Source organism: Delphinus delphis, chromosome 1, assembly GCF_949987515.2.
Source record: "Delphinus delphis chromosome 1, mDelDel1.2, whole genome shotgun sequence".
In the NCBI taxonomy this organism is placed as follows: Eukaryota; Metazoa; Chordata; class Mammalia; order Artiodactyla; family Delphinidae; genus Delphinus; species Delphinus delphis.
Genome location: NC_082683.1, coordinates 24946355 through 25018443, shown reverse-complemented (window position 1 = coordinate 25018443; position 72089 = coordinate 24946355). Strand labels below are relative to the sequence as shown.

Here is a 72089-nt window from a genome sequence, read left to right as displayed (position 1 = left end):
CTCTTGCATTCCTATACACTAACAACAAAAGAACAGAAAGAGAAATTAAGGAAACAATCCCATTTACCATTGCAACAAAAAGAATAAAATGCCTAAGAATAAACCTACCTAAGGAGGTAAAAACCTGTACTCAGAAAACTGTAAGACACTAATGAAAGAAATTAAAGATGATACAAACAGATGGAGAGATATACCATGTCCTTGGATTGGAAGAAGCAACATTGTGAAAATGACTATACTACCCAAAGCAATCTACAGATTCAATGCAATCCCTATCAAATTACCAGTGGCATTTTGTACAGAACTAGAACAAAAAATCTTAAAATTTGTATGGAGACACAAAAGACCCCAAATAGCCAAAGCAGTCTTGAGGGAAAAAAACGGAGCTGGAGGAATCAGACTCCCTGACTTCAGACTATACTGCAAAGCTACAGTAATCAAGACAATATGGTACTGGTACAAGAACAGAAATATAGATCAATGGAACAGGATAGAAAGCCCAGAGATAAAGCCACGCACCTATGGTCAACTAATCTATGACAAAGGAGACAAGGATATACAATGGAGAAAAGACAGTCTCTGCAATAAGTGGTGCTGGGAAAACTGGACAGCTACATGTAAAAGAATGAAATTAGAACACTCCCTAACACCGTATACAAAAATAAACTCAAAATGGATTAGAGACCTAAATGTAAGACTGGACATTATAAAACTCTTAGAGGAAAACATAGGAAGAACACTCTTTGCCATAAATCACAGCAAGATCTTTTTTTTTTTTTTTTTTGGCTGTGTTGGGTCTTCGTTTCTGTGCGAGGGCTTTCTCTAGTTGCTGCGAGCAGGTGCCACTCTTCATCGCGATGCGCGGGCCTCTCACTGTCGCGGCCTCTCTTGTTGTGGAGCACAGGCTCCAGACGCGCGGGCTCAGTAGTTGTGGCTCACGGGCCTAGTAGCTCCGCGGTATGTGGGATCTTCCCAGACTAGGGCTCGAACCCGTGTCCCCTGCATTAGCAGGCAGATTCTCAACCACTGAGCCACCAGGGAAGCCCAGCAAGATCTTTTTTGATCCACCTCCTAGAGTAATGGAATTAAAAACAAAAATAAATAAATGGGACCAATGAAACTTAAAAGCTTTTGCATAGCAAAGGAAACTACAAACGAAACGAAAAGACAACCCTCAGAATGGGAGAAAATATTTGCAAATGAATCAATGGACAAAGGATTAATCTCCAAAATATATAAACAGCTCATGCAGCTCAATATTAAAAAAACAAACAACCCAATGAAAAAATGGGCAGAAGACCTAAATAGACATTTCTCCAAGGAAGACATACAGATGGTTAAGAAGCACGTGAAATGCTGCTCAACACCACTAATTATTAGAGAAATGCAAATCAAAACTACAATGAGAAATCACCTCACACCAGTTGGAATGGGTATCATCAGAAAATCTATAAACAACAAATGTTGGAGAGGGTGTGGAGAAAAGGGAACCCTCTTGCACTGTTGGTGGGAATGTAAACTGATACAGCCACTATGGAGAACAGTATGGAGGTTCCTTAAAAAACTCAAAATAGAATTACCATATGACCCAGCAATCCCACTACTGGGCATTTACCCAGAGAAAACCATAATTCATAAAGACACATGCACCCCAATGTTCATTACAGCATTATTTACAATAGCGAGGTCATGGAAGCAACCTAAATGCCCATTTACAGACGAATGGATAAAGAAGTTGTGGTACATATATACAGTGGAGTATTACTCAACCATAAAAAGGAATGAAATTGGGTCATTTGTAGAGGTGTGGATGGATCTAGAGACTGTCGTACAGAGTGAAGTAAGTCAGAAAGAGAAAACCAAATATCGTATATTAATGCATATATGTGGAACCTAGAAAAATGGTACAGATGAACCGGTTTGCAGGGTAGAAATAGAGACACCTGTAGAGAACAAATGTATGGACCACAAGGGGTTCCAGTGGGCGGGGGTGGCGGTGGGATGAACTGGAAGATTGGGATTGACATGTATACACTAATATGTATAAAATAGATAACTAATAAGAACCTGCTGTATAAAAAAATAAAATAAAATTTAAATGGTTAAAAAAAAAGAAAAAAAAAGAACCTATCTCTTTCAATTTCTCAGACCTTTTTCTGTGTTTGCTTCCTTCCTAGGTAAGCTTTCTCCTCTTGGTAGCAATATGGCCACTAGCAGCTCTATACTGCAAATACGCCGCCTGTATTCTCATGACTTAGCTTCCTCTGAGGAAAGCAGATTTCTCCTTTCCAATCCTTTCAAATCTTATTGGCTTTGATTGAGTTATAAGCCCATCTTGAACCAATCACTGTGGCCAGGGGTTAGTTTCCTCTAATTGGCCAGCCCTGGGTCACATGACCATTCCTAGCGCTCAGGTGGGGCAGCCACATTGAGTGGGGGAGGGACAGTTTCCCAAAGGAAAAATGGGGAGCTCTTAACAGAGATTCCAGAACCTACTCTTTTAAAACAGTGAATTGGATTTGCACCAATAACCTCCGACATATGTTAAAGAATCCTGGTGGAGGGACATCCTGGTGGTTAAGAATCTGCCTGCCAGTGCAGGGCACATGGGTTTGAGCCCTGGTCTGGGAAGATCCTACATGCCGCGGAGTAACTAAGCGCATAAGCCACAGCTACTGAGCCTGTGCTCTAGAGCCTGCGAACCACAACTACTGAGCCCGTGTGCCACTACTGAAGCCCGCGTGCCTACAGCCTGTGCTCTGTAACAAGAGAAGCCACCGCAGTGAGATGCCCGCACAGCACAACGAAAACTAGTCCCTGCTCGCTGCAACTAGGGAAAGCCTGCGTACAGGAACGAAGACCCAATACAGCCAAAATAAATAAATAAAATAAATTTATATATTAAAACAAGAATCCTGGTGGAGGATGAGGAGATGCCATTCATTTTTTTATTCAGTATATGTTTATTGAGGGTTCTATATGTGTGCAACAGTGTACTAGGCTCAGGGGATAAAATAGTGAATGAGATGGACAAGTCCTTGCTGTCATGGAGCTTAAATTCCAGTAGTGTACCAACAAATAAATGTTACTTGAGCACTTACTATGTACAAAACACTGTGTTCCAACTCTACTTCCTTTCCCCTCTCTTCCATATAAAGAGAGAGAAAATGTGGCCTTTCCCTCTAGCAGTCTACAATATACCAAGTCAGATAAAATAGTGATAAATAATAAGAACAAATGGTAAGTGCCCAGAGTTATACAAACAAGAAAATGCTCTGAGACTGGGCTGTGCTGAGGAGGAATACTACTGCTACTAATGGCAATAATAATAATAATGGCTAACACTCATTCAGTGCTTACTGGGTACCAGGCACTGTGCTAAGAGCTTTCTGACCAATATCTCCTTTAACGCCAATAACAACCCTATGAAGAAAGTACCCCATTTTACAGAGGAACGAACCAGGGCTCAGAAAGGTGAAGTCAACTGCCCGAGAGCACACAGCCAGGCGTCAGAGTCAGCGCTTGAACCCAGGTCTCTTTGACTTCAGAGTCCATAACTTTAACTCTCACATAGTTCTGGGCCTGGAGAGACGGGCAGGAGGTTTGGGGCCAGGACAGGTGGGCCTATAGTGTACCTGGCGTGGGGATGGGGGCGCAGAGGGCAAGGAGCCGGGAGGAACAGGCTTTGTTCTTCTGTCTACACAGAGGGCTTTCTCTGCTTCTCCATACACATGGCAGAAAGTGGCCGTCCCCAGCTTTGGGTCCAGTTCCTAACCCTCACTCCCTGGTGCCAGTTACAAACTGGCAGCCCTGTAGGTCAAATATGATGCACAAGATATTCTTAGCGTGTGGCATTAAAAAAAAGAATTAGAGCCCAATATTTGAAAATTGGGAAATTTCACATAAAAATATGGAAAATCAGAATATCTGACAAGCTTGGGCCTATATCCCCATGGCAACCATCTGCCAGAGCAGAGTAGCAGCTGCTGTCATGAGACAAGGGCCGAACTCTCCATTTGCCACCATCGCCTGCTCCCCATTGTCTCTCCTTGGGCTTGTCCGCTAATTGTCATTACTGATGTGACCCTGGGGGGCATTTGGACTACAGTCACTACGTCCCAATTTCAAAGTCCCAGAATACAGAGTTCAGCTCAGCTTGGGTCAAATGTACACCTCTGGTTCAAACACTGTGATGATCACAAGGCAGGCTTTGGTGAGGTCGACATGAGTCTAAGGGCACCTCTTCAGTGAGGTCTGTAGGCAACAGTGGGTCTCAGGAAAAGGGCTGCAGTTGGATAGACACTCCCAGACAAGTCTAGCACAAAGGGGGAAGAAATTAAGGCTGAGAGCCTACTTACAAGACATGTAATAATCTAGGCTTCAGGTCATGATGAAGGTCTGAACTGAACCAGAAACAGTGGGAATGGAGGAGAAAGGAGGAGATTTATAAGATGCCAAGAGCATGGTGATTTGTGGACAGGGCCGAGAGATGGCAAAGAAGACGTCTGAGCCTCTGGGTAACAGGGTAAAATGTGGTGTCATTCATCAAGATGGGGAACCCAGGAGGAGGGGCAGGTTTGGGAGGAAGTAAAGAGTTGGGTTTGGGGCATGTTGAGCTGGCTGTGCCTGGGGGTCATGCAAATAGAGCTGCTTAGTGGCATTTGGGGGAAGATCTGTGCTGGAGATATGGCCTGGAAAGTGACCAGCAAAGAGGTGGAAGTTAAAGACCTGGGCACAGATTAAACCTGGGAAGGGGCAAGAAGATAGGAAGGGGAGAGAGCTAAGAGCAGAACCACGAGGAACAACGCTGAGCAGGGAGAGCAGCCAGCAACCAGTGCTGGTCACAGAGGGAGGAGGAGAACCAGGGGGCTGTGGCCTCACAGAAGGCCGGGAGGGAGAGTTTCAAGAAGGGAGTGGTCAGAGTGTTTAGAGAGGGCAAGAAGCAAAGGTCCAGAGACAGTATTTTGGATTTGGCAACTAAGAGGCCATTGATGAGTGTGATGGGAGTGGAGTGGCTGGGCGGAAGGCAAGGCACAGGGGCTGAGAAATGATTGGGCAGGGAGGATGGGAGGCAGGGTGTCAACTCTGCCTAGGACCGGGGTGCAGCGGGAAGGAGTTTGTCCACGGGCAAAGAGTTTGTGTCAGACAAGATTCCATGGGAAGGCCTGGCTACAGGCTAGAGACCCAGGTGTAGCTGATGTCTTATTCTGGGTACAGGAGGGCCTGGGAAGGACTCAGGTGCCGGCTGCTGTCGTGTTTGTGGAGCCTGAATGAAAGCGCACCCTAGGAGCCAGGAGAGAGAAATTGCCCTGAGAGTAGGCCCGGGCTTTGTGGCTGGGTTTTGCTGGGTTTTCCCCTCTGCATCTAGTTTCCTTGATCCACTGATTATCTCAGGCTGGCTTTGCTGAATGACTCAGGAGCTGAAGCAAGCTCTGCTTACTTGGTTTCACAGTTCTGGGGGAGGGGCAGTCGGATGCGTTCCTGATAACTGGGAAACAGTCATTAGATACTGAAAGAAGGACAATTAGGCCTCAGCTTCAGGAAAATAAGAGAGAGACAGGGGAGGGAGGGAGAGAGGGAGAGGGAGAGGGAAAAGAAGAAAGGAAAAAAAAAAAAAAAGAAGGCTCTCTAAGCAGGAAAGAATTTTAGTGCCTGGATCTGGAAGCAAACAGCTGATGCTGGGATCCTTTGCCTCTCTGCCTCCTGCTGTATCTTAATAAAAATAACAATATGTAGCAGTTACTGAGTGCTTTCACCCTAGCCAGGCACTGTTCTAAGGGCCTACAGGCTTTATCGCTGAAGTCTACTACTTTGACTATCCGGTTTGACATGAGGAAGTTGAGAGAGAGGTGAAGTCACTTGCCTGGGGCATCCAGCCAGTAACGGGAAGTTCTGAGAAGTGATTGCCAGAAGCCTGTGTTCTTTGCCCTGTGCAGCTCTGCACTTCTGAGGATGTCTCTAGGTGACACAGCAAGGCTGTGGGATTGGCGAGGGGCCTCCCAAATGAAGATCCTCAGCAAATACCTGGAAAACAAGCTTCTCTCCAGCTCGGATTTCTACTGAGAAGGAAGGGACAGGATCCTCTCAGCTTGTTCTGAGGCTCCTTGTCACCTGAGACCCTCTTCCAGGGCTCCCTCCCCCGAGCTTCTAAGCTCAGGGATAAAGGGCCTATTCATCAGGCCTCCCAGAGCTGGTCTGGAAGTGGTGTGGCAGCAGCCAGTGGTTAGTCCCCCCTCCTCGAGCCTGTCTTCCCTGCCCCTCCCTCTGGACTTGACACCTGGTATCTCTTTCTCGTGTCCATGAGCCCAGGGCGCGTGAGGCCCAGGCGGGCATGGTATCTCTTTCTCCCTAAACTGTCCCCAAAGCAGGCACAATTTTGTGTGCTGCCCGCCCCCACTGTCGGTGCACTCTTCCAAGGGTTCCTGTGGAATCCAGGCTCCAGTAAACACCCAAAGAGGAGGAAGTGGGCCAAGCAATGAGCCTGCGATTGCATCAGGGCTGACGCACTCCCTGTCTTTTCCCCCACCTCAGTCTCCAGAGGAGCTCCTTGGGGCCAGGCCCAGCCCAGGAGAGAGGCTCAGGCCAAGGTGAAGAAGGGGATGCTGGGGAGGGATGCAGATTAAATTGCACCCTCCTTGGCTTGAGAAAGAAACAGCCAACAGATTTGAAAGCTGGAGATGATGCAAAGGTGAGTCATTGGAGGAGAGGGTCCGAAGAGGCTGGGAAAGTAACATTTACAGAGTGCCTACCAGGTGCCATGTGACAATAATAACAATACCATCTGACTTAGGGACACATCAGGCACTAGATCAGGAGATTCTGTAATAAGAAGTAACTAGCACTTTATTGTGTGCTGGTGCTATGTGGTTCACCTGTGTTAGCCCATCTAATTCTAGCAACACTTATGAGTTGCATGATTATGATGATTCTTTTACAGGTGAGGAAAGTGAGACTCAGAGGGGTTAAAGGCCAGAATTATCTCTCAGTTGATCATTGAAGAGTCAGGGTTTGGATCCAAGTCTATCTGTTCTTTGATTCATCATTCTATATTAATGAATGTAATTTTTCTCAACAGGAGTAGGGTAGTTATTATTAGCTTTGGTTTATAGATGGGGAAACTGAGGCTCAGGAAAGTGAGTTGACATGCCTGAGGTCACAGTGCAAATCTCAACTCTTGTCACCCTTAATTTGAGGCTCTCATGCTGAATTCTTTGGGCTCAAGAGGAAGGAACTCTTGCTAGAGTGCTGCTAAGAGTCCTTTCCAATGCAGTGTGAGTCACATATTGTTTCTCCCCTCCCTGCAAGGTCACCTCTCTGGGCAGTGATAGAATCGACACCTGCCTCTGTGAAGTCACTTGTCACACTGGCTTGTGGCTGCTGACCCAGCTTTCCCTCTGGACTGCCAGCTCTCTGACGGCCAACCCTGGCTATTCAGTCATCTCTCTGTACTGCTAGTGCCTGGCCCAGAGGAGGGCTTGTTGGAATGAATAAATGGATTGAGTTGAGGAGCTGGGATTTGAACCTAGGCCTTTTGGGCTCCCTCACCCTGATGCAGGCCCCTCTCACCAGTGAGGCCTAGTTACACAAGCTGCAAAGCAAATAGCCAAGGCAGGAGGTCAGCTGATTTGAATCCTTTCCCTCTCCTCCTCTTTCCTTTTCTAGAAGCCAAGGAGAAACATGAAAACTCAAATATGCCTTGAACCAGTCTCAACCCCCAAGTCAAGGAATGTAAAGGTGAGGAGTTGCCATGGTAACAGCAGAGCCAGGTGTGCTGGCGAATACTCAGTTTCTGCAGGGAGGTACTGCCTGGTGCCTGTCTGAGGGTTTACTGCTTCTGGCTACAGGGGAGCTGCATTTCATTTGTTCCTCTTGACGTAACCTTACAGGAGACTTTTGCTTTTCATTGCTTCCATTTTCTTCTAAGTGAAAGGGGAGGAAAAAAAATCCCTTCCCCACCTGCTCAGAGAAACGCTAGAAAAACACCAGCAGTCCCATCAGAGGCTCTGCTGCTGCTGGTCATGAAACCCCATCATCACTTAAATTGCTCTATTTTAAAGGTTTGTGAAAACTGCACCAAATTGATTTTTCCCATATCACTTCTATCTGTTACTTCTGTGGTTTCTCTTCTTCAGTGCTGCATTTTCTGGGAGCAAGACAGCAAGTCTATATGGAAACTTGAGGTACTCTGATGTGGTTTGGGAACCAAAAAATAAAAGTGTTTAAGAGAGTACCAATTTTTTTTCTTTCTTTTACTTACTCACATACTTATGTTTTTTTTTTTTTTTTTTACCCTGGGTCTGTTGAAAAAGATTTGGCTCACAGAGTAAAAACTTAATTTAGCTTCAGGTCATGATCACTGTTGAGCAGAGAATCTTATAATCACAAGGATGGAAAGAGCCTTAGAAGTCACCTGGCTCAGAGGTCCCAGAAGTTTAAAAAGTAAGGAGGAAAATCCAGACATGGTTGCTAGCTTTTAGTTTGGCCAAACAAAAACATTAAAGAAAAACAACTATCATTTACTACAACCACTGCTTCATGAAAGGAAGGACATTTTAATACCAAAAAAGATAGGAAGGGTATACTTTCAGAATGAAAACCTGTCCCTTAAACTGAATAGATTTAGCATAGGAAATTTACCTTTTTATCCTTAATTTTCTGCTATCCCCATCCACTAGCACCAGTCTGAGTGTGGACATTTGAGAAACCACTGATTTAGTTTACTGTTCCTACCAGTAGTTCTTGGAGATGGTGTCTTGGCCTCTGCTCAGATACCTCTGACGGCTGGGGCGCTCATTACCTTCCCTCTTTGGATAATTCAAGCTGTCACTTCTTTTTGATCTCCCCTCTCTTGCCTGCCCTTCTTCAGGTTGGTTATTGTCCCTCATGTATGCTCCCTTATCTCCCCTACAGTTACCACTTTTGCAGCATTTATCTCACAGTGTTGTAATCACTGGTTGATACATCCATCAACAACTAGACTGTCACCTTCCTGAGGGCAGGGTCTACATCTGTTTACTGCTGGACCCTCTGGCCCATCACCCGGCAGAAGCTCATCAATAATTGTTAACTGAAGGAATGAACTTCTACCCACCAGACTAATGATATCATGAAATAATAGTAATAATAATCATGAAAATAACACATTATTTAATGTGTACTATAGCCTGAGCACTTTGTGTGATTTTGATCAGGGTCAGGCTTTTATGTCAGGGCATTTGGAATAAGATGAAAATGATAATCTATGAGGCATGTTGCTTTAAAAGGAACAGTTTCTCTGGGAATTTATCCTACAGAATTCCTCTAAAAGGGCTAAAAAATGTATGTGCAGAAATGTCGATTGTAGTACTGCTTGTATTAGCAAAAAAAGGAAACAATCCAAGTATCTATCATTAGGGAATCTGTTAAATAAATTACAGATCAGCCATACTATGTACACAGCCTTTAAAAGAATGAGGTAGATCTAAATGTATTGACATGGAAAACCGTCCAAGACATATTGTTAAGAGAAACAATCCCAACCCTATTATAAACACGCACACATGTATATGCATATATGAATACACAGAAAAAATATGAATGTACAGAGAAAAATTGGGAGGAACAATATAATACAAATTGTTAATAGTGGTTCTTTCTTTGGGTATGATTATGGGGGACTTTATTAAGCATTCATCTCTGTAATTAAAAATTTTTTTTATAGGAAGCATGTCTTAGTTTTTAACAGCGTTATTATTATTATTATTTTTGGCCACACCACGTGGCCTGTGGGATCTTAGTTCCCTGACTAGGGATCGAACCCGGGCCCCGGCAGTGAAAGCACTGACTCCTAAACGCTGGACCGCCAGGGAATTCCCTTAACAGTCTTATTAAAGTATAATTTATATACTATAAAATGCACATATAATTTTTAAGGCTGGGGCTGAGGGTTAGAACACAACTAGAAGGAAAAGCTGCTGACATTGAGGCTAACCTAATCTTTTGTCCTTTTGCCTGCCCTTCTGTTCCCTTCCCCACAATGGGTCCTCCCACCCTCCTCAGGCCCTCAATATCTCTGAGTGGCCTGGGAAACTCCTTTTCTTTATCTGGGCCTATGAAAGGAGAGGCTACACTAGATGACTTCCGAAGTTCTTTCACACATTAATTCCGGTGAATTTGTAGTCCTTCTGCTCTCTCCTACTGAAATTCATTTTTAGAGAGGAGTTGATAAATCTCATTCTCATTACATGAAAATGGCTGGAAAGGCCCAGCTTTTCACTCTTGTGATGTTTGCATTTTAACAAATGAAGAACTGTCATTTTGGCTTTAAGCCAAGAAAGAAACCTTCAATTGTGCAGTTTATGTGTACACAAGTTGAGGATAGGGTAGGGGATATGTTGAGGGTAGCAGGGCAGGGAGCCACTGTGCGGGGGGGAAAAGTCAGGATTCTGGCCATAGCACCTGACAGAATTAAGACAACTGTGCACCATCAGTGAAGGAATCCTCTCAATTTCACAATGTGACCTTGATTGCCCCATTTAACCTGGTGCTTTGAAGTCTCAGTGTGTAGAAACATTATCACGGTCAGAGAGCATATATTAAACATTTATACACAAGCAGATAATCTATGTCACTCCAAAAGAAGTTGCCATAATGAAAAGAGCTTACACGGTTAAACCAACACCTGTAAGGTAGGTAGATCGTAACCACATTCTCATTCGGGAAGCAGACTGCATAGAGGTTGAGGGTGTGAGGCTCAGGACAAATACTCTCTGGGTTCAAATCCTGCCTCTATCACATACTAGCTGGGTGACCTTGGTCAAATGGCTTCTCTGTTATTCACCTCAGTTTCCCCGTATGTAAAATGGGTATAATAATTTCCGCCTCCTAGGATTGTTGTGAAATTAAACTCGTTAATAGCTATAAAGGGCTTACAACAACAGTGCCTAGCACATAGTAAGTGCTCAATAAGTGTTAGCTCTGAGCATCATTACCTCCTAATCACTTTGTTCATTGTGTAGGGAAGTTCGCTGCTTCACTTCCAACAGCGCTTGTTTCACTTATTAATAAATTCTTTGGTATTTTCCAACTGTCAAACGGGGAAACTAAGTCTCGAGGTGTCAGGGAAAGCTGTGAACTGAAAGGAGTAGTCAGGGCAGCGCCAGAGGTTAAAGTACTGGCCTGGAGTCCGCTGCTGTTTCTCAGCACCGCCTTGAGCTGATCCCCGCCCTCTGGGGGCCTCAGTTGCCCCATCTTTAGTAAGATAAAATAAGGAGTTGCACCATGTTTCTAAACTTTCGCTCGCTCCCTCGCTCGCTCTTTGTCAGTTCCTTAAGTCGTTTTCCTTTTGCATCTCTGGCTGAAATCCAGTAACACCTGACAGCGGTGGAGAGGGGTATCCTAATAGCTGATTGGCCGAGGGAAGGATCCAGAAGGAGGCCGCGGCCTTCCAGTGCACCCAGGCCCAGGCTTGATTCAGCAGCAGTTTTCCAGCTCCTACCGGCACCAGAGGAGGGAACTCCTGACCCGCGGACCCACCCGCGAAGCAAGCCTTGACGTCTCCCGGAATTTACAGCTCCTCTCCCTCCCCGCTGGGCTTCCCCAGGCAGCACGCACCCAGGCTCTTCTTTTGGAGGCTGCCGCCTAGGGCAAACTGCAGGGGTCTGCACAACTCCCCGGGGCTTCCCGCAGAAGCTGATTGACAAGCACGGGGGCGGGGGTGGGGGGTGGGGGGTGGAAGGTTCCTGCAGCCCTTAATGACCGGCGCCCTGCCCCCTCGGCCTCCGCCCCTGTAAAGAGGGCTGTAAAATTCCGGAAGAGAGATTAGAGGCAGGGGATGGGTGGGGCGGTGAATCAGTACATTCCTTCCTCCCCCTGCCTCCCCCTCCCCGGTTATCACTTTGGGGGGGTTGAGTCCTCTCTTGGCCTTCTCCTGACCGGTCCACTGCCAGGGTCCAGACAAGCTAAGCAGTGCTGGGCGGGAACCTCCCAGGGTCAGCTGAACTTTCTGGAGCCCAGATCGCTCATTTTGCAGCTCATGACCCCGTTTGGTTTCGGGTTGGGGAATTTTGGTCGTTGCTGCCAACTGGGTCCTTTGCATATAGAGTAGTTCACAGGCCTGCCTGTGCATTTGTCAGTAGCTCCCATTTATTGGGCAAGCCCTGGCTCTGTCTTTTCTTCCTAAAACTTTGCAGCGTAGGCATACCTTATCTCGCGTTAGCTAGGAAATCGGAAAGCTCAGAGAGGTTAGGTAACTTGCCCAAGGTCAAACAGTGGCAGAGCCAGGAATAATCCCAGCTCTATCAGTTCCATAGATTTCCCATCACACCCTGCAGCTTCCTTTACTTTAGGACTTTGAAAGGCAACACTTATTAGGGGGTACGGAAGTAACATGTATGGACTACCTCCTACCGTGCTGCGTAGTTTAAATATATTGTCTTTTATGATTTATTTTTTCACAACAACCCCCTGAGATAGATGTGATCATCACCGCCATATTACACACTAGGCAACTTTAATAAATTTATTTATTTGGCTGCGTTGGGTCTTTGTTGATGCGCGCGGGCTTTTCTCTAGTTGCGGCAAGTGTCGTTAAGGTACAGGGTCTTCTTATTTGCAGTGGCTTCTCTTGTTGTGGAGCATGGGCTGTAGGCACGTGGGCTTCAGTAGTTGTGGCATGCGGTCTCAGTAGTTGTGGCTCGTGGGCTCTAGAGCGCAGGCTCAGTAGTTGTGGTGCACGGGCTTAGTGGCTCCGCGGCATGTGGGATCTTCCCGGCCCAGGGCTCGAACCCGTGTCCCCTGCATTGGCAGGCAGACTCTTAACCACTGTGCCACCAGGGAAGTCCCACCAGGCAACTTTAGAAGTTGGGAATTTGAGGGACAGAGCTGGGGTTCCTGTAGAGTCATAGTACAAAACCACAGTTAATGTCCGTGTAGTGCTTGACAGTTTACAAAATACGTTCAAGATCTTCATTTCAGGAACTTCCCTGGTGGCGCAGTGGTTAAGAATCCGCCTGCCAATGCAGGGGACACAGGTTCGAGCCCTGGTCCGGGAAGATCCCACATGCCACGGAGAAACTAAGCCGGTGCACCACAACTACTGAGCCTGTGCTCTAGAGCCTGCAAGCCACAACTACTGAGCCTGAGTGCTGCAACTACTGAAGCCCGTGTGCCTAGAGCCCATGCTCCACAAGAGAAGCCACTACAATGAGAATCCACAGCAAGAGAAGCCACCGCAATGAGAAGCCCGCGCACTGCAAAGAAAAGTAGCCCGCGCTCTCTGCAACTAGAGAAAGCCCACGCACAGCAACGAAGACCCAACGCAGCCAAAAACAAATAAGATTTAATAAATAAATAAATAAATAAATCCTTTTTTTTTTTATTTAAAAATCTTCATTTCAGAGCTACCCCATTTCACAGATGAGGATAGAGGTTCAGTCCTGAAGTTAAGCCGTCTGTCCAAGGTCACAAAGCTAACAGTGATAACAAGAGCCTGCAGTTTTGAAATAAACTCTGTAGAGCCAGTAGTAGCAAAGCTCATTCCATTTACTCATTCCACAGTGCCAAGTACTGTTCTAATAATTGTAATAATAGCTAACATTTATTGAACACTTACTATGTGTCCTGTATGGTGCTACCTGAGTTATGTACACTAACTCTTGTAATGCTCAAAACTATGTCATGAGGTAAGTACTGTTTCCTTTTCCATCTTACGGATAGAAAAATTAAGACTAGATGAAATAACTTCCCGAAGTTACACAACAATATAATGGCAATGCAAGGATGCCTGATGAAACAGTCTAGGGTCCCAGGGTAGCAACAAGGCACCTTGGTTGTGTCCCCACTTCTGTCTAAAACCATTTCCCTGAGGGTCTCGGTTTCTTTGCCACACCACCGTTACTTCTTTCTCTAACCCCTGTGTGTGGCAGGCCCACACAGCTCCCGCTCTCAAGGAGCTAATGCTCCATAAAACCAGTCAAGAAGGCCGCCAGCTTTGCCTCACAGGGGCGCTGGAAGGATTAATAAGCTAATGGCACTTGGAATGCTTCAGCAAAGGCGCTGGATAAACTCAGGGCACTTATGTGTAAAACTCACTGCCAAGGGTGGTTCACGCTGTAATAAGGTGCCTGCAGCCCAGTTCCTGATCTGTTTGAGGTGTGCAGTTTTCCTTGGGAAACCATTTGGATGAGGTCATTCACGTCAGGGGTTAGAGCATTTCCCTGCTGTCCTGGGAGTGCGGGGAGTTAGTGGTGCCATGGTCTCAGGGCTTTTGCTCCCAGAGGGGGGCGTTTCCAATATCTCAGAAGGGATTCCAGCTTACTATGATGTACACCAGTTATTGATTGGAGTCAGAGACTAACCTCATGCTTATGTGGGCTTCAGAGGCAGACACCTGGGCTGAATCCTGCTTCTGTCACTTCGTCTCTCTGAGCCTCCAGTCCCTTTTATTTTAATGTTTTTGGCCGCACCATGCAGCTTGCAGGATCTTAGTTCCTGACCAGGGATTGAACCCAGGCCCTTGGCAGTGAAGGCACAGAGTCCTAACCACTGGACTGCCAGGGAGTTCCCTCCAACCCTCTTAAAATGAGGATGGTAACAACTTCCTCACAGGGTTATTTTGAAGCATAAACTTGATAATATATTTAAAAACATCTGCCCAGGGCTTAGAATAGATGCTTAATAAATGGTACCTGTTATGATAGCTATTTTTGTTATCCTTATGTTGTGTGTGTGTGTGTGTGTGTGTGTGTGTGTGTGTGTGTGTGCGTGTGTTTTCAGCCATGCCGCAGGGCATGTGGGATCTTAGTTCCCCAACCAGGGATCGAACCCGTGGCCCCTGCAGTGAAAGCACGGACTCCTAACCACTGGACTGCCGGTGAAGTCCCATGTTGTTATTATACTATTTACTGACATTTTAGGGCTGGGCTAAATCCATTTCTCAACAATCTACTACACTGCCCCAAGTAAGACAGTCTAAATAGGGGAGAACGTGAAATAGGCATTTATAATACACGTGATACATGCTATGATAGGGGATTGCATAAGGTGTTTTGAAACTTTAGCAGACGAATCAATAACCAGGAGACTCAACCAAAGTTTTGCAGAGCAGGTAGTTCTCTGTCTCAAGCCTGTGCTTCGAGGAAGTGGAAAACGCTGCCTGCTGGAGGCAGGTAGAACGTAAGAGCAGCAGCTGAGCCTGTGCTCCTCACCCAAAGGGCCTTGATTCTGATCTGCAGCCCCTCTTGCTTCAAGGCCTCTCAGCTCCTACACAGCTCTGCCACCCAGCCTTGCCCTGGAATAACTACCCCTTCCCGGGCCACCTGCTAGAGGTGAACATCCTGGGTTCTGTGCTGTGGCGTGATGTGGCTGAGTCATAAGACCTTTCTTTTCACCGCTAAGCTCTAATGGAGGCCTTCTGGTCAGGAGCAAAGCTCCAGGTCTACCTTGTGGGGAAGGCTTAATGATGACTACTGACCATTGCTTCTCCCCACAGGGCCAAGCGAACATGTGTGTGGTGGTGCTGGGGGGCAGGTGAAAGGCAGCCCAAGGGGCAGGAGTCCCTTCTAGATAGGTGCCAAGTCTGAGCAGGTGAGGCTTCCCAGAGTGGCGAGGGAGGACAGAGCCCCTGCCCCCCTCCTCCAACTCTCATGGGTAAGCCTCCCTCCTTCCTCTCAAGCCAGCCCCTAGTGTCTTTCCTGCTGCCATCTGGCAGTGGCCCAGACCAATCTCCCAACTCACCTGTGACCACATTTTCCAAACCAAAACTCAGAACGCATGGTCTGACAAAGAAAGAATTTCTGGCCACCTTCTAAATACAAGAGAGAACACTGAGATCTCTTGGATAATCCCTGTCGTTAAATTCAGGGTCTCCTTTTTATCAGGAATTTTTCATACGTAATGAAAACAGCCCCATGAGGTAGCGGATAACTATTTCCATTTAATAGTTGAAAATACGCAGAGAGAGGAAATAACTTGCCCAAGATACTACATCCCGGAAGTTTGAATTTTGATCTGCTGCTCGCTGTTCCTAGGTCTGGGTGTGTGTGTGTGTGTGGCGCGCGGTCGGGGAGTAAGGGTAGGGGGACACAGAAATATCCTTCGCTGTTGCAGACGCACACGCCATTTATCTGGGGCCTCGGGAAAGGGCAGCCAAGAACTGAGCTGCCCGGGTTCTCACTTCTGGGCTGGAAATCCCCGAGCAAAGGGCTCGGTCGCCGCCTTGTCCCATCAGGATCTGGCCTCAGGCCTCACGGCCCGGCCGCGGGAAAAGGCCCTTCGACCTTGACGGTCACCTCACGGCCTCGGGCTCTGGCCCAGTCCAGGTGCGGATGGGCGGGCCGCGGCGTGGGTGAAGGACACCCAGGCCAGGTTCTGCCCCCCCCCTCCCCGGTCACATGGACGCGCCTTCCGCAGCCAGGAGTGCTGAGCGGAACGAACCACGAGGAGGAGCGGGGGAGGCGCCGAGGGCAGTGGGTCAGCGCCCCGCGGGGCAGGTGGGCGGGCCCCACCGCCCCGAGCCGGCCCGCCAGCCAGTCAGCGGGCGCGGGGGGCGGGCCGGAGGGCGCGCGCGCCGCGCCCCGCAGCGCCCCCTGAGGGGCGGCGGCGGGAGCTGGTTCCGGCTGCGCGCGCAGCGGTGGTGGCGGCGGCGCGATCGGCCGGGCTGTAACCGTCGTCCGTCCGGTAGCGGCTGGAGCGGCAGCGGCGGCCGGGCACGGCGCGAGGCGACGCCACAGGGCAGCGGCGGCAGCGGGGACAGCGGCGGCAGCCGGAGACGCAGCGGCGGCCGCAGCAGCAGCAGCAAGACGGACTCGTGGACACGCGCCGCCGCCGCCGGGCCGGGCCGGGTGTCGCGCGCCGAGGCTGGGGGGGAGCCGTCGCCGCCACCGCTACCGCCGCCGCCGCCGCCGCCGAGGTGACTGAGGAGAGAGGCGCCTCCTCGCTCCCGCCGCCGCCGGACTTCAATGCCCAGTCCCCAGCTCGCCAGCGTGAGTGCGCTGCTCCCGGGCGGCCCCCGCTCTGGCTCCCGGGGCCTCGGGGCAGGGGAGGGCGGGAGGCGCCGCAGCCATTAGTGCAGGCCCGAGACACGTCCCCGGAAGGAGGGCCGGGCCGGGGCCGGGGGCGGGGGGAGCGCCGCCGGGAAGCGTGGAGAGCGAGGGTGGGTGAGCAGGGTGGGGGGATCGCGCGTGTGGGAGGGGGAGGGACTAGTGTTGTGTGCAAGAATGTTGAGTGGGGGGGGCGATGTGCGTGCGTGAGGGCGAGAGTGTGAGTTGGGGACAGGGCTAGTGTGCATGTGGGGGGAGAGAGAGCATGGGGGGAGAAAGTGTGGATGGGGGGTGTTGGGGGCAGTCTGTGTGTGTGTGTGTATGTAGAGGAGAGTGAGGAGGAGTGAGAGTGGGGGGCGGTAGGGGGGACAGTGTCAGGAGGGTGGGAGGAGAGCGAGTGTGGCCGAGTGTAGGGGAGAGTGAGGGGGAGCGTGTGGGAACGAGTGAGTGTGGGGAGTAGGAGTGTGCATGGGAGAGTGGGGTAAATGGGGAGAGTAAGTGGGGGAGGGAGAGTTTCTCGTGCCCGAGGTAGAGTGGTGGGGGAGAGAACCTGAGTGCAGAGTGAGAGAGGTTGGGGAGAAGGTGAACGGCAGATGAGGGAGTGTGGAGGTGTGTGTGCCTGCGACTGTTCAGTCTGTGAGCCGGCTTCCTGGAGGCTCTCCCTGATTGTTCTCTACGGCCATAGTGAACCCGGGTGTCCTGGGTTAGGGAGTTCTTTCCTGGAGCATCTTGTCCGTGGGTCCTTGGGTTCAAGTATGAGGAGAGGGTACAGAAGTCTGTTCCAGTGGCACTACCATCTTCTGGCTCTGTGACCCCCCCCCCCATTATTTCATGACATGGACATGAATTTCCAAATTTTTCAAGCATATGATTGGCATTCCACCCTAGTCTGGGGTTCTGAGAGCTAACTAAAACAAATTTGTGTATTGCACAGACTCTTGTAAAGTATTGCTAGTTTTTCAGGTGAGAGGTATTCTATTGTTAGGTAAATTTAAGAAATGTTTTTTAGGTTTTAGCTCTTTCCTACCCTTCTGGAGAGAAGATTTTAAGAAGTAGTAATAATGATAATAATAATGGTGTAATATGTTGATGATAAAGAAGAACCATAGGCTAGCTTATTATTTTCTGGAATTTTTCAAGAAATGTATAAAGTATCTAGCAGTTCTAGCATCATTGTAGGCATTCAGCAAATGCTTGTCTTTATGGAGTCACCAAACTGTAGCCATTGCTGGATTAAATATGGTGGTTACTGGCTCCCTTCCTCTGTATTACAGAGTAGTTTCAGACAGGAAGTGAGTGAAATTATGCCTTATTCAAGGTGCAAAAGGAAATTAAGGCTTCAGAATGACACATTATTTTTTTTAATACATTTATTTATTTTTGGCTGCATTCTTCGTTGCTGCACGCGGGCTTTTCTCTAGTTGCGGGGTGTGGGCTACTCTTTGTTGCGGTGCGTGGGCTTCTCATTGCAGTGGTTTCTCTTGTTGTGGAGCATGGGCTCTAGGTGCGTGGGCTTCAGTAGTTGCAGCACGCGGGCTCAGTAGTTGTGGCTCGTGGTCTCTAGAGCGCAGGCTCAGTAGTTGTGGCGCATGGACTTAGTTGCTCTGAGGCGTGTGGAATCTTCCTAGACCAGGGCTCGAACTTATGGTCCCTGCATTGGGAGGCGGATTCTTAACCACTGCGCCACCAGGGAAGCCCAAAGTAGAGGTTCTTGATGAAGAGTACCTTGATACGGATTTTATACTGTAATGGTGGGAAGTCTCTTAGAAGTTGGGAGTCTTTTCAATACAAGCAAAGAGTAGCGTGGTCCTTTTGGTACTAGACGCGATAGAATTACAAGCAAAAACATTGGTGTGTAATTAGAAGTCAGAAATTATATTTTTCTTACAGTGTCCTTTTCTGCATCACTAGCATGCTCTCTGCTTTCAGAAACAGTAAATAGTATTGATACTGTTTGGTGGGGGACCAGATTAATTAGTATTAAGTTCCTCCTATGTACCAGGTGTTTTTATACTCTCATTCAGTTCTCACAGCTACTATTAAAAGGTGGTAGGTGTCCTCATTTGCATTCATTTGGCACACGTTGAGTGGTTTCTATTTGCCAGACGTTAGGGATACAGTGATGAGCCCTCATTGACTTACAGTGATGAGATGAGAAGATATAGAGACTCAAAGAGGTGAAGTAACTTGTCCCAGCTGGATTAAAAACCCAGGTCAGTCTGACTCCAAAGTCTTTGATTTTTCCACTATACCGTCAACTACCCTCGCTAGGTTGTCTCTCTTTGAGGTTTCTCATCCACACAGTGACCTAGCAGCTTGTACAGATGAGAGATGTTGAAGGTAATTCAGAAGACTGAATGGCTGGAGGCAAGGAGATCATTTAGGAGATGCTGACTTGAGGCTCTTTGGGGCCTAAGTTAGGCTAGGCTTTTATGTGGGTGGAGATTCTGCCTTGGAACTCTCTTGGGGCCTTAGGGTGCTTTGAGACAAGAGTCTTATGAGGCACCTGGGATATGTCTGGGAGAGGAAAGTCTGATTAAAGAAACCCAGCAGCCTTTTAAATGTTTTTTTTTTTTTATTTTGGGGGAAAGAAGAAGAGTGTATTAATGGGGATAAGAGTCAACCAGAAGTTGTCACTTCTTTGTGAAAGTCTTTCTCTTCAGCTTTGTGGGATTTTTACCTCAGGAGATTTTGAAGATCAAGTGAGAAAATATATATGAAAGCACTTTGTTAATTATAAATTGAACTACAGACTCAAAGTATTATTATCACTAAGACTTCTACTAATGCAACAGTTTCTTATATTTAGTAGCTGGAAAAGGCTACTAGCATTTTAGACCACCTATATAAATGAAAAATGTTTTAGAACTGCTGAACCTGGTATATTCTGACTCAGAACAGCAAAAGTCAGACCACTCCCTCCATGAGTCAGGCAAGTGATATTTAATTTGAACGAACCAAATTTATAGGCAGAAACCATTTACAACATCATTGAACTTTGGTGGCACTAGGGAAGAGTAAATGTTTGAATGTTTTTGCACGTAGTTTCTTAAAAAGTCTGAAAGCCCCATATTTATGTTTTACTTGAAAAGACATTTGTGTGAACAAGGAAAAACATTTATTTTTCTTAAGATGCAACTTTTTATTCACTTTGTCTTTTAAAGATGACATTTCTATATGAGGTAGTTACTGAACACTTTATGGTTTTGAGACCTGAAGTTGAAATTGAATGGAGATTTATTTTATAGGGTTTGACTGTACTGTTCCTTTTTTGTTGGAATGTCGGATTGGTAATCAGTGAAGCCTCTAGAAAAAGCATTTACAAATAAGATGCAGATGAGCAGTACATAAATTTTTAGCTGTTGCTCTTGGAAGAGTGAAACAAGTTAGAGGGAAGCCTAAGTTAGGTTGATTTCTTTAAGTGATATCTCATTAGCTATACTACTTGTAGAAGTTGGTGATCTTTACAAATTTTGAGCAACTGGAAATCAGGACCCATAGTTTTAACATAGGAGACTTAGTTATGTTTATTGAATTAGGGTAGTAGTTAGAGATTTTGAGGTCTTGGAGTACTTATGAAGTCCAACATTATGCTTTAGGATTCAACATTACCACCTTAAGAATCTTCTGTGTGCTAAATCACGAATCATATCATTTTAAATTCATAATAACCCTGGGAGTGAGTAAGTGGCATTCTTCCAATTTTACAGATAAGAAAATTGGTTTAGGGATCAGTTGCTGAATCCTAGTTAAAGAGTATCAGTAAATAGATGCCAGTGGATTAAAAAAATTTTTTCCCTTTGGGGCTTAAAGTACTTAAGTCTCTAGCCATTTTTTTTTTCTCCCCAGTTAACTATAGTCATTTTACAGGGGATTATGTAGGAATTAGTAGATGTTAAAGAAATCGCCTTTTTTTTGCTTGAAATTTAGTTTTTAGTTAGTTTTCTTTTTTTTTTTTTTTTAAAGGATACCTCAGTTACTTTTTTTGCTCTTTGGGGGATGTTGCTGCTTTGAGATTTTTTTCAAGATACTAGTTGGGTTAGATAGAAACTGATGATTATTCTCGAAGTTTGTAAAGCAAGAGTCCTTGATGTTACAGTTTCAATAATTTTGTATCTTGCGTTTGTTAAATGAACAGTGGATGCCACCGATTAAAATTACTTGGGAAATGGTGATTTGAATCTGCTAATCTGGAGTATTAGAAGAGTCTTCTATCCATTTTCAACTTCAGAACTAGTATATATATACAGAGGTGTCTGATAGCTTTCTCTGGTTATTCTTCATTGTACTGACTGAACCACATTCTCTAGCTCCTTTGACTTCCTGGCCACTCTGTTGAGACTTGAAACCTTACAGGATTGCTTGGTGTAGAGCTCAAGTGGATATTGTATCTGAATCTTTTGCTCCATGGAGTTGTAGGGGTCTAGGCTAAACCAGAAACTGTCACTACTCTGACACCTCCATGAGAGAAGCTGCACAGTACTGCAGGCTCTGTCCACTTTCCACAGTTACCCTGTGGAGTTACTAGGACCCAGATGAGAAAATAACCTTTCTCCTGCACATGTTGAGGTGGTTTTCCCCGATCAATCAGTATAGACTTACAGGGCATAAACTCTGCCAGAAAAATGGCTACAAGGGGTTGACAGATTATACCAACAGTTTTTATGTGATTTGAATACAAATGTTTTTTGTTTGCCTACACTGATTTCTTACCTGCGGATTCTGTAACACAGCATCCACTCCATTTTAAGTGATCTAGAAACTAAATTTCATCATTTAAATATAAATTTACATTTTACAACATTCTTTTTTAAACTGTAGAGAATTTTTAGATTAAGCTTTTCTGTGACCCTTTCTTTGCTAGTTGAGCCTGTTTTGAAAAAATATTTTGACCGTTAGAACCCTCTTTCCTTTTAGAGAATTTAATTCCTTTCATGTATTTTTGGGTTGAAATTTCATTCTTCTCAGAAAATGTTAATTCTTTTGGCATAAAATGCGCACATGATATATTTGCTTTAGCAGATCAGATAAATTACTTTATATTTTTATTTCTGCAGTGGTCAAAAATGTTGGCTCTTAACTAATGTATTGTTTGACAAGAATTCAAATTCACAATCAAGTCTGCCTTTTTCTAGTCTTTTCGTTTTGAGATTCACTAGGTTGTACCACCACAGTCTTTGTAGATTGGATTTATATACATATGTTGATATTTACTATTTTTAATAGCAAAACAAATTGGTGTGTTTCCTTCTTTCCATTATTGGTGAAAAGCCTGTCATGAGGGAACAGAGTGACTGGTTAGTACAGAAGGATATGAGTCATCAGCAGGGTTTGTCAGCAAATTGAGAAGGATATGATGGAGAAACAATAGATTGTAGTGACATTCTTCATTCTGCATGTGTGGTTACAAACAAGTTTCCTTTTGGTGATTGGTTTAAATTATTCAAATAATTTAGATCTTTCTGGATGAAGAGCACATCAAATTTAAGTCATAGCCTAAACTCTGAATTGTTTTTCAGGTGAGATGAGATATTCATTTGGAGGTCATCACCAAGCAGAATTTAGTTAAACTTGTATCTATTTACTAGGAAAAAGAATTCAGCAATCAGGTAGGTTTTAGTAAGCTGAGAGGCTATTTTTGTGAAGCTTGCTGGTAATTATGGAGCAGCTCAGTAGATCAGAAGATGCTCACCAATATGGCAATACTTGTTTTCTCTCAGTGAGCAAAGAGTTACTACTACTCTACTTTTAAAATTCCTAAGAGCTTTTATTGCATTTGAATTGGTCTAAAATTCTCAGCATGGTCAAGGCCTCCTCAGAGCTATCTAACCGAAGACTTAGCTCCTTTCTCGAGTCATGCTACCATGGCCTGTCTCTATTTCTATTAGTCTTGTCATAAAAATTTTACCTTTCCTCAGAAGTCTTAATTAATCCTACTCCATTCTACTCATGCTTATTTTGTGTCTTCAAAGTATGTAGCATTAATAATGAAATTTTAATGCTCATCACCAAATATTTTTCACCCATATTGATTCTTTTAGGTTCTTGATCCTGGATGGTGATTATATGGTATGCAAAGAGAGCTCCACAAATGCTTGTTTTAAGATTAGATGGGCTGAGTTTTAGTATCATTCAGAGCTGGTATATTGTCCTGCATCTCAGTAAGCATTTTGAGGAAGAGGACATGAAAGATTAAAGTTTGTATTCTTTTTTCCCCCACTTATTTATTTATTTATTGCTGTGTTGGGTCTTCGTTTCTGTGCGAGGGCTTTCTCTGGTTGCGGCAAGCGGGGGCCAGTCTTCATCGCGGTGCGCGGGCCTCTCACTATGGCGGCATCTCTTGTTGCGGAGCACAGGCTCCAGACGTGCAGGCTCAGTAGTTGTGGCTCACGGACCTAGTTGCTCCGCGGCATGTGGGATCTTTCCAGACCAGGGCTCGAACCCTTGTCCCCTGCGTTGGCAGGCAGATTCTCAACCACTGCGCCACCAGGGAAGCCCCTAAATTTTGCATTCTTTAAGTGAGAAGAGAAGGAAAGTGAATCCATGTTGAACTAAGCTGGTGACCAAAGAATAATCACCCCTTGACATGGAATTATAGAGGTATTTCACCATTTTTACTTCACATTCATATGTAATGTGAAACAACTGCTTTCACTGTATGGTTTCTAAAGACTTTTGAATGTTGTATTTTATGAGAATAAACATCAAGTCATTACTGGGCAATTCAGTTAGTGGGTAGACAGCATATTTTAAAAGGCCACCAGCCTCTCCAAATTGAATTATTTGGGTTCTTGTCTGTTTATCTTGTACTAATACTCAGTGCACAGAGAGATGGCTGTGAAGTATAATGTGATTTTTAAGAAACAAGTTTAGGAGAGGAAGTGAAGTGTAACTTACTTAGGGGAAACTTGGACCAAAATGCCCTAACAGCAGAAAAATTTCTGGGGCTCAAACAAAAGAATTTATGCTGACAAGGTGTAATTTGGAATGTTTTTATTCCATATCCTGTACATAGAGAGCTTCCTTCCCCTCTTTTGGTGGTGGATACTTGAACAGGACCTTTAAATATGCTCAATATGTTAGACAAAATGGGGAAATGAAAGAGTTAAGCTGACCCATAAACTGCTAAGTTCTGAAACATACATTTTAAATAATGCTAACAATAGCTTGGAAGTTTTTGCTTTGCATGCTGCTCCTGTGCTGTAGGTTATTTTGAAAGGTGATTCAAATAACCTTTTCCCAAGTATCTATTTTGCAACCTCAGGGAACTTGCAGCTGTTACAGTCATTCTAACTGTCCTGATATAGCTCAGAAAACATTTCAAAGTGGTTTTGACAGGGTGAATTCGGGTGTCCTTTTGGATTTTTACTACTGAGTTTGCTTTATTACAATTGAAATTCAGAATCTCAAATACATTTCCTTATTAATGAAATAATTCAGTGGTTCTTGAGTTAGTGTACGTATAGTGATGTTGGAAACTAAAGTAAAATGATTGAGACTGAAATTGTTCTCCAGGAAAATTATTTATCCTTTTGAGATTAAAGAAAGAAGGATGGAGGGAAAGAAGAAAACAAATATTAGGATTTAATTTTATGGGAATGCAGCTGAATTTGAGATAGTTCTCTATAGTATGAAGGAGGTTACCACAGTTTTTTAGGAAAAGAAGGTGCTTAAACTTTATAATAAAGAGGCTTGGGAGTCTTGAAATGCACATAAACTGAAGTCTTTAAACAAAAAGCACGTGGAGAGGGTAGTCCTGATGATACCTTTCCTTGGAAATGGAAATATGAATGAATAGAATCAATTTAATAGAGCTATTTAACTTAATTTTTAAAAGATTCACTGAAAACAATAATATAATGTTCCATACTAGAATGGTGTTAGGATTTTTAATGTTTTTACTGGTATTGAAATAATTTTATAGAAAAAGTGAAAATTGGCCATAGTGCTTTTATCTTCATTTAAATTTTATTTCTGAAAGGAAAAATAACATTTGGACAAAGAGTTTCAGCTGGAGAGTTGCTAATCTTTAGAGGAACAATGGAGTACAAAATTGAAAAGTAAATATTTTGAAGTATGGCGTGAAAATATTTAATGCAATTTTTGTCTTACAGTTATTTGAAGAGGTAGGAATTACCAGAAAATGACAACTACTTCTAATTGCCAGGGTACATACAAATTTGAAAACCACTCCCTTTTCATTTGAGTGGGAACAGAGCCCACGGGACTTCAGAAAATAACTGTCACTGTTCTCAGAAGCAGGTGTGATCTGTTGGTTAATTGCTTTCCTTTCCTTTCTGAGTGGCAGGCCATGTATGTGCTGCTGGTTCTGAAGTGTTCAGATATTTTCCCACTATCAAGGTCATGCTTTCTTTTTATAGAACTGATTATTGATTTGTGTAGTGGAACTTGATTCTCAAGTTCCCTCCTTAAATGAGGAAGTAGAAAAGTGGGAATAACCAAGGGAGTAACTCTGAAACTTTTTTTAGCAGTAAGAAGTGTGTTGCTATTTTTAGCTTGTTTACAGATATTTTGGATCATAATTTCTGTAGAATTTAATGATACCTCTTTCCTTATCAATTCCCCGGGACTGTAGTCAGTAGGGGACGGGAACTAACATTAATTTGAATGGTCTAAGTTCAAGGAGCCAGGTGTATTCACTTTTAGTTTGATAAATGCAACAATAGAGAGGATGAACAAAGATAAGTAGTACAGAGAGTAGAGCTCTTATTTCGACAAGGCTCTGATGAGTTGGGAGTAGGTATGAAAGTAAAAATTTCCAATTTAAGATCAGTTAACCAGGAGATGAGGTTTTTTTTTTTAATTGAAATTTAGTTGGTGCAATATGTTAGTTTCAGGTGTACAACATAGTGATTAGGCATTTAAGTACATTGTGAAATGATCATGTCTATAAGTCTAGTAACCATCTGTCACCGTAAAAACTTATTACAATATTATCAACTATATACCTTATGCTGTATATTACATCCCTATGACTTATTTTATAATGGGAAGTTTGTACCTTTCAATCCCCTTCACCTGCTTCGCCCAGTCCCTCACCCAGAAGATGAATGGCTTTTTGTTTTTTTAAAAATAAATTTATTAATTTATTTATTTATGGCTGCCTTGGGTCTTCGTTGCTGCCTGTCGATATTCTCTAGTTGTGGCGAGCGGAGGCTACTCTTCGTTGTGGTGCGGGGGCTTCTCATTGCGGTGGCTTCTCGTTGTGGAGCAGGGCCTCTAGGCGCGCGGGCTTCAGCAGTTGTGGCACATTGGCTCAGTAGTTGTGGCTCACGGGCTCTAGAGCGCAGGCTCAGCAGTTGTGGTGCACAGGCTTAGTTGCTCCGCGGCATGTGGGATCTTCCCGGCTTGAACCCGTGTCCCCTGCATTGGCAGGCGGACTCTTTTTTTAAAAAATAAATTTATTTATTTATTTATTTTTGGCTGTGTTGGGTCTTCGTTTCTGTGCGAGGGCTTTCTCTAGTTGTGGCAAGCGGGGGCCAGTCTTCATCGCGGTGCGCGGGCCTCTGACTATCGCGGCCTCTGTTGTTGAGGAGCACAGGCTCCAGACGCGCAGGCTCAGTAGTTGTGGCTCACGGGCCTAGTTGCTCCGTGGCATGTGGGATCTTCCCAGACCAAGGCTCGAACCCATGTCCCCAGCATTAGCAGGCAGATTCTCAACCACTGCGCCACCAGGGAAGCCCCAGCAGGCGGACTCTTAACCACTGTGCCACCATAGAAGCCCCAGAAGATGAGTGTTTAATTAGCAATGTTGAGTTTTCTTTAGTTTACAAGTCTTAATCTCAAATGGTCAAAATGCAGTAGATACAGTAGTACTTTAAAGAGGAATTTCCTTGCTTTTCTTTCTTGATGGTTGTGAAGATTTTATGGTCTGTTGTCTGAATAGTCTGTGAATATTCGGTCAGCCTTCTGTGAGTTATTAACAGTTACTCAGGGCCTTGAGTTTTTTTCCCCCACAGACCCCATATCCAGTCTGTGGACAAATCTTTTTGGGTTCCACCTCAAGGTACATCTTGAAACTGATTCATATCCTCTCTACTGCTACTGCTTTGGCCCAAGCTACCATTATCTGTCTCCTAGATTATAGCATCAAGTTCCTACCGGATTTCCCTGCTTCCACCCTTACTACTCATAATCTGTCTCCATATAGCATCTAGAGTGATCCTTTTAAACATTGGTTGTCACTCTTGCTTGAAACCTCTTATTTTTCTCTGAGTAAAAGCCAAATACTTCTGTTGGCCTGTAAGCCTCTCTTTTTATTTCTCTGACCCTATTCATTCCCTTGCCTTATCTGCTCCAGTAGCACTGGCCCCCTTGCTGTTCCTAGAACACTCCAAGCATGGCCCCACCTCATAACCTTTGCAAGAGCTAATCCCTCTGCCTAGAATGCTTCCTCAAATATCTATTTGGCTCAAAACCCCAGGACTAGGATAAAAGGTCACTTTTTTCATTGAGGCGTTTCCTGCTAGCCTTATTTAAAAGTGGAATCCCCTCTCCCTTCTGACACTGCAGATTCCCCTGCTTTGCATTTTTCTCCATAGCAGTTGCATGTTTTATTTGTCTTTTTCTTCCTGCTAAAATATAAGATCCATCCTGACAGGAATTTTTGTTTACTGCTCTTGCTGCCCATATAAGAATATATGGTATATATTATGTATCCAATAAATATTTGCATTTATACATTCTTAACTGGCCAAATTGCAGTGTCTAGTCCTTCATGAGAATGAATTCTTTACTGTTGACAGATTATTCATACTTAAGGGAAATGCAGGTGTCTTCAATGAGGTGAAATTAATTTGTCTTAGGAAAAAATTGTTGCAAGGTGTTAGTCTTGTATACCATATTATGCTTTCATGTTGTCTGCTTGTAGAAACCACGCTGACTCAAATTTGCATGACTTCCTGTAGAATTTCTGGCAAGAAAAGTAAACAGTAAATGTATACTTACTTGTTCCTCAGACCTTTGCTTTTAGATTTTATTTTCTAAGATCTAGAGTTCTTTTGTACATTTACTTATAATGTACTGTTTTTAATTTGGTGAATACTGGCATAACCTATCAAATTAGAGGGTTTTTGCATCATCACTTTAATTTGTAAATAGAAGTGATTTCAGTGGAAAGCTTGTTGTGAGTGGCTTGACAGGATTTTTAAAAGGATGCCCAGTAAGTGTGGGTTACATTAAATGGGGCTGATTTTGTAAAGTTCGTTCATGCCCTTGAATTCTCTATATTTATATTTGAACTTAGAATTACAGTTGCCAAAGCAGGATCTGAATTTTACTCCATAATTTAGTATCTTTAACAAAGAAGAAAGCTGTCTTTCTGGAAATGTGTAGGTACAGGCTTGCCAGGGACAGAAGGACTAGCCCTTTTGAGGCTCTTTGTAATCCAGTGGTTATAGCACTGTTAAGGATGTAATTAAATTGTAAATCATTGTAGGTTCTTTATCACCCTAGAATTAAAAATTAAGGGGACTTCTCTGGCTGTCCAGTGGTTAAGACTCTGCATTTCCAATGCCGGGGGTGTGGGTTCGAACCCTGGTCGGGGAACTAAGATCCTGCATGCCACATGGTGCAGCCAAAAAAAAAAAAAAAAAAAGATTAAAAAAAATTAAAGAAATTAAGGTAATAAGTGTACATGGGAAAAAAACAGTAACTGTTTAGAAGGTATATATTGTAAATCATGCTCCTGGCCTGAGTGAAAACATACTAAGTACTCACAAATATTTCTATATATACTGTTTATATTATCATGTACCTTGCTTTTTTCACTTATTAGTATCTCTTAGCCATTTTCCCGTATCAGTTTATATAGGTGTTTTATTCTTTTTAACCTCTCCATGGTTTTCCGTTTTAACATTGTGCCATGATTAAGTGATGGGTATTGTATTATTACATGCATTTTGGCTTTTGGTTCTCATCTAGGTAGATGTTAGCAGTTGAGCATTGACAGTGGATATTTAAACTTGTAACATACCCCTCTTCAGAGTTTTAAGTAGTCTCTGTTGTGTTATTGACTTAGTCTTACTGGCAGTGCACTGTCTTAGCTTGGTAGACCTCTGCTTGCTTGTTCTTCCAGCCCCCTTTCTTTATTCTTCTTTATCTTTTCCTCTTCCCTCTTTAATTTAAAAGGATTTCTCTGTCACAGACCATCGTTTTCTAATTCTTCAGTGAAGTCATATTCTTTTGTTAAAAATGGAAATGTTGCCTAGGAAATGGAAATTCCCCAATTCAACATTTTAAAAGTTAGATTCTATAAAAGATAAAGGGTGGAGAGAATATTTGGATGCGTATTTGAATTTGATCACTGTTATGTGTCAAGTACCAGCCTCTTCCATCATCTGGTAAATTAAAGTAAAAATCAATTTTTACTTGAGTAGGTAGAGCAGAATCAATGCCAGAGAGAAAACTTCAGAAAAAAGTTTTCCAGTAAGGTATACAGGTGCTGAGTTTATGCTAAAATGTATGGCTCTGTAACTGTTGAGTACTTTCCAGCTGTGGTAGGTTGTTTATGATTTTTTTATACAGACTGTTTGCTTTGCATTCTTATGGGTGTCACAGAAACTAACAGTTTATCTGAATTGACAGGTGCAAGAACATTTAACTGTTAATGTGTAGTTGAACTCCTGGGGGAGGGGGAAGGAACAGAAGCTTGCTTTTATCATGCATCTGTTAACACTGATAGAACATAGTGTTTCATTTGGCAGAAATTCCTTTGCTGGAGATCTCAGTATGGTATTAAGAATTGAAAATCTGGGAATTCCCTGGTGGTCCAGTGGTTAGGACTCTGTGCTTTCACTGCCGGGGTCTGTGTTCGATCCGTGGTCAGGGAACTAAGATACTGTAAGCTGTGCAGCCAAAAAAAAAAAAGGAATTGAAAATTTAATAATAAGTTAGCCTTCTCCCTGGTAGTGGTCCTTCCAAACTGAGCTTGGAGGAATAAGATGGGATAAAGGTTGTTCTGTTTTCTGAGAAGACAAACACTGATGACTGGGTAGAAAACTTAATGCTAGAGCTGTAACCTTTTAAGCCTGGCTGTCACTACAATGCTGGTCTTTCAGTGCCTTTCTCAGCTGACACACATATTAGCTGCCATAACAGCATTAAACCGAAGGGATTCAAACAGGTTAGAATTTCCTTGTGTTTTGCTCTGCATTGCACGCAAACCATTGTTCTTTGAGTAGTTATTTTAATAGTCTTTTCTCCCCTTATTATAAGGTCACAGAGTTGCAAATGAACATCCAACCAAATATTTGAAGAAAAGTTACACTGTCATGAATAAGATTATGACTTGAAAAATATGTGGATACCTCCATTAGTCAAAATTGGAGGGAAAATAAGACCTGGGTTCTTGTCCTTGATCTGCTGCTAATTAGCAGTGTGGTCTTAAGTTTTTGTAATCTCTCTGGATCCCAAACAGCAACTTTTTTTTTTAAAGGTCAGTGTATTTGATCTCTTAAGTTTCTGCCAGCTTTAAAATTCCTTGACTGTACAAGGAGTACTCTGTGAAATGTGTGATCTAAAGTGGCTGCGTTTTAGGGTTACAGTTAGAATTATGAGTTAGATTATGAGTTAGGAAGGGTGATGGTGTGTATTATGTTTTTGTTAGTTTGAATGTAGAAGTTTTGTGTGTTTACTGTAGTGGATAACTCATTATGCTGAGGTATTGAAGTTCTTACAATGCCATTTTGAATTTCTTGTGTCTCTCATATTTTAGGAATGTTTTAGTTTTGAGCTTGTGTCTATGGTAATATAATCAGAAGTATATAATTTACAAAATAAAATGCCATTAAGAATATCATAAAAAGAAGACTTGAAGATAGAAGATTAGGCTTGAAAGTTTGAGGCTTAGGTTTGTTCTTACCTCTTGCAGTTTCTTCCTGCAGGTGCCTCTGCAGTCATTATCTTTCATTTGTCTGGTTACAGTCATCTTTTTTAGAGTTCTAAATAAGCATTTATTGGTGGCTTAGGGAAGAGGCAAGTAGAAGAACTTAGACCTCGTTCCTATTTCCAGAGGAACTTATGATTATGTTGACACTCTGACTGAGCCAGCTATACAGATTACTGTGTTTCAAAAATTCTGCCACTTCTCTTCTTGCCTTGTTTTGGTAGGAATAATATTTGCGCAGGAGACTGCTGTGTGAATCATTAACCTTTGGATGCTTTTGTACTCTTGAGGTAGTGATGTGAGAAATAATAAAAAGATAAATTGGACTAGAAATGAGAGAATGGGATTTATATATTAGCTGAGTCAGCTGGAATTGTGGTACCTTGGGAAAAAATACAGGACTTTTCAGAAGAGTCTGAATTTGGGCCTAGCTAATTCATTCACCTTAGACAAGTCACTTTTCTGATCCTCTTTCCTCATTCATCATAGGTAGTTAAAAACTACTTAGAGTTGTGAGGAAAAGAAGATAACTGGTATCATATGAACTTTATGAACTGATATCATAAATGGGGCCAATGCATATATTTTGGATTGAAAGAATTAAATCCTCAAAGTGGAATTTTGGTAAATAGCCTTCATTTACAGATATAATTTTAACCAAAGATAGTTAACATCAAAGCAGACAAATAAGGAGATCATTTGATGTGAACTTTATAAAAGAGTCCATGGAGTGAAGTTTTAAGTATCTTTTAATCATTTAAAAATGATTTAAAATGATTTTAAAAATTCATTTTAAAATGACGAGTTAGAAATAATCTTATTAGTATAGAACTTTATTGAGCCTCGTTTTGAAAAAAGGAAGACATATTTAACTTTTTTTTTTGGCTGCACCATGCGGCATGTGGGATCTTAATTTCCTTACCAGGGATCAAACCTGTCCCCCCGGCAGTGGGAGCACGGTGTCTTTTATTTATTTTTTTTAGTATTTATTTTATTTTATTTATTTATTGGGTTGCGCTGGGTCTTAGTTGTGGCAGGCAGTCTCCTTTGTTGTGGCACATGGGCTCCTTCATTGCGGCAGGCAGGCTCCTTAGCTGTGGCTTGAGGGCTCCTTAGTCGTGGCATGCACACTCTTAGTTGCAGCATGCTTGTGGGATCTAGTTCCCTGACCAGGGATGGAACCCAGGACCCCTGCATTGAGAGCTCGGAGTCTTAACCACTGGATAGCCAGGGAAGTCCCAAGACATACTTAACTTAAATCTCTGACTTTTAATACTCTTGGTATGTACTTCTGTCCTATTCTTGGTAGATGGCAGTAGTTTAGAAGTGGCGCCATTTCAGATGTCTTTGGGCTCATAAAGAATGTATTCTTGACTTTTGGGCATTGTGTTTGCTGTCAACCTCCAGTTCATTTTCTTTATGATTGTCTCCTCCAGGTTTTTCGTTGGAATATACGTTGCACATTTATGGCGATTCTGAGCGTGAGGGCAGACTTCTGCCAGGCTCAGCACAGCGTTTCCGCTGACAAGTGAGCTTGGAGGTTCTATGTGCCATAATTAACATTGCCTTGAAGACTCTGGACACCGAGACTGGCCTCAGAAATAGTTGGCTTTTTTTTTTTTTTTTTTATTGCAAGCATATATCTTTTAATGACTCCAGTAAAATTAAGCATCAAGTAAACAAAAGTGAAAAGCGACCTACTCTTTTAACTTGTCTCACTAGTGCCTAAATGTAGTAAAGGCTGCTTAAGTTTCGTATGTAGTTGGATTTTTTTGGAGTCCGAAGGTATCCATCAGCAGACATTGAGGCCCAAATTGAATTTGGATTCAAGTGGATTCTAAATACTTCTGCTTATCTTGAAGGGAGAAGCTTCTTAAAGAATAAACAAGTTGAATAGAGAAAACACTGATCGATAATAGGCATTTTAGTGGTCTTTTTAATGTTTTCTGCTGTGAAACATTTCAAGATTTATTGATTTTTTTTTTCATTTTCCCCATCACACTCACACACGCACGCTCACACTTTTTATTTGCCATAATGAACCGTCCAGCCCCTGTGGAGATCTCCTATGAGAACATGCGTTTTCTGATAACCCACAACCCTACCAACGCTACCCTCAACAAGTTCACAGAGGTAAGATTGTAGCATGGTCTACGTTTTGGATTGATTTATAGGTAAAATCCTGTTAAAAATTAACACCACTCTAAAGAAATCTTATACCACAAAGCCATTTATTTCTGTGATTGGAGTATGGATGATACTGATCCTGTGGATCTTACCAGTCTTTGTTTGAATTGAGTTGAATTAGTTAAAACAGATTTTTAAAAGAACATTTATGGAATTTGAGGAGATCTTAGAGATTGTCTAGTACTGTGTTTTTTCCTTTGAACATTATTAGCAGTTCTTTTGTTACAGTTTCAATAATAAAGCTAATTAACATTTATTGAATACTTAGTACGTACCCAGCATTACAATAAGCAGTTTTATGCATTATATCATTTACTCCTCACAATAACCCTATGAGGTATAGGTACCATTATTTCCCTTACAGATGAGGAAACTGAGGTTCAGAGTGGTTTAGTAATTTGCCTGAAGGCACACAGTATGTGGTAGAACTATCTCTGACACTAAAACCCATTTCTTCCTAAAATGCCCTAACCACTTTTGATGAAAACCTCCCCTAGAACTACTTAGCAGTAGGAACCACATTATTCAAGGGTCCAGAAATTTAGGGGAAGGAAAGGTATTATAGGTAGCATTTTTATGTCAGATCCTGCATTTTTTCTATTGGTAGTAGTAGAGAAACATTTTGTACTTTATTCAACGGGCATTTGAATGTAAGCTTTTTAATCATTCTCAGATTGTTCAGTCTCAATGATTTCTGTTGATGTATTTGTGGAGTAGACTTAGAGAGCTAGATGAACTCCTAGGGATTCTAAATCTACCTCTCTCACTTTACAAATGGCAAAACTGAGTTCAGAAGAGGTTTTGACTTGCTGAAGGTCACAAATATTTACCATAAAAAATTTCTACTGGAAACTTTCAATGAACAGCTACTGTGGAGTTCACTTTAATGGGATTTTATTTGTATTTTGAAATTTTTAAAAATTTCTGACTCATTATATAATATTAGCAACTCTCCTGAGTCTGTTTTATGAGAAGGCGTTTATGTGAATAATAAAGTCCTTTAGCAATTAAAATAACTTTCTCTTTAGATAACCAGATGATGGACACTTCTTGTAGGATATCACTGTTCTGCTTATTTATATTTTTAATTCTCTGAGCTTCTTAACTTTGTGTACACAGTGTACAAGTTAATTCCAGGCCGGTATGCCCTCAGGTTGTTCAGTCACCTTTAAGCCTGGCTGAATTACATGATACTATTTTCAGCCTGTGGATTCCTTGGTCATAGACTCCTGCAGCTATAAAAAGATGTCGGTGGCCTCTTGAAGTTAGTTAGTGACTGGATTAGGCATTACTGTAGGAAAACTTCTAAAGGAGCAAGACTTCTGGCTGTAATTGTGTGTTACTTGACTTTGTAATATAATACCACTATTTAATCTTAATTTCAAAATTGCTTTTGTTTCTTTAAATTATAAAAAGCAATATGTACTTAGTACATAAAAATGAGAAGTTACAGATAAGCAAAAGACAATTTAAAAATACTGTTAATACCTGGTGTCTAGATGTTTTTTCTGTATTTATGTATATATTTATAAATATACATATAGATAGGATCACACTGTGTATTTTAGAAAAATTTCCCCCAACCTCCTTAGTATTATTTTTATAGCTGTCATAGTATTCTGTATGGATGTGCTATACTTTTTTAACCATTCACCTGTTTTTGGACCATTAATGTTTCTGTCTTTATACCATCCCAAACAACCTGTGCTAAACATGCTGGTACCTAAATCTTTGTGTATATCTTTAATTATTTCTTTAGTATAAATTCCCAGAAGTAGAATTTCTAGGTCAAAGTGTGTGTGTGTTTTTAAAGTTTTTGCATTAATGCTACCAAATTGCCCCTTACAAAGGTGGGCCTTATTGATGCTTCCACTTTGAATGCAAGAATGTCTATTGTATATGTTGTTACAACGAGAATGATTTTGATCTTTGTCTGAGAATGAGGTCTCGTTTCAGTTTATAAGAGTATATTTTTAAAGCTTTCATTGCAGATTCTAAAAACAAGTTTCCTTATATTTGTTTTTCTTTAAAGGAACTTAAGAAGTATGGAGTGACAACTTTGGTTCGAGTTTGTGATGCTACATATGATAAAGCACCAGTTGAAAAAGAAGGAATCCACGTTCTAGTGAGTGTGTAGTGTTTTAATTTTTCACTACAAACAACTTGTACCTTTCAAACATAGATATTTTTAAAACTTGGCACTCATAGTTTGCTTTTTAAACTTACAGGAGATACAGTAATCATAGCAATCTGTTAAAATTCCTTTGGATTGGCAGTTTTGTTTATTTATGCCCTTGAAGTCCACAGATGCAGAGTATTTTCAACAAAAAAGGCAAAATTTAGTGCACACTTATTTCAAGAAAATGGAAATTTCATTTTTTTTCTCTAGGAAATTACTGTGACATTTAGCTTTTGTTTCAAGGCTACTGGTTTGAATCTAACTGAAAGTAGTTTCCATCAGACATTCTTTTTTTTTTTTTTTTGTGGTACGTGGGCCTCTCACTGTTGTGGCCTCTCCCATTGCGGAGCACAGGCTCCGGACGCGCAGGCTCAGCAGCCATGGCTCACGGGCCCAGCCGCTCCACGGCATGTGGGATCTTCCTGGACTGGGGCACGAACCCGTGTCGCCTGCATTGGCAGGCGGACTGTCAACCACTGCGCCACCAGGGAAGCCCCTATGTGCCTATTTTTTATTGAGAGTTAGTTCTGTAGTCTTTACTGCATTGGTTGGTAGTTGAGAAGGCAGTTGATGCAAAGAAAATAAATGTCCTGTTGGTAAGGCAGTTGTCTCACATCTGATACATAAAGTTTCCTCACTTCCACATTGGTGAAAACACAAAAATCAAATAGCCAAACATTATGTTTTTTAAAATGTATTTTAATAGTATGGCATGGTAATAATACTTTGCTTGCATTCCTATTTCTAAATGACTTTAAGATCCCCTGGCTGGAAATCACTGGGGATAAGTATAAACGTGTATAAAATGTAGCCCTGTGTTTAAAAAAATAAAAACAGAATTTTAAGTTCTGAAATTAAACCAAATACAAGTTCCATTTCCTGTATTGTATGTTCTTTAGAGAGTAGATGAGAAATCAGTTTGTCTTGACAGTTGGCAGGGTGAGAAAATGAACTGCAGATTGACCGTAGTCTGTTTGAATCAGTAATGTTGGTAAACACCTTTATGAAATAGAAATGAACTAAAGAACTTGAAGTAGTTTGTAGAAGATAGTGGTAGATCTGGGATTTATTCCAGGCCTTTAAATCTAGGCTTTTGTTTTGTTTTAAAGAGCTGTGATCAGATAAAATTAAAGGTCTAACTAAAGCTGGAAAAAAACCAAGGATATTTAGAATTAAGCTTGGAATTTCTTTTTTTTCCTAGGCAGAATTTTTTTTTAAATTTTTTAAATAAACTTTATTTTTTAGAGCAATTTTAGGTTCACAGCACAACTGAACAGAAGGTACAGAGATTTCCCATATATGCCCTGATCCTACCCATGCATAGCTTCCCCCATAATCAACATCCCCCGCCAGAGTGGTACACTTGTTACAACTGATGAACCTACACTGATACATCATCATCACCCAAAGTCTATAATTTACATTAGAGTTTGCTCTTGTATGTTCTAGGGGTTTTGACTAATACATAATGACATGTATCCAGCACTATAGTATCATACAGAGTCGTTTCATGACCCTAGAAATCTTCTGTGCTCCACCTATTCATCCCTCCCTTCTCCCTAATGCCTAGGCAGAAATTTTAGTTTAAGTTGGATTGCTAATTTACTTTTGCTAGGTGAAGAGGGTTTGGAACACCTTATAAGAGGATATTCCCAAAGTGAGACCTTTCAACCCTTTGACCAATGTTCTTGTAAATCAGAAGCACATTGGAAAAGACTAATGGTGGTTTCAGCCATGTCAGTTTGAAGTTCAGATGCTTCTAAATTACTGCTTTAGTGATTTTTTTGGATAGAAACTGCTTGTATGAGTAAGTAAAGCATGTTTCATATTATTGTTTCTTAACTAGATGCATTTTAGGGAGTCTTAGAGGAAGTAAGCTCTTGACTAAGGTACTTACTAGTTTTACTGCTATTTACAGTTAAACTTTGTAGTGACATTTATAACGATAACATTGACAGCCCTTTAATTATGGGGCGTAGTTGACAAACATAATGTGCTGTCATGGCTAATGGGCTCCATGAAGTGTTCTAGTGGTGCCAGTAATGAGTGCACAATCAATTTAGTGCTCTGTCACTTTTCCCTTTTTCCTTCTCTAATATTTTAAAGTGTCCTTATCCAGTCTCATTAGAATAGTATTGTTAAAAAAAAAATTCCCAGTGTCTTTGCATTTCTGTCCTTGAAGTTAGATGGGACAGAGGGTATGATGCAATATGTGAATGTCCCTTCCCCCCTTTCTTCAAAATGACTTGTGTTGGTTTCTCAGGACCTTGTGCGAGGTAACAAGGAAGATAAATCCCTGCCTGTATTGTGAATGCACATGGGGTTGGTCTTAATTGAAAAACAACCCAAATCAATGAATATAAAAAGAGAAGGGAATACTTGAGAAAATGGTTTTCATTTCCTCAGGATCATATCATGTGGCACTATACTTGTAAAATGGGGTGTGTATAATTTAGGCTGAGCTTTAAAAATATTTGCTGCTTGACTTTAAAAAAAATACATATGTAAGCACAAAGATAGTAGTATGTTTCTATTATGATCTGTTGGAAATTACTTATCAGAGTCTTTAAAGAAAAGACATCATAACTTAGAGCTATTTGGGGATAATCCTCAAAAATATTTATATTCGTAGAGACCAATGAGATACCAGTTGGTATACTTTGCCAAAATGGACTTCTAAATCTTATTGACAGGTGGTGTGTCCTCTCTTACTTTGTCTTGGTTTTAATTTTAGTTTTCTCTATTGTGTCTAATTACTGTTCTATTCAGATAAAATATTTGAAGAATGCTAACCTCTTATCACTCTTGTGATAAGACATATTTCCAAAGAAAAAGTTTGATGCTTATGTTGCTGGTTATGTATGCTTCATTGAGAAGGCTAAGTTGGCACACTTGAATTTTGATCTTGGATCATTTTTCAGAAGTGATCAGAATTGTGTGGTTAAGTATAGGTACATGGGGCTTCCCTGGTGGTACAGTGGTTGAGAATCTGCCTGCCAGTGCAGGGGACACAGATTCGAGCCCTGGTCTGGGAAGATCCCACATGCCGTGGAGCAACTAAGCCCGTGTACCACAACTACTGAGCCTGCGCACCACAGCTACTTAAGCCCGTGAGCCTAGAGCCCATGCACTGCAACGGGGGAGGCCACGGCAACGAGAAGCCCACGCACTGCAACAAAGAGTAGCTCCCCCTTGCCGCACCTAGAGAGAGCCCGCGCGCAGCAACAAAGACCCAATGCAGCAATACATACATACATACATACATTTATTAAAAAAAAAATCGGTACATGTAGAACAGTTAGTGCAATTAGGCCTGCCCTGTGTATGCAGCTGTTGTGCATTAGGATGTTAATTCTGGAGAAAATATCAATTTAATGTAAAAGACCTTTTCCTCCCAGGATTGGCCTTTTGACGATGGAGCGCCACCCCCTAATCAGATAGTTGACGATTGGCTAAACCTACTAAAAACCAAATTTCGTGAAGAGCCAGGTTGCTGTGTTGCAGTGCATTGTGTTGCAGGACTGGGAAGGTAAGTTCTTCCCCTTTTGTCTGTGAATTCATTATCAAAAATTTCACTTTGATAGAAACTGCATTTATTACGCTAAATATTAAGTTGCCTGAAAGGAAAGGAAACGAGAGCAAAAGCTGGTGTAATGATTTCTCAGAATAACTTTTTATGTTTCATTGTCTGAGTCTGGGTTTAGTGGGTGGTGGTTCATAAGTTGTTTTGGAACTGGTTTAATGTAATTATCTTTGAGCCAAAAATACAGTCTTAATTCAGTTTCTCCATTTCCAGTAATCAAAGTTTTAGGTGTTTGAAATGGGCAACAAAGTTAAAATAATTTTAGATTTGAAGAATCTGTACATGATTAATTTTAGATTGAGATGAATGGAAGTTAATAGATGAAGAGCAGATGGTTGAACCTTAAATTCTTGAAAGGAAATGTATGGAGAATGAAAGTTGACTTTGATTTTAAAATCTTTTTCCTTGAGCACTGCATGGAATGGTGTTGCAACACTCATCAACAGTAGATTAAATGTCAATTTATAATGTGCACTTTGACTCCAAACATTAATGCAAGCTGCTGTTGCCTCAAGGTGGTGGTGACTCAGGCTGTTACCTCTGCTCAACCCTTTCGTTCGCTATTTTCCTTTTTTGCAGTTTAGTGTTGTACAGTTCTTCAGGGTCAGACGTCTCTAGTCCTTATCCTGATTTGGGGCAGTTTTTTAAACTAATAGCTATCCTAGTTAGGTAGTCAGTCCAAAGTTAGTGCCTTAAAATGGGCTTATTAAAAACATCATTTCCTTTGTTATATTAATATATATATAGAAAGCAACTCCTAATTACGAATTCTCTGCCACTCTCCCAGCTCATGGAAAGGATTTTGTTGAGGAAGTCTAGCACCTCTTTAGTACTTGATGAAGAGATGATATTAAAATTGATTTGTAACAAAAATTTTGAGACACTCAAGATAATCCATTTGGTCATTTACTATGATAATGGTTAAAGATCAGTGGATTTTTGGTGACATAAAATGATGTGAAAATTTGAGATATAATGTGATGATGTTTTAAAGAGTAAAGATCTTGTAATAAAGGTTTAGAATTTTGTACTTTACTAAAAATAGAAAATACCATAGAAGCTGTAATGATTTAAATATTTTTACTATGTAGAAAAATATCAGATATTTTAGTGTACAGGAACAATGAAAGCTCAAGCTTTACATAACTTTGGTAATAAGTAATCCTGGGTTTTAAAAAATCCTTTAATTCCAAAGACCTGTGGTTATTTACAAATGAGTTTATCTCTGCAGGGCACCTGTGCTGGTCGCACTTGCTTTGATTGAATGTGGAATGAAGTACGAAGATGCAGTTCAGTTTATAAGACAGTGAGTATGAAGTTTTATGTTCAGAAACACATAAAGCAGGACTTCCCTGGTGGTCCAGTGGCTAAGACTCTGAGCTCCCAATGCAGGGGGCCCGGGTTTGATCCCTGGTCAGGGAACTAGATCCCACATTGCCATAACTAAGAGTTCTCATGCCTCAACTAAAGATCCTGCATGCCTCAGCAAAGATCCTGCGTGCCACAACTAAGACCCGGCACAGCCAAATAAATAACTAATTAATTTTAAAAAAACACACAAAGCAAAATCATACAAGAGAAAGAAATTATAAAAAGTACCCATTCATAGTACAGGGTAATTTGCTGTCTTTGGCTTAAAATATTATTTGAAGATATCAAAAATGGCAAGTGATAAAGAGACTCACAATAACACTACTGGCTCCCAGATTTAAAGATTTTCTAATTTAGGTGGTAAATTTGGGCATTGTAGAATATGTCCAGTATATGACTTGAACATCTAGGAGTCTTTAAAATGAATAGCTAGGTAGCTGAGTCTCAGTGATGTGGTGCCTCTTTTAATGGCTGTCCAAAATGCCTTCCAAATGTAACTCTCTGTGACAAAGAGGAAAGGAAGAAACTATAGAGGAGCAGTTAATCACCTAGGATTCTTAAGTGACCTGTTCAGTCACAGAATCAGGATGGTAGTGCCCAGACAGAATCTTGACAGCAGTCTGGAATAACAGGCCATGCTATTTTTTTTGTCCAGAATTCTTTGGCAGTTATTGTCTTGCCCTTTCCCTTTCTAACCTTTTCTTGAAAAGAGAAAGAAAGAAATAAAAAAATGACTTTGTGACAAAGGGCATGAAATGTATGGTAGCTCTAGGAAGATAACATGTTTCAAGGAATGCCATCTGTGTCTGCTGCTTCATATAAATACTTCCTCATTTATCCTAAATACTTGCTGCCATTTCTAATATGAAGAATATATTAATTGGGAAGAGTATAGTCAGATGTCTCTGGATTAACCATTCTGATCTTTATTAAACGATTAATAGACTCTAATGAGAGTTAGCAAAGAAAATTTGTCTATTTCTTCTTTTAGGAAGGCACACAGAAAGTTCATGTTTCAGTTCAGCGCTTTCACTTAAGAAGTGATGTTGTATGGGAAATATGCTGGTTTTCAGCTGTGTAGAGTTAGAAAGGCCATAGGCCATAAATACACTTTTCAGTGAATCAGGCAGCTCTTTTTTTACATGATAAAGTGTGCCATTCTTGTATTTTCAGAAAAAGAAGGGGAGCATTCAATTCCAAACAGCTGCTTTACCTGGAGAAATACCGACCTAAGATGCGATTACGCTTCAGAGATACCAATGGGCATTGCTGCGTTCAGTAGAAAGAAATGTATACGAAGGCTGACTTGATCGTGGCATTTAGAGGGAACTCTTGGTACCTGGAAATGTGAATCTGGAATCTTAACTGTGTCATCAAAGTAGTGATGGATTCAGTACTCCTCAACCACTCTCCTAATGATTGGAAAAAAACAAACAAACAAGAATATATCCCTCTATAACGTGAATAAAATGTTTAAGAAAAGAAAAAGAGAAAGAAAAAAAAGGATTAATTTAGTGAAGGATGATTTTGCTCCTAGTGTTGGAGTTTGAATTTCTGCCAGGATTGAATTATTTCAAAATCTCCTGTCTTTTTAAACTTTCTCAAAATAGGTCTCTAAGGAAAACCAGCAGAACATTAGCCTCTGCAGAACCATCTGTTTGGGGAGCACACTCTTCCATTATGCTTGGCACATAGATCTCCCTTTTGTGGATTTCTTTCTTTCTTGGGGGGGGGGGGGAGGCACGGTGTATTTTTCCCTTCTTCTCACTTTCGTCTATCCCTCTTTTTTCCCCTGATACAAGTTGTAGGTGAAATAGGAGAAGCCCATGTTGCTGTAGATGTGCGTGCAGTCTGGCAGCCTTAAGCCCACCTGGGCACTCTTAGGAAAAAAAACAAAACAAAAAAACACCAAAAAAAAGAAAAAACAAAAAAAGGCAGTGGCGTATATAGTATATGATCCAGGTGTTTTTTAGTCTTTACTGATGATGGGGTATTCATGTTAGTTTCTTTTCTTGAAAACCCTATTCAACATTAGGCAAAGTAGCCAGGAGCCTTTTTTGTTTTGATAAATTTGTGGGGAAATGGCATTTTAAGAGGAGTCTCTCAAAGAACTTAGCTGAGAGTCGAATTCATCTCTTTTCCAACCAATGAAGCTAAGTGGATGTCCCAGAGATTGTTGTTTTCGGAAGGGGAGTACTCCAGGCCGTCACTAAAGATATGTCCAGGCAGAGCATTAGCACACTTTCTACACCTTGTAGAATTGTGGGCTGTAGCATTACTCTGATTTTCTGTCTAATGATGTCAGAGAATGCTGTTAGTGTAAAGTTTTTATTTTAGGACTTATTTGTACTCTGAATTTTCAGGAACAGTCAAAGGAGTAGCAGCAAAGACACAATATTTTAGACTTGAGAAATGCCTGTAATGGGTATTTCCCAAACTGCCCCCTATATGTACAGTTCAGTTTAACCACTGATTGCCTTGTTATTTTCTTACTAGGTTCTTTGTGAGATTAAAAAAAATTTTTTTGCTGGTTCAAAACCAACAATGCCTAGTGAGTATGTGTCCACAGGCCATAATAGGGTAGAAGAGAGACATAGAGCAGCTCATTGTGTAGCAAAGGGACTGTGTGGCTAGTGCAGTGGTGTAGTATCATTTCTGCAGATTCTTTGCTGGGTTCAATGTACTGATCTAGAAAAGCTATTTTGCTGCTCCTTTGCAGTTGTGACCAGGCTGCATTGACAAAGCAAGTTGGAGGATACCATCAGGGGCTCTTGTACTCTCCAGCTGAATATTACATAATTAATAGTGCTCTGCTTCTAAGGATTTGAATAAAGTCTTACGGTCATCTTGTCCTGTTGGAATTTGCTGTGCAGAGCCATAAACTTCCCATTTTGTTAGGATCAGCTAGGCCAGTAGGAATGGACCAGGACCTTGTTTCACACTGATGATACCTCAGATGTTGGCTGGCTATGTGAACTGCCTATTTCCTATGCCGAGTTGTTTTGATTTTTAAATAAATAAAAATCTGTAGATTCTCTTCTCCCCCATCCCAGAAAACAAAACAAAATAATGCTTTTTGAAATTGTTTCTAGGATTTTAAAGTGAAAAATGATGGTACTATCCAAAATTCTTTATTTCAGAACCTGACAGTAGATTCCTTTAACATAGGCTCAAAATCAAAACAGCATACCCTCTAAGCTCAGATAGACAGTTGACTCCAAGGGTTTTGATCAATACCAGAACAAACCTTTTTCCTTTGACATGCTCTGAGTTTTGTTGTTTGGAGGGAGGGAAGGAGGGAGGGGGAGAGAGAAAGGGAGAGTGAGCGTGTGAGAGTGTGTGTGTGTGTGTGTGTGTGTGTGTGTGTGTGTGAGTGTGAGAGAGAGAGAGAGAGAGAGAGCGAGAGAGCGCGCGAGAGAGAGAGAGAGAGAGCAGTATCCACCAGTAACAGTGCCTGCCTGAGTTGGGAAAATTACATTCCTGGTTCTGTATGAGGAGAAGGGTATATAAAACAACATGAAACATTAGCCCTCATTTTGTTTTAAATTACAGACTAATGTTAATTGTTCTCAGAACTGGATTTTCTTCAAAATTAAACATTTTTTTCTTTTGGATTTAATGAAGTATTGCTAGCTGAAGCCAGTTTGACATGGTGAGGGAGATGTCAGACTGATGAAAGGTGTGCAGCCTGATTTAAAACCAAACCCTGAGCCCTTTTAAAGAACAATAAAACATATTTTACATGCTCTTTGTCTGTGCATTTGTTCTCCACCCTCAGGTTGAGTTGTCTCCTTAGAAAACTTGGTATTCTCAAGGCCTGTTTTGGATCCCGCTAATAATTACTTCGGAGGTGAAATAATTAGAGGTTGGGAAGTTCGAAGATTTCATGCCTCCCAGGTGTTCAGTAAGGGCAGACTTAACAGTAGTTGGGATACATCTGGTTCATTTTCTGGTTCAGTTCTTGGACACAACACTGCAGGAATTCAGCATCTTGTCTCTTTTCAAAGGTTGTGTTTATACCATAGGGTTTTTTTTTTTTTTAATTATTTTATTTTTGGCTGCGTTGGGTCTTCGTTGCTGCGCGCGGGCTCTCTCTAGTTGTGCCGAGCACGTTCTGCTCTTCGTTGCGGTGTGTGGGCTTCTCATTGCAGTGTCTTCTCTTGTTGCAGAGCACGGGCTCTAGGTGTGCAGGCTTTGGTAGTTGTGGCATGCGGGCTCTAGAGTGCAGGCTCAGTAGTTGTGGCACATGGTCTTAGTTGCTCTGCAGCACATGGGATCTTCCCAGAACAGCGCTCGAACCCGTGTCCCCTGCATTGGCAGGCGGATTCTTAACCACTGTGCCACCACGGAAGTCCTATACCATAGGGTTATTTATTTATTTATTTACAGCTGTGTTGGGTCTTCGTTGCTGTGCACGGGCTTTCTCTAGTTGCGGCGAGCGGGGGCTACTCTTCATTGCGGTGCGGGGGCTTCTCGTTGCAGTGGCTTCTCATTGTGGAGCAGGGGTTCTAGGCATGTGGGCTTCAGTAGTTGCAGTGGGCGGGCTTAGTAGTTGCGGCTCGTGGGTTCTAGAGCGCAGGATCAGTAGTTGTGGCTCGTGGGTTCTAGAGCACAGGCTCAGTAGTTGTGGCACACAGGCTTAGTTGCTCCGCGGCATGTGGGATCTTCTCGGACCAGGGCTCAAACCCGTGTCCCCTGCATTGGCAGTTGGATTCTTAACCACTGTGCCACCAGGAAAGTCCTACCGTAGGTTTTTTGTTTTTTTTTTTGCGGTACGTGGGCCTCTCACTGGTGTGGCCTCTCCTGTCGCGGAGCGCAGGCTCAGCAGCCATGGCTCACGGGCCCAGCCGCTCTGCGGCACGTGGGATTTTCCCGGGCCAGGGCACGAACCCGTGTCCCCTGCATCGGCACGCGGACTCCCAACCACTGCGCCACCAGGGAAGCCCACCATAGGGTTTTGATGAAGCACTGAAACTTTACTTGAACACTTTGAAGAACAGTGAGAAAGGAGGAAGTTTATATATCGGATTTGGGGGTGGGAAATTTCCCTTTAAGCCATGGGTAAAACATCATCCAGATAACACATTCATGTGGTGAGGTACGAAGAATGAAAAGGTAAGACACAGATCCCACTTTGGAGGAAGGACCTCAGTCCAGAAGAGGAGCCAGATATGTAGACTTAAACAGAGTGAGTGGTTACAGAACTATGTGACTTATAATTCACTGATACTCTCACCTCATGTCCTTCATTATGCAGCTTAGATTCTGTGGTCCAGTGTTAGAGTTACTATTGGCTACATAGTAAATTGCTTTGCCCCAACTGTTGCTTCATTATACTTGTCTGGTTGAACTCCATTTTAGGTTAAGTTCAGTATGCCGCCTTCTCTGCACTTACGCAACTGAACTTGCTGGAACAGTTTCTGTGTTTTTTTTTTTTTGCGGTACGCGGGCCTCTCACTGTTGTGGCCTCTCCCGTTGCGGCTCCGGACGCGCAGGCTCAGCGGCCATGGCTCACGGGCCTAGCCGCTACGGGGCATGTGGGATCTTCCCGGACTGGGGCACGAACCCGTGTCCCCTGCATCGGCAGGCGGACTCTCAACCACTGCGCTAGCAGGGAAGCCCAGTTTCTGTGTTTAAAGTCATGATCTCAAGTAGACCTTAGTACCATCTGACAATCCTACTGTGTTTCTCTATCCCATTTACTCTTTTTGTCCCCTTGAAAACTCTTACATTTTAACATCTTTCTCATCCTCACTCTCCGCTTAAGACTTTAAAAAAAAAAAACCTTAGAAAATAGAAACAAGGAAATTCCACAGGCTTCTACCATCACATCTTTGTTAGAAGTACTTTGAGTCACTTTTTAAAATTTATTTTTGGCTGAGTTGGGTCTTCATTGCTGCTCGCTGGCATTCTCTAGTTGAGGGGAACGGGGGCTACTCTTCGTTGTGGTGTGCAGGCTTCTCATCGGATGGCTTCTCGTTGCGGAGCACGGGCTCTAGGCACGTGGGCTTCAGTAGTTGTGGCACACGGGCTCAGTAGTTGTGGCACATGGGCTTGGTTGCTCTGTGGCATGTGGGATCTTCCCAGACCAGGGCTCGAATCTGTGTCCCCTGCATTGGCAGGTGGATTCTTAACCACTGCGCCACCAGGGAAGCCCCTGAATCAGTTTCTTAATAACCAGTAGGGCCTTGACTAGAAGGGATTATACAAATATCATGTTAAGTGCTGTGATTATAGCACCTATAGGAAGAGTGATGATTTACTTGGTATTTGAGCACCTGCCACATACTACACACTATTCTAAGCACTTAGGATATGGTGGCAAATAAGACAGATGTTGCCCTTACAGGGTTTAAATTCTAGTGGAGAAGATAGAGAATAAATAGGTACACATAAGTAATACACTTTCAGATAGTGGTTCGTACTGTGAAGCTAGGAAGAAAGTAAAATAGGTAAGGGGCTAGTGACTGGGGTTATGTGTGGAGTTAGGTGGGATGGTCAGGGAAGATCTCTGAGGAAGGTGAAGGAGGCTACTATGTGCAAATGCTATGTGAAGGCAGTGGAAGTACTTTCCAAGCAGTGTAGGTGAAATCTATATTTTGGCTGAGCCGCGCAGCATGCGGGATCTTAGTTCTTCTAGGGAGCGAACCCTGTCCCCCTGCAGTGGAAGCGTGGAGTTTTAACCACTGGACCGCCAGGGAGGTCCCATGAAGGTGAAATTCAGGCAGAGGCCAAATTGTGTGGATTTTGGGAGGCTGGGAAGATGGGAGTCATATCGTAGAGGGTATTGCATATCATAACAAGAAATTTGAAAGTTTATTTACTGTTTTTAATCAGGAGGAAACATCAGACTCAACTATGTGGTTTATTCAAAGTATCCATGTCCAGGCATCACTAAGGTCATTCTGAATCAGTCTTGAGTTGGGAATCTATTCTGGGCAATGGGGAGCCTCTGGAGGTTGGTAAACAAAGAATTGCACGGTCAGATCTATACTTAAAAAGCTTATTCAAGAAATCCTTAAATTAGAGACCATACCTTTTACGTAAACTCAGTGGCTGATTTATACTATGCATGCAATAAATAACAGTTGAATGAATGAGAATGTATTGAAGAGAGTAGAAGCTGAGAGACCATTTATGTGTAGTAGGTTGATGGCTTGCAATAGGCCAGGAGAGGTGTTTTTAGTGTTGGGGCATCCGTCTCCTTTGCTAATTTGGTGTTGGGGCAGTCAGGAAGTTGGAGGCACAAGGAGATATTACTAGCCAATTTCTGCTGAGTATGACTGGACTCAGAATTTCACTTGCATTATCTCATTTAATCTTCATAGGCTTCTGCTCTTTGCTAACTGCTTGACTGTACTGCTAGAGTAGAACGGCGAGATGTTTATGTTCAGCATGTTGCTGTGGGTTTTTGTACTCAGTACCTATTAACTGAGCTGCATCTTTATGTTAAATGTTGGGGGCGGGGGAGAGAGGAGCACATGTGTCTGTGTACAGCAGTTCTGTCTAGCCACTGGCTTCAACTTGTGCAAACTGTGTGTAATGGGCCCCACCACTAACAAACCAGGACATTTGAGCAGAGTGGTTTATAGTTTATAATTGGCTTCCTATTACTGTTGGCTGATTCTCCTGCACAGAGAGTATTACTCCAGGATTGGTATTTGATTTAAGAAATTTTCAAATTGATTTTATCTTCAGTGCATTAATGCGTGGCCTAAATTCTTGCAGAGCCATTAGATAACCAGCCTGGACATGCTTTAGCAATTATAACTGGATCTGAGCTGGCAGTGCTACAGCTTTTATTCAGCATAGATAAATCACTTTTCTGAAAACTCTTTTCTGCTTAAGCCCTGTGACTTATTTTTTAGGACACCTCAAGTTTAGGCCCCTTGAAATTGGAATATATTCCCCAAATCATGCTAAGACACACAAACAGGAATTTGTTAACACAAGTAGAGTTAATCTCTATCTTCCTGTCAGAACAGAACACAAATATTCAAGGAATGGTGTGGAAATCAGCATAATTTTCAAGCGTGCACAATAGTAATGCCTTTTAAAATCTGGAAATATGAAATGTGACTCCAGTAATGAAAATGCTATAAACGTAACTGAGTACATGGAAAACTGGAGGATGTTCTGCAATTTCATGAGGATTAGCATAGGTAAATGTTTTTCGTGAAACATTTTTTTTCAGCTCTAGAAGTGCAGAATAGATCACAGCTGCATGAAAATACCAATCATCTTCTAATGCTTTTATGCAAATGATTATATTTGACTTTCACTTAGAGTTGCCATTAACACCTGGAACCCTAAGATTGATAACAGGTAAAATTTTAATGAATACATAAATTAGAGATTTGAATCATGTTTAGATTAATTTATAGCACCGTTATTCATTACTGCAAATCCTCTTGAAATCTAAAAATCACAGGATGAGACAGAAAACAGAGAAGAGGAGACAGCCTTTGAACTTATCAATTTTTTTTAGTGGTGAAAAAGGATGACTTGGAAATACTAAACCCTGCAAGTGTTTTGTTCTGCCCTTTGCAATAATTTGCCCAGATGCTAGGCCTGCGTATCCTGCAGAAGACTTTTATTTTCTCATGCCCTGAGATAACACTGGTCTTCTTTTTTTTTTTTTTTTAATGATTTTTCTTCCTATGCACACTCCTTGCTTTAAAAAATATTTTTAAAAAAAAATGAAAGTCAAAATTGTCTTGTTTTAGACGTTTTGGGAAATACAGAGGATGTGAAGAAAAAAAACCTCATTGTCCTGACATCCAGGGACAACCATTATTATATGGTATGTCTTTTCCCCTCCTTACCCCCATGTATAATTGTATTTATATAATTATGTATCTTCCTTTTCCACTTACAAAGCCAAAATAGTATTTACATTTATTGAAAGTTTACCATGTGCCAGGCACTGTGCTTAGTGTTTTAAGTGTATTATCTATTGAGTGGTAGATAATATTACCTTCATTTTACAGGTTAGGACATGGAAGCTCAGAAAGGGTAAGTACCTTGCCCAGTATCACACATTTAGTAAGTGGCAGAGCTAGAATTCTAACCTGAAATGTCTAACTCAGAAACCCTGATTATATCACTGCGCTATACTCCCCTTGCATTCAGTAAGTGGAAGCTGTTACTATTAACTGAAACCAAGTTGTCCCCTGAGGGCACTGTTTTCTCTGCAACTTCAAGGAACAAAAACTGCTCATTCTCCCATGACCCATGTACTACAAAGGCCAGTGGGAGATGAGGGGTCGGCTCTCTGTGGCCACGTCCAGACCATTGTTCTTCTGCCCTTGGGTAATACCAGCTTGAGACAGTTATCTTCAAGCTGTTACAACCACTACCCCTCATTGTTGCTCTCCTCTGCTGCTCTCCCCATCACTCAATGCATGGAGTTCCTTGGACCTTGAAGGCCCACCCTTGTCATTCTCTCGTCCTTGGCAGATTCAGTGCCTCCTCCAGCCGCTCAGCATCGAAGGCCTTTACTGCCTTAAATCCAATGGCCCATTCCCATAGGAGTGAGACTGTTGCCTCTGATGTAGTCAGGAGGTTAAACAATGTCTGGGGGGAAATCAGTTGTGTGTACATGTGTGTATATCTACACATGTACATATATACATATACACATATGTTTACTATACATTTTACTGTATAAAGGATGTGTAACGTACAATTTTAAAGTAATAAAATATGCATTACTCTTTATTGTAAATTCCATATAGCCAATTAATTCTCACAGAATGCTTTTGTTGATTTTTGCCAAACTGTTATATCCTAGCCAAACTATGGTTGCAATTGACAAACCCACCGTAAATGATGGTCGATATTTTCCCTTTTGTTAAAGACACAAAAGTAGAACAGTGAAGACTTATGTTAGAACTTCACTCATTCATCAATGATGTGACTTCTTTGTGGAATTGGAAAATAGTTTCTGAATGCTGGAGGACTATTTCTTCAATTTTTTTGGTGCTGCTTACAATGTAATGGCTACAGACAGGATGCACTTTTAAGTTTAATATGCATTCCTAACATTTTCTTCATTAATTTCTTTTTTTAAAATTTATTTACTTATTTATTTTTATTTTTGGTTGCATTGGGTCTTCATTGCTGTGCACGGGCTTTCTCTAGTTGCCACGAGAGGGGGCTGCTCTTCCTTGCGGTGCATGGGTTTCTCATTGTGGTGGCCTCTCCTGTTGCAGAGCACGGGCTCTAGGCGCGCGGGCTTCAGCAGTTGTGGCACGTGGGCTCAGTAGTTGCAGCTCGCAGGCTCTAGAGCGCAGGCTCAGTAGTTGTGGTGCCCAGGCTTAGTTGCTCCGCGGCATGTGGGATCTTCCCGGACCAGGGCGCGAACCTGTGTCCCCTGCATTTGCAGACGGATTCTTAACCACTGTGCCACCAGTGAAACCCTCCATTAATTTCTTTTTTTTTTTTTTTCTACGGTACGCGAGCCTCTCCCTGCTGTGGTCTCTCCCGTTGCGGAGCACAGGCTCCGGACGCACAGGCCCAGCGGCCATGGCTCACGGGCCCAGCCGCTCCATGGCACGTGGAATCCTCCCGGACGGGGGCACGAACCCGTGTCCCCTGCATCGGCAGGCGGACTCTCAACCACTGCGCCACCAGGGAAGCCTGAGGGGACTGCTCTTCGTTGTGGTGCATGGGCTTCTCATTGCAGTGGCTTTTCTTGTTGTGGAGCATGGGCTCTAGGCGCACGGGCTTCAGTAGTTGTGGCACGCGGGCCCAGTAGTTGCGGCTCGCGGGCTCTACAGCACAGGCTCAGTAGTTGTGGCGCATGGGCTTAGTTGCTCTGTGGCATTTAGGATCTTCCCGGGCCAGAGCTCAAACCCGTGTCCCCTGCATTGGCAGGCAGATTCTTAACTACTGCGCCACCAGGGAAGCCCTATATATATTCTTAGGATTACAATTTCCTACCCATAAAAAAAAAAAGAAATAAAAGAAAGTAATGCACAATAAAATGTATTTAAAATTTTTAAATACTTAGGCGTGATTACCCTAGAAGTGACTGCAATAGATGTTTGCGTCTACACGTAGAATCACCCTGGAGGCCACGGCTATAAATGTAGACTGATGGCTATGTGTTGCACTTCAAAAACTATGAGCATTGCTATTGGTGACAAGCTCTTTCAAAAGCAATTCTCTGTACAGATCAAATCCCTTGATTTTCATTTGAGTTGCACTCCTGGGAAGTATTTTTAAAAACCATGCTTGTATGTAAAATGGATATAGATTCTAGGCTCAGATATTTTTATAGGTTTTTCATCTTTATAAATGTGCAGTGGGGCATTTGAAAGTGGATCACGGGACCATTCTGTATTATGTGGGGTATCCTAAATTTTCCAGATGTCTAGAAACCCTGGCCCCTTCCTCTAAACGTCATCATTCTGTAATGGGTATTTCCTCACTGAGAACCACTGAAGCTATTCCAACCATCTCCTTTTCCAGACCAGTTTACTGGGGCTTAGAGAGGGAATTTAAAATAGACATGTATTACTTTGACTGCTTGTTCACCCCATCCACACCTTCAGCCATGTGATCACGGTGGGAGATGTCTTGCCTAGTAAGCAGGATTCCACCTCGGCCACGTTTATCCACTTTATTCTTTTCTTTGCCTATACACCATCTTTTTTCCCTAACCTTCTCCCTCCTTCCCTAACACCCAACCCGTTAGCAAGTCCTGCTGGTGTGCCTTCAATATGTGCCTTCTACTGGTGCCCTGCTACAACCTATTCTCATAGCAGCCAAAGGAGCTTTTGAACAAAACTCACATCAAGCCAGTCCTCTGCTTCAACTGCCCCAGAGGCTTCCCAAGACACTGGGAATAAAATGCAACTTCCTCTCCCTGCGCTGCAAGGCCCTACATGGTCTGGCCTCATCTCCTTCCATTATCCTGACTATGCTCCAGCCACCTGGCCTCACAGACCTGCCCCAGGGTCTTTACACATGCTGTTCCCTCTAACTTCTCTTCTGCCAGATCTTTGGAGAGCTGACCCCTTATCCTTCATGTCTATTCAAATATCACCACCTTAGAAACCATCCTTGGCCACCTTATCTAAGATAACCCCATGCCCCATCACTCTCTATCCCCTTTCTCTCAGTTTTGCTCTTTGAAGCACTTACCATGATTTGAAGTGGGAGTGTTTATTTGTTGGCTCGTTTATTGCCTGCCTCCTCACTAGATTGTAAGCTCCACTGGGGCAGAGACTTCATTAGTCTCATTCTCTGAGGGATCCTGGGGCCTAGCACAGTGTCTGCAAGTGCTGATCAATAATTTTTTTTTTTTTTTTTTTTTTTTGTGGTACACGGGCCTCTCACTGTTGTGGCCTCTCCCGTTGTGGAGCACAGGCTCCGGACGTGCAGGCTCAGCGGCCACGGCTCACGGGCCCAGCTGCTCCGCGGCATGTGGGATCTTCCCGGACCGGAGCACGAACCCGTGTCCCCTGCATCGGCAGGTGGACTCTCAACCACTGCGCCACCAGGGAAGCCCTGATCAGTAATTTTTGAATAAGTGAACAAAGGCCTAACACACAACTCAGAACGGACCAATCAGAATCCTTCTCCATGAATTTTGCAACTTGACTCAGAGAGAAGTTCCTTTTTGTTTTGTTTTTTTGATACCTGGGCCTTAGAATATAAAGCTCAGAGAGTACTGGCTGCTGAATGTTCTGCCTTTCAGGCCAAAGAACTGGAGAGAGAGAAGAATGATGTAGGCATATGGAGAGCCAGAGAAAAGAGAGAGAGAAAGATGAAGAGAGTATATTTGCAGCAGTGGCTGGTGGACATCAGATGTCCCTGGGGTCCAGTTGCTAACCTGGTCTAGGTGTATGTGTGGATGTGCCCACGTGTATGTCCTGTTTGTAAAAATCAATTTCATTGAGGCGTAATTTACATGCAGCAAAAATCACTGATTTTAAGTATGCAATTTGATGAACTTTAATGCTGTGTACAGTCGTGTAATTACCACCACAATCAAGATATAGAACATTTCCTTCAACCCAAAAAGCATAACCTCTGGAACTTGAGTTCCACATGATACTCCATGATTCTTTTTGTAAAAAACAGTTTTGCTGAGGTTTTATATACAATAAGCTGCACATATTTAAAGTGTGTAATTTGATAAGTTTTGACATATGTATACACCCGTGAAACCATCACTATAATCAAGATAGTGAACATCTCCATCACCCCTGAAAGTTTCCTCCTGCTTCTTTGTAATCCTTCCCTCTCATCCCCCTTTACCCCAACCCGAGCAACCACTAATCTGCTTTGTGTCACTATAGATCAGCCTGCATTTTCTAGAGATTTTTATAAATGAAATCATGCACTCCTTTTTGGTCTGGCTTTTTTCATTCAGCAATTTGTTTTTTAGATTCATCTATGTTGTTGCAAGTATCAGTAGTTAATTCATTTTTATTGCTGAGTAGTATTCCGTTGGATTGATATGCCACAATTTGTTGGATATTTGGGTTGTTGCCAGTTTGGGATTATTACAAATAAAGTTGCTATGAACATTCCTGTACAGGTCTTCATATGGACATAATATTTCTTTTTCTCTTGGACAAATACCTAGGAGTGGAATGGCTGGATCCTGTTACCCTTACGTTATTCTTTTTTTTTTCTTAAACTTGGATGCATTTGCGAAGTGTCCATTAACAGCATTTTAATTTTTTTTAAATTTTTTAATTTTATTATTTTGGCCACGCGTCTTGTGGATCTTAGCTCCCCACCAGGGATCGAACCCGGGCCCCCAGCAGTGGAAGCGCAGAGTGCTAACCAATGGACCGCCAGGGAATTCCCTCCCTTGTGTTATTCTTAATAATATGTTTCACTTTTTGGCTGAAACTAATCAATTTAGGATTGGTCAAGGCCCCTCATCAGGATGGGGACTCAGTTCCCTCCCTCTCAAGGGTCTCAAGGCTGCCTCTGGTCCTATGTGAGCCGTGGTGCAGTGGCAGGCTGAGGGGCACCTTATCTTGCTGAGCACGTCTCGATGGAGAAGCGATGCTGGCTTACATAAGCACACTGACCTCTTGCCTCTTGCCAGAATCTAAAATCATGAAATCTTTTGCAAGTGTGCTGCCTCCGGACTGGAATGTTAAGTGCCAGTGGAGTTGTCTGGCTTAACAGTCTGGTCAAAATATGTCTGCGGATGGACAAGGTCAGTGATTGACTCCGTGGAAGGAGAGCCTTAGATGAAAAGACAGTCTGAAGAACAGGGAGCCATAGAGATGAGCTGAGAATGAGGCTTATGCATGTAGAGCAACTTAGAGATGGCGTCACGCGGGCAGCATGCTTTCACATTTGAGTTTATTTCTGAAAAAGGAATGCATTCAGATGGTTTAAAATTCAAGAGCTAGGGTAGGTACACAGCACTGTGAAAAGTCTTTCTCTTACCCATATCTCCACTTGCTCTTCCTGGAGGCAACCACAACTCCTCCCACCCCAGTTCCTTGTTTTTCCTTCCAGAGATTTGCATACACTAAAATTTGCATATACCAGTACAGACGTGTATATCTTGTGTGTGTAGCACTTTTATACAGTGCTAGCAGGCTAAGCACATCGTTGTACACTCTGATTTTTTTCACTTTACACATCTTAGAGCTTGTCTGCAATATAGTGGAAAGAGCCTGCTCATTTTTTTAAAAATATATTTACACAGAATACCATTATGCTGATTTAACCCGTTGAGGCAACATTTGACCACTGATGTTGGTATGACAACGGATGACAGGGTGAATAGTTTGCACAGTAAATAATGTCAAAGTTACAGGTGGATTCTCTTGGCCTGCTGGACTGTGATATCATCTCAGTGAAAGCAGACTGAGGGGAAAGTAACATTTCTAAGCACTTGATATGCCAAAGGGTTCATAAAGCAGTGGTTCTTTAACTTTGGTGTCTTGGAGAATTACCAGGGGAGCTAATTAAAAGTGAGGCTAAGCTGGCTTCTCCCTCCTCCACTGCCCCAGAAATTCTGATTCATTGGAACCAGTGGAGGGGGCGGGGGGAGCACAGGTTCCCATAAAGGTGGTCCTCAGACTCAGCTTTGAGGAGAACCGAGTTCTGCGGAGGGAAAAGAGCTTTCCACTGAAGGAGTCACTAAAGAGTTCATTAATTCAAATTATTAAAATAATTTCATTCCCATATTTTTAAGCCTGAGAAGAATTCATGAACAAGAAAATGATTTTTTCAAACGTTTCAGAAGGCTATGCAGTCTCCCCACCCCTGCCTCCCTGTTCTGTCTTCTTAGAGACAACAGTTTCTTGCCAGTCATTATTTTGCAGGGACATAAAGTCCCTACCACACTGCAGGGAGCACCATTGTGACTGAGGAATTACACCTTGCTCCTAGTTAGAGGCAGTGCAATGGGCTGAGAAGAGCAACAAACTTGGATTTGGGAGTCCTGGGTCAAATGTCTTAAGTATCAGCGACTTGGGCTTCCCTGGTGGCGCAGTGGTTAAGAATCCGCCTGCCAATGCAGGGGACACAGGTTCAAGCCCTGGTCCAGGAAGATCCCACATGCCGCGAAGCAACTAAGCCCGTGCACCACAACTACTGAACCTACGCTCTAGAGCCTGTGAGCCACAACTACTGAGCCCAAGTGCCGCAACTACTGAAGCCTGCGTGCCTAGAGCCCGTACTCTGCAACAAGAGAAGCCACCGCAATGAGAAGCCCGCGCACCACAACGAAGAGTAGTCCCCACTCACCGCAACTAGAGAAAGCCCACGCGCAGCAACGAAAACCCAACACAATTAAAAAAAAAAAAAATCAGCAGCTCCCTGTGGGCCAGGCACCGAGCTCAGGATTTTACATGGATTATCTCAGTTAATCTTGCAATGACCCATTTTACAGAGAGCAAAACTGAAGCCAAGAGGTTTCATTATTGCCTGGGGTGGGAGTGGGGGTCTCACAGAGCTAAGGTAATGAAACTAGAAGTTTGAATTCAGGTCTAAAACCCTTGCTCTGAAACACTCTGTCTGGAGGACCAACCTCTTGGTCACTGGGCATTTGGGGAAAAGCTCTTCGCCACCCTCACTTATCCAGCCTCCATAACGCTTGATGGAAACCACACATTCATTGTCTTTCCCACCTTGGGAGCTCTGTGAGGACGTGTCTGCATCTTGTTTTTCACTGTAGACGCAACACCTGCCATCTGGGCAGACAGCAGGCACCCAAAAAAGGACTGCTGTGATGGGGTTTGGGTAGAAAATCCAGGAAGGGTGAATTCCCATAACTGTTGCAATTCTTCAGCCCACTAATTTGTTTTAGAATTGTTTTAATTTTCAATAAGTGTTTCCCAATTATAGACTGATGTGTGCTCAATACAGATCAGAAAATAATTTTTAAAAATCTAAATATACATAATTACACCACTAGGAAAAAACCCTTTTTTTTTATACAGCAGGTTCTTATTAGTCATCAATTTTATACACATCAGTGTATACATGTCAATCCCAATCTCCCAATTCATCACACCACCACCACCACCCACCCCCTCGCGGCTTTCCCCCTTTGGTGTCCATACGTTTGTTCTCTACATCTGTGTCTCAATTTCTGCCCTGCAAACCGGTTCATCTGTACCATTTTTCTAGGTTCCACATATATGCATTAATATACGTGTTTTTCTCTTTCTGATTTACTTCACTCTGTATGAGTCTCTAGATCCATCCATGTCTCAAAAAATGACCCAATTTCATTCCTTTTTATGGCTGAGTAATATTCCATTGTATGTATGTACCACATCTTCTTTATCCATTCATCTGTTGATGGGCATTTAGGTTGCTTCCATGACCTGGCTATTGTAAATAGTGCTGTAATGAATATTGGGGTGCATGTGTCTTTTTGAATTATGGTTTTCTCTGGGTATATGCCCAGTAGTGGGATTGCTGGATCATATGGTAATTCTATTTCTAGTTTTTTAAGGAATCTCTGTGCTGTTCTCCATAGTGGCTGTATCATTTACATTCCCACCAACAGTGCAAGAGGGTTCCCTTTTCTCCACACCCTCTCCAGCATTTGTTGTTTGTAGATTTTCTGATGATGCCCATTGTAACTGGTGTGAGGTGATACCTCATTGTAGTTTTGATTTGCATTTCTCTAATAATTAGTGATGTTGACCAGCTTTTCATGTGCTTCTTGACCATCTGTATGTCTTCTTTGGAGAAATGTCTACTTAGATCTTCTGCCCATTTTTGGATTTTTTTCTGCCCATTTTTGACCTTTCTCTCATCTTGTCTGCCTACTATACACACACACACACACACACACATATATAATATATTATGTATAACATATATATATTATGTATATATATAAAATGTAGGCAGGCAAGATCATTACATATAATATATGATATAATGTACCCATATAAAATGTGTGTATTGATGTATATATATCCCTGTCCATCTCGCTCCCATTTCCCCCTGTTAAACAGGCTGAATAATCTCCACTTACAGGGCTCCAAGGAGGTCCTTGGGGAATTTTTGCTAGCACAGTGCCAGGCACATACTGACTGACTTTTTCTACATGAAAGTAAAAAGATGGCAGTATTTCAGGGAATTAGGGGGGCTGGACCTGTCTTGTGTTTTACCACAGGAGCCTCCAGCCCTACCTGTTACTCTGCAGTGCTGACTGCAGGGTCACCAACAGCCTCCTGGTTACAGCAGGATCCTCAGGAGCCCTCACTCCGGGAAAGACACTGTTTCCAAGGGACCCACGTGTCCGATCCCTGCGGCCTTTGCAATTCTCACTGTAGACAAACGTCTTGACCGCCTGTTTGTCTATAGTCTCCCTTGCGTTTGGTTGATGTGGGTCAGTCCTCTGGAGATAGAACACTTCTGGGGCGCGGATTTACTGTCATTTCTCTCAGCTCCAGGAGCATCCCCAGCTGTGGAGCTGCAGTAGATTACATTTCTGTTTAAACCATTCACTGTCCATCCTGGGGGAGGGTTATACTACATCTCTGCCCTATTGAATTCAGGAGTGGCCATAAGATTTGATTTGGTCAATAAAACGTGGGTGTCAATGGCCGTGTCACTTCTAAGCAGATGTTTTCAGCTAGCTTGTGGTCTGCCATCTTTTTCTTTTCTCTCTACCATGAATCCAGCAATGTCCCTGAGAGGGGCTGTTCCTTCAGCCTGGAGTGACAATAATACAGAGTAGGGACAAGCCGACCTATGATGACATGTAACATGAGTGAGAAATAATTATTTGTCAGAGAAAAAACCACCTGTCTCTGAGATCTTGAGATCATTTGTTACTATAGCATAATCTAGCCCATCCTGCATCTCTGTTACAGTGGCCTTGGGCATGTTACTTGACTTCTTAGAGCTTGAGTAGCCTCATCTGTAAAATTGGGATAATTGTGCTTACTTCACTTACAGGGTTTTTTTGGGGGGATTTTCATAAACAATGGATTAAAAGCGCTTAGCCTAGTTCCTGGATCTCAGTAGCTGCCTGTGAAATGCTAGGTGAATCTCAACCTGATTGGCAGTTGGAGAGAGGCCAGACACAGACGACTGATGAAGGGAGGCCTTCCATTAAAAAGCCAGATAAACACCGATGTCCACAGTAGCACTATTCACAATCTCCAAAAGGTGAAAACAAGCCAAATGTCCATCAGTGCATGAATGGATGAACAAAATGTGGTGTAGACATACAATGGAATATTATTTGGCCTGAAAAAAAAAGAAGGACATTCTGACACATGCCGCAACATGGATGAACCTTGAAGACATTATTCTAAGTGAAATAAGCCAGACACAAAAGGACAAAAATATAGGATTCTCCTTATATGTGGTGCCTTGAGTAGTCAAATTCATAGAGACGGAAAGTAAAGTGGAGGTTGCCAAGGGTTGGTTGGAGTGGGGATGGGCAGATTTAATGGGCATAGAGTTTGAGTTTGGGAAGATGAAAGTTCTGGAGATGGAAGGTGGTGGCGATCGCTGCACACAGTGTGAATGTACTTAATGCCACTTACCTGTACGCTTAAAAATGGTTAAAACGGTAAACTCTATGTTGTGTATATTTTATCACAATTTTATTTATTTTTAAAAATTGGATCATTTGTCTTTTTATTATTGAGTTGTAGAGTTCCTTATATATTCTACTACAAGTCCCTTATCAGATATATGATTTGCAAATACCTTCTCCCATTCTGTGTACTATCTTTTCTACCTGAACTCTTTTTTTCAGTCAATATTTTTTTAATTGAAGTATAGTTGATTTACAATGTTGCGTTAATTTCTGCTGTATAGCAGAGTGGTTCAGTTATACATATATATACATTCTTTTTAAAATATTCTTTTCCATTGTGGTTTATCACAGGATATTGAATATAGTTCCCTGTGCTATACAGTAGGACTTTGTTGTTTATTCATTCTATAAATGAAAGCTTACATCTGCTAACCCCAACTTCCCACTCCATCCCTCCCCCACACCCCTCCCCCTTGGCAACCACCAGTCTGTTCTCTATATCTCTGATTCTGTTTCATATTTTAGATTCCACATATAAGTATTTTACCACAATTTTTAAAAGCTGGATGAAGCTTCCTTTTCCTTTAAAATAAACCCCCCTTCAGGCGTCCCTGGTGGCGCAGTGGTTGAGAGTCCACCTGCCGATGCAGGGGACACGGGTTCGTGCCCTGGTATGGGAAGATTCCACATGCCGCGGAGCGGCTGGGCCCGTGAGCCATGGCCGCTGAGCCTGCGCATCCGGAGCCTGTGCTCCGCAACGGGAGAGGACACAACAGTGAGAGGCCCGCGTACTGCAAAAAATAAACAAACAAAAAAACCCCTTCATTCCTTTTTTTACTCTGCTTTATGTTGGGCCGACCTCATTTGGAGTCCTTTCTTGTTCTGGACCACACATTTTTATCTTTTCCTTTATTATTCTTTTTATTACACACATCACACATGGTCATTATTAAAAAAATTAAAATGCAGATAAGCAGAAAGAAAAGAAATGTACCCGTGTACTCACCCTGCAGTAATAACCACTGTTTATGGTTTGGTATATCTCATTCCAAACATTTTTCTAAGCACTTATACATATAATTATACATACATCTATATACCTTTATACAAACTTCATTTAAACATAAAATCAGGTCATATTATATATACTGATATAAAATCCTGTTTTTTTCCCTACAAAATAATAAATAACATGAACAGTTTTCCACATTAACAAGTATAGATCTGCATTGTAATTTTAAAGGGCTTCACAGACACCACCTGTATATATGGAAGTAACATCTTTATGTAACCAACTCCCCATTGATCGACATTTAGGTTGTTTCCATTTTGTTGTTGTTGTTGTTATTATAAGCAAACTTGTGGCAAATATAATAATAATGGTACAACTTTTTTCCTATGTACCAGGTTCTATGCTAAACTCTTCACAAGCATTATTTAATTTAATCCTCACAAGAATGCTATAAAGTAATACAGTTATAATCTCTGTTTTATAGGTGAGGAAACTGCAATTCACAAAGGTTATTTGTCAACATCATCCAGCAAGTGACTGACAACACTGGGATTTGAATGGAGCTCTGCCTGGTACTACAGCCCATCCTCTTTCCTTTAAATTGCGCTGTGTCCCAACTCCTGAAATAGGGCTCCTTAAATTCCCTTTCCTGCAGCCACAGAGTGGGAGGGATTTGTGGGCAAGGGGCCTGGAAGGTCCCTCATATAACCCTTTTGAAACCTAAATACCAAGTCTTCCCTGGGGAATGTCCAGGAGGTCTGAGATCTGGGTCATCTCTGTAAGGGAGTAGGCCCAGCACTATCTGATGTCACGTGCTCTCGACCTGCAGGTTTGCCTGTTGTCGGCTCAGCCCCAAGAGAAGCACACTGGGCCCACAAAGCTTTCTTTCCAGCTGAGGCTTAGAGGTTGCCAATCCAACCTGGAGTCTTGTGCTTCTTTGCCAAACAACGCAGGTGCTCCGTGGGTCCAGGCCCATGGCTTCGTTGAGTACACACCCCTGGGAGCAGCAGCCACTAAGAGGTGATTCTTTGTCCATTACACAGTTGGGGAACTGCTCGTCTCAGTACAGAACTTGCTTCGCCCTGCTTATACCTTTTAAAAAGCATGTTGTTAGGTTCATACAAATTTAGAATTGTTATACCTTCCTGGTAAATTGGATTTTTATCATTATGAAATGACTACCCCTCTCCATTATGAGATGTTTTGGGCTTTAAAGTCTATTTTATTCTGTAACGAATCTAGCCATGTCAGCTTTCTTTTGTTTAGTATTTGTATAACATGCTTTTTCTACCTTTCCACTGTCAACCTTTTTTGTATATTTATTCTTTAGGTATATTTCTTATAGACAATATATAGTTGGATTTTTATTATCTACTCTGGCAATCTTTGCCTTTCAAATGAAATATTTATTTTTTAAACCTCAAGATAATCTTACCATTATTTACAGTCAATATTCATTTAGACGTTTTACTTGGGATCATTTTTTGTCTGCCTGTAACAAAACATTTAGAATGTCTTTAGCGTATTTGATCTTCTAGTGGCAAACTGTTTCAGTTTTGTTTGTCTGAAAATGTCACCTTTATGGTTGGTTTTCTCCTCAATGCCTAACATGCTGGAAGAAAACAAATGTCAATTCAGAATTCTACACCCAGCAAAAATATCCTTCAGGAATGAAGACAAAATAAAGACATATCATCATTCCACTGAACTCTTAGTTCTTTCCACCTGCTCTTCCCTACCAATCCCAAGAATTTGGGCAGAGACCACAAAGATATTGAGCTTCTCTAAGACTCATCTTCTTTTTACTTCATCTCATATCTTGATTTCCCGTTAAGTCCTGTAAACTGTATTACAATCTAACCACTTCTTACTTCCTCCACTTCTACTTCCTTAGCTTAAACTACTGTCATCTCTCACCCAAACTGTAGCAATAGCTTCCTAATTGGTCTCTCTGCTTCCTCTCTTACCACCCACATGATGTTGACACAACATCTTTTTATAATGCAAAGGAGATATTGTTATTTTCTGCTCAGAACCCTCCGATGTCTTCCCATCACATTCAGCATCAAATGCAAACTCTGTGCATAGTGTCCATGATGTAGCTTCTCCCTACCTCTCTCACTTCATTTCCTACCACACTCCTCCTTGTTCACTGAGCTCCAGCCACACTGGACTCCTGCTGTTCCTCACTCATGCCCAGTTTGCTTCTATCTCAGGATCCTCCCAGGTGCTCCTGCTTCTGCCTGGAGTGTTCCCCCCAGAGGGAGCCCGCCTCCCTCCCTCACTTCATTCCCACCTCTGGTCAAATGTTAACTCATCAGCGAGGGTTTCCCTGAACTCCCTAAAATAAAATTCTCTCATTCTCTATCCTCTACTCTGCTTTAATTTTCTTCCTAACAATGATAACTTCCTGACCTTATGTCATATGCACTAGAGTATAAACTCAAGGAGGACAATAACTTTATTTTATTCATTGTATTCGTCCCTCGTGTCTCAAATAGTCCCTGGCAGGGAGGAGGTTTTCAATAAATATCTGCTGAATAAATGGATCTGCACAGTTGTCTATGTTATAATGAGAATGCATATTAAAATATTTTAATGCAAATATAGCCCAAGTATCTAACCTCATCAGCTTGTTACTACAAAGTTGGGTTTAATTGCCTGATTGCCTTTTCATATTCAACCTGTAATGACTTCAGTCCCGTTCATGGGATGGCAAATCCTCAGTCTTTCCTCAAAGGTCCCCGCAGTTATTTCTGGGGGTCCCCGCAGAAGGGCTCACAGGAGTGATGTACTAGAGTTGGCATGTATAGCCTCCCAAGAGTTGATTGTTAAATATTCAGGAATTCTGTAAGTTGATTGTCATACCATGGTAGCTTGAAATTGGTCAGAGTGGAAGTACTTACACACTGGCAATCAGAGAATGCTATAAATCATGGTGGTGTTTTAAATAAAAAAAAAATTGTAGAGCCAGTTTACCAGTACGAGGTTCTACAAACTAATTAGTAAACTATTGTCTCCAAGTGGTATCAGCTGTCCTCCAGCTGAGGCCCTCCCCCCACCCGCCCCCATGGAAGGCTCTTGGAGAACCCTGCCTAGTGCCTCGGCCCATCCAGACAAGGCCAACGCACCTGCTAAGGCTATATCATATACTCTCAGGGAGCCAAGAGTCAAATTTAGGACTGCTTATCCAGTAGATACAGAAATGGAGGGGAGCTTTGAAGATACAGGGTTTCTCCAAAGCCTCCCTCAGTGTCTCCTCTCACCAGCTGACTTTGAAAGCTCTTAGACTTTGTGTTTTCTTTTAATCAAAGCTCCATAGTGGTGGTGACAAGGCATGGCTTGATGACTTTATCTCCACCCCCCACGCACCCACCCCCTGCCCCCTTGGAAGACTCTGCTAGTTGTGTTTTCCAAACCCATTCCTCATTCTTCCTTACTGTAGCTGTGATGACAGAGCAGCAGAATGACAGAGCAGGAGACAGAAGAAGCCACCATAAGGTCACTGGAAACAAAATAAAATCCCTTGACTCGCTTAAGCCACTGTTAGCTGGCTTACCTACTACCTGACCAATTCCTAACTGAAACACTTCTCTATAATATCCATCACCTTCCCCAAGCCAGCTAAGTAAAAACATATTTTCCATGCAAGTACAAGAGCCCTAGGCATCCTCCCCACAACTTGATGACTGCCTCCAGGCCTCTATGTAGACTCTGGACCTGCCCTCGTGGTTCCATATATGTCCCTTCTGCCACGTGCTGCACTACCCCTCCCCGCTGACCCACCCAAGCAGGAGGTACGCAGAAGATATTTCTCCTGAACCTGCTCCCTCCATAGGTCAAGGCCTTCACGTTGAGGAAATAGCAGAGTGTGGGCTTTTAGGCTTGTGTTTGAGCCCTGATACTTACAACTGTCCTGAGGAAAGTTATTCATTTTATTCTCAGTTTTCTCATCTGTGTAAGGAGGTCAATACTCCCAGCCTCCTAGGGTTGATTGCTGTAAGGATTAAATGAGAAAATGCCCAGAGTAAGTGCTCAGTGGGTATTAGCTCTTACAGACAGGGCTGTAATGAACTTTATGGTCCACACATATCACACCTAATAATTTCCTTAGGATAAATTCCTAGAAGAGGAATTTCTGGGTTACGGTTTCTGCTCATTTTGGATTTTGACCATACTGAAAATTGTTCTCCAAAAGGGTTTATACCAATCTGAGAATCTCCCATTTCTCCAGATCTTCATTAGTACAATGTATTATCATTTTCCTTACCTTTGCTGATTTTGTAAGGCAAAAAGAGCGTCTCACTTTTTTCTTATTAATTTTTAAGTTGGATGTATTTTTTTTTTGTGGTACACGGGCCTCTCACTGTTGTGGCCTCTCCCATTGCGCAGCACAGGCTCCGGACGCACAGGCTCAGCGGCCATGGCTCACGGGCCCAGCCGCTCCGCGGCATGTGGGATCTTCCCGGACTGGGGCACGAACCCGTGTCCCCTGCATCAGCAGGTGGACTCTCAACCACTGCGCCACCAGGGAAGCCCTGGATGTATTTTTTTTTTTTTTTTTTTTTGCAGTACGCGGGCCTCTCACCGTTGTGGCCTCTGCCATTGTGGAGCACAGGCTCCAGACGGGCAGGCTCAGCGGCAATGGCTCACGGGCCCAGCCACTCCGTGGCATGTGGGATCTTCCCGGACCGGGGCACGAACCCGTGTCCCCGGCATCGGCAGGTGGACTCTCAACCACTGCGCCACCAGGGAAGCCCTGGATGTATTTTTAATGGCTCACAATGTTGATCACTTTCTCATGTTTGTTGGTCATTTGAATTTCTTTTGCAAATGTCCGGTTCTCACACTTTGCCTGCTTTTCTGTTGGGTCATAGGAGGTGAGGGAGATGGAGGGAGGAGCTGAAGTTGGTTTGGGTGATGCGGTGGCAGAGGAAATTACAATTAGTAGATGGACATGAGAGAAGTTTAAGTGGTTTGAGTTTACATGGCGGTTTTGGTGATGGTCTGGATGTGGGTAGAGCAGGAGAGGAGAGAAGGCAGTTAACAATGACATCCAGGTTTCTGGTTTCAACTATTGGTTAGGTGGTGGTGGCTTTTTCTGCGATGGGGAAGATTGGGGGTGAAGATGATGTTTTTCCTTTTGGTCATTTGAGTTTGAGGTGCCCTGTGGAACATCAAAGGCTAGGAAACAGTTGGATTTGTAGGTCTGGAGCTCTGAAGACAGATGTGAGTGGGAGAGTCCTTGCTCTGCTCCTGGAGACCGTGAGGCAAGAGGACCTGCTAGAGAAACAGGAGACGTGCCAACACTGAAGAGATGGACAGAGAAAGATGACTGGGAAGGAGGGATGGGAAAATAAGTGGAAAGCCAGGGGTATGAGGGGCCATGGAAGCCAAGGGAAGAGGATGCTTCAAGAAGGAGAAGGTGGTGAACAGTGTCAAAGGAGTTGAATAAGACAAACTGAGACATGCCTGTTCAGCTTTCCAGACGAGCAAGAGCAGTTTAATGGCGTGACAGTGGCAGAAGTTGGGCTACAGTGGGTTGAGGGATGGAGGGTGAGGAAGCAGATGCCGAGTGCCAAGTGTCTGTGGGTTTGGAACCACTAAGGAAGCAAGAGTAAAAGTGCTGGCTAGAGTGGCCCTGCCTATTTCCCCGCACCTTCACCAATACTGGATTTGACCATTTTCTACTCTTCACTTACCTGATAAGGTAAAACTTCCTTCTCATTATTTTTATTTTCATTTATTTGATTGTCAGTGCAGTTGATTGGTTGTTTTCCTGAGAAAAGTCTCCTCTCCCCAGGTTGCTAGACTCAACAAATAAAAATATGGGATGCCCCGTTAAACATGAATTCCAGATAAACAAGAAATACTTTTTAAGTATGTCCCAAAGACTGTGTGGGGGCATACTTACCCTGTAATTTTGACTGGCAAAGTTCCCCCCACCCCAAGGTTATAAAAAATAATCACCTGCCCATGTTGCTAGCACATTATCATTTCATTTAGATTTTTTAAGCCATCTCACGTTTATTTTATGAGATAGTATTCTAACAACTTTTCCTCAAGTGGTTAGGAAATTGTTCCAGCACTACTTATTGAACAAACTCTCATTGATTTAGAAAACCATCTTTGTCATATCAATTTTTTCTTTCCTTTTTTTTTTTTTTGCCTGCGAGGCACGCAGGATCTTAGCTCCCCGACCAGGGATCAAACCCATGCCCCCTGCAGTGGAAGCGCAGAGTCCTAACCACTGGACCACCAGGGAAGTCCCTCATATCAAATTCTTTTACGCACTTTGGTCTCATCTTTCTATTCTGTTTCATTGTCATTTGTCCGCTGTGTTGTACTAATCATTTAAAAAACTTTTCTTCTGTATTTCAGGATGCTTTGACATCCTGGGGTCTTACTAATCCTGAAGAGACTGCCCCTCCCAGGGCTAGCTAATTCCTAGAGATGGTAAACAAGTTGTCTCCAAGTATGCATATACAAGGCAGCCCATCCCAAACCCATAGCTATTGATCCAACCACCTTCTCTATCTCCCTCTCAAACACCAGGCCAACATTCCCCTGCCCTAAATCACCCCAGGGCAACACACAACTAGGGACCACTCTCAGAGCTGCTGAAATTACTCAAACTATTCAATCCTAAACCTGTTTAGCGGTTTACCCTGCCTCACCCATTTCTTCCTGTGAAAATCGCAGTAAACCTCTGGCTGGTGGTTTCCCCTTACTCCTTCCTCCTGACCTACACTGATTGTTTCCTTACCTGGCCCAGCATGGCAGGGCATGCCAGTTCCTCTTGGGAACTGTAAATAGCAAACTCTTCTTTCAAAGGCAGCTGTTTTTGCGTCTGTCACCTTACCATACCCAATTAATACAAAATCCCAGGCACGTTTTAAAACCTCTGTGCCAGTGCCATATTTTTTTTAATTTCTAAAACGTTGTAATATTTTAATGGATGGGCAAAAGTGTCTCTTATTTTTCAGACTTTTCCTGAATATTATTATTATTTAAAATTTATTTATTTATTTTTGGCTGCATTGGGTCTTCATTGCTGCGCACGGGCTTTCTTTAGTTGCGGTAAGCGGGGACTACTCTTCATTGCGGTGCATGGGCTTCTCATTGCGGTGGCTTCTCTTGTTGCGGAGCACGGGCTCCAGGCGCGCGGGCTTCAGTAGTTGTGGCGCGCGGGCTCAGTAGTTGTGGCTTGTGGGCTCTAGAGCGCAGGCTCAGTAGTTGTGGCTCACGGGCTTAGTTGCTCCGCAGCATGTGGGATCTTCCCGGACCAGGGCTCAAACCTGTGTCCCCTGCATTGGCGGGTGGATTCTTAACCAATGCGCCACCAGGGAAACCCCTGAATATTATTATAGCTTTATTCTTCAAATTACCTTTAGAACTGTTCTGTTAAATTCTAAGATAAGGCATTTGGGGATTTTGAGTTGGAATGTGTGAATTTTTACATTAATTTGAGAAAAATAGGTGGATTTTAAACCTTGTGTTTCTATTTAAGACAAGGTAGACGTGTGCCACAACTACTGAAGCCTGTGCGCCTAGAGCCCGTGCTCTGCAACAAGAGAAGCCACCGCAATGAGAAGCCCGCGCACTGCAACGAAGAGTAGCCCCTGCTCGCCACAACTAGAGAAAGCCTGCACGCAACAACAGAGACCCAATGCAGCTAAAAAAAAAAAAAAAAAAAAAAAAAGACAAGGTAGAGGTTTCCACGTTCTCTTCCATGCCCCTCAATAGACTTTTTCCCCGGTAAAATTTATTTCTAGTTGTTTTCTGAAGGTTTATTTCTAGTTATTTTCTATCTTTACTGATATTATGAATGGAACTCTTCCCTATTATAATTTCTAACTGCTTTTTATTGTTTGATGGGAATGCTGTTGATTCTTGTATATTTGTTTTGTAATTGGCCATGTTGCTGGACTCAATAGTTTTTTAAAATTTATTTTATTGAAGTGTAGTTTTTTAAAAATTTTATTGACGTATAGTTGATTTACTATGTTGTTTTGTGTTAATTTCTGCTGTATAGCGAAGTGTTTCAGTTATACATATGTATATTCTTATTCATATTCTTTTCCATTATGGTTTATCACAGGATATTGAATATTGTTCCCCTCGCTATACAGTAGGACCTTGTTGCTTATCCATCCTATATATAATAGTTTGCATCTGCTAATCCCAAACTCCCAATCCTAACCCCCTTCTACCTTGGCAACCACAAGTCTGTTCTCTATATCTGTGAGTCTGCTTTTGTTTCGTAGATATGTTCATTTGAATCGTATTTTAGATTCCACATGTAAGCGATATCATATGGCATTTGTCTTTCTCTTTCTGACTTCTCTAAGTATGATACTCTCTAGGCTGGACTCAATTTTTATAAATTTATTTATTTTTGGCTACATTGGGTCTTCATTGCTTCGTGTGGGCTTTCTCTAGTTGTGGCGAGCGGGGGCTACTCTTCATTGCGGTGCACGGGCTTCTCATTGCGGTGGCTTCTCTTGTGCGGAGCACGGGCTCTAATCACGCGGGCTCAGTAGTTGTGGCTCTCTAGGCTGGACTCAATATTTTTAATGGATTTTGGCCGGAATTCCAGATATATAATCATATTAACTTTAAATAATGATTATTTTTCCTCCTCCTTTTTAATATTTATACCTCTTTTCATGTGTTTCCCTAATCAAATTGACTAGGACTTTCAGAACTCTGTTAATTAAGAGTTGTGGTAGGGATCTTTGATTTTTCTTTACCTAATCGAATTATTTCTAGAGTTTCATTGTGAAGCACGATGCTTAAAGTTGGTTTGAGACATTTAAAAAAATAATCATTTCAAGGTATCATTTCCATTTTACTAAGACTTGAAATAGTTATGGATACAAAATTTATCAAATGCATTTTCATTATCTTTTAATAATATATCATTTTCTTTTTCTACTTATTAATAAGCTAAATTATATTAATAGATTTTCTAATATTGATCTTTTTATTTTTGTAAAGAATAGCTGGAGGGCTTCCCTGGTGGCGCAGTGGTTGAGAGTCCACCTGCCGATGCAGGGGACACGGGTTCGTGCCCCAGTGCGGGAGGATCCCACATGCCGCGGAGCGGCTGGGCCCGTGAGCCATGGCCGCTGAGCCTGCGCGTCCAGAGCCTGTGCTCCACAACAGGAGAGGCCACAACAGTGAGAGGCCCGTGTACAGCAAAAAAAAAAAAAAAAAAAAAGAATACCCAAAAGAAGTCATGATATATTTTTCTTTTAAACCAATATTTTAGTCTATTTTCTAGAATAAATTATATTAATAGACTTATTAATATTGAACTATCTTAACATTCCTATAGTAAATACCTCTTGATCATGGCATATTTCTATCCTAATATACTATTAGGTCCTCTTTGCTAATATTTTTAAAAGAGTATAAACTCAATCTATAAACTCAGTTACACAAGAAACATCACATTTCTCATTCTGCCACAATTTTATTCAGAAGTGTTGCATCAATATGTGTAAGTGAAGTTGGTCTATTCTGCTCCTTTTCTGCACTGTCCTTAAGTTTAGAGCACAGGGTTTTTGTAAAGAAAATCAGGAATATTTCCTTCTTTCTCTCTGGCCTGGTACAGTTGTCCCTATTAATTGACAAAACTGCCTGATTTGTAGGCTGTATTATTCCCATGTGATACCTGAGGAGACTGAGGTTCAGACTTGCCATCATTAAGCCTGGTGTCAAGGTCTCTGAGAGGCAAACCATATCAATGAAAGACAATGTAGCATGGTGGATAAGAGTTTGGGCTGGAGGGCTAGGCTAACTAGTCAGGTGACCTTGGGCATCCTTCCCCCAACTCCCCACCCCTGAGTTCTTAAGAGAATTTAACAAGATGATTGCGTATAGAACTGAGGACAATGCCTGGTACATGGTAAATACTAAACAGACAAGAGTTGGAAAACAGAATGGAACAAAACAAAACCCAGAAGGCTATTTGATGAACCAGGAATCAGGCCCTGGTTCAAGGGAGAAGAACTGTCCCAAGGATGACTCCTGCCGAGCTGAGGAAAACCCTCAGAAACTATCTCTGCTCATAGCAGCACCCCCTCTCTGGTACGCACATCCCACATGCCTTCCAAATTCAGCACCCCTTGCCAGCAAGGAGCTGCAGGGACCATTGCAACAGTCAGCCTGGAGACCCCAGATTCTCCAAAACCAGGGCCCTACGTGTAGGTCCATCGTCGCCCGGGATTGCATTCAAACGAAGACTGTTGAGTCAATTGCCATTTTTACTGATGTGTCCTGAATAATGTAAAAGGGGTTCGATGAAGAAATCTCATACCTGAAGTGGCCTTCTCTCGCTCACACCTCCCAGTTGCCTTGAAGATTCAGCCCTTCACTCTCAACTCCCACCCTAGCTGGGTGAGCATCTTCTTTCTCCTTCCAGTCCTCCCACCCCCATTCCCTTCCTTCTCCACCCTGTGCCCACTCATGGCGCCCAGCCCCCTACAGGACCTTCGCCAGCAAGGTATTTTGTCTTGGGCTCTGATCGCTCCTCCCACAAGAAGCAGCTGTCCCTGGAATTTGTTGATGCTATTCTTTGGTGCCCTTGAGGATGATTTTTGTCTGCAGAGAAGACTATTAAGAAGGTTTATTTTTGGTTTTAAAAATGGAGTCAGTTGGGCTTCCCTGGTGGCGCAATGGTTGAGAGTCCGCCTGCCGATGCAGGGGACGCAGGTTCGTGCCCCGGTCTGGGAAGATCCCACATACCGCGGAGCGGCTGGGTCCGTGAGCCACGGCCGCTGGGCCTGCGTGTCCGGATCCTGTGCTCCGCAACGGGAGAGGCCACAACAGTGAGAGGCCCGCGTACCGCAAAAAAAAAAAAAAAAAAAAAAAAAAATGGAGTCAGTTTATTAAAGTTACAAATTCACAAACTTTGGTTCTTAGGCTTATAAATCTTATGATTCTATTTATAAGCCTAATACATTTTAAGAATAAGTTTTAAGGAGACTGAATGATGTTTGGTCCCATTTACAAGCTCAGTTAATTGAACACCTTCACCACTGTAAAACTGCACTGATAAATTTAAATAGATTTGACTTTTTTTTAAGTATTTAAATTTTCTCACTTAACAAACAAAACCTTCCTAAGTGCAAAATAATTCTTATCAATCTAGCAAACTAAACTAATAAATATGGTGAGCCTAAAACTCACTTAGGTATTCCGATGTCATGCATTACATTAGTAAGATTTCTACTGACAACCATACGTCTTAATCAATTACTCCATTACACATTTATGTTAGAGTTACACAGTTAATTGTCATTCTAATAGACCAGATACTCTTAAACATTACAAATACGTAAAATACCAAATATGAATAGATTTCTTCTTATCACAGCATTATTAATGCTATGGTTTTAGTTCTCTTAGACCTTTCTACACTTAATTTTAAATAATAATAGCTAACACTTACATAGCATTTTCTGTGTGCCAGATTCTGTTCTAAGTGCTTTTCATATATTATGTATTAGCTCGTTTAATTCTCACAATTCTTGACCACAAACTTCAAGTGGGCCCTGAAGGCTGCCTGGCAGTCACACTATATGGCAATGAATCCTTCACTCTCACATGCTTTCAAGTGACAATTTCATACATTCTTTCCAACCTCCCAACACCTCCTCCCCATCGCAGTCTCAGCCAGTGACCTGTCTCACAATGATTCGCTGGATTATTCCCATCAGCAACATACTGTGATTTCTCCCACCTTATAAAGTAAGATGAAATAAACCTTGTTTTTTTTTTTAACCATATTTTCCCTGCCAGCTATCAAGCCATTTAAAAAAAA

General features: G+C 42.3%; 1 protein-coding gene across 1 annotated transcript; it reads left to right on the top strand.

Moving 5' to 3' along the window:
- The first annotated feature begins 16570 nt into the window (after positions 1 to 16570).
- PTP4A2 (protein tyrosine phosphatase 4A2) lies at positions 16571 to 43992 on the top strand. Its single transcript, XM_060018136.1, has 6 exons — positions 16571 to 16961; positions 32361 to 33057; positions 35144 to 35236; positions 38689 to 38819; positions 40105 to 40179; positions 41418 to 43992. Exons 2-6 carry the CDS (start codon positions 32962 to 32964, stop codon positions 41524 to 41526), a joined length of 504 nt encoding a protein of 167 aa, XP_059874119.1. The 5' UTR covers positions 16571 to 16961; positions 32361 to 32961; the 3' UTR covers positions 41527 to 43992.
- The last annotated feature ends 28097 nt before the right edge of the window (positions 43993 to 72089 follow it).

Coding starts and splice junctions, on each gene's coding strand:
- PTP4A2 (XM_060018136.1), top strand. CDS start 32,962: ATGAACCGTCCAGCCCCTGTGGAGATCTCCTATGAGAACATGCGTTTT. Junction 33,058..35,143: donor CCCTCAACAAGTTCACAGAG/GTAAGATTGTAG, acceptor TTTTCTTTAAAG/GAACTTAAGAAGTATGGAGT. Junction 40,180..41,417: donor GCAGTTCAGTTTATAAGACA/GTGAGTATGAAG, acceptor TTGTATTTTCAG/AAAAAGAAGGGGAGCATTCA.